The sequence below is a fragment of the Syngnathus typhle genome, linkage group LG3 (assembly GCF_033458585.1).
Source record: "Syngnathus typhle isolate RoL2023-S1 ecotype Sweden linkage group LG3, RoL_Styp_1.0, whole genome shotgun sequence".
NCBI lineage: Eukaryota > Metazoa > Chordata > Actinopteri > Syngnathiformes > Syngnathidae > Syngnathus > Syngnathus typhle.
In genome coordinates this window covers 22,439,668-22,511,756 of record NC_083740.1, presented here as the reverse complement: position 1 = coordinate 22,511,756, position 72,089 = coordinate 22,439,668, and the positions used below count along the sequence as shown (strand labels likewise).

At 46.1% G+C, this 72,089-nt stretch overlaps 2 protein-coding genes across 4 annotated transcripts in view; one reads left to right on the top strand and one right to left on the bottom strand.

The window, feature by feature from the left end:
• The window catches only part of LOC133151751 (uncharacterized), a 62,434-nt gene extending 54,950 nt beyond the window's left edge, over positions 1 to 7,484 (top strand). For both annotated transcript variants that reach the window (XM_061275038.1, XM_061275039.1), the window contains one exon: positions 2,854 to 7,484. In XM_061275038.1, coding sequence (XP_061131022.1) covers positions 4,356 to 5,273 — 918 coding nt within the window. In that variant the 5' untranslated portion in view covers positions 2,854 to 4,355 and the 3' untranslated portion in view covers positions 5,274 to 7,484. The remainder of the gene's footprint in view (positions 1 to 2,853) is intronic.
• Positions 7,485 to 17,888: 10,404 nt separating this feature from the next.
• LOC133151412 (H/ACA ribonucleoprotein complex non-core subunit NAF1-like) lies at positions 17,889 to 51,722 on the bottom strand. Of its 2 annotated transcripts, XM_061274408.1 has the most exons (9): positions 51,548 to 51,719; positions 41,430 to 41,656; positions 41,228 to 41,333; positions 40,098 to 40,191; positions 39,816 to 39,898; positions 37,709 to 37,869; positions 37,238 to 37,289; positions 18,628 to 18,700; positions 17,889 to 18,529 (listed from the first exon to the last, which is right to left on the bottom strand). In XM_061274408.1, the coding sequence occupies exons 2-9, from the start codon at positions 41,654 to 41,656 to the stop codon at positions 18,096 to 18,098; spliced, it is 1,230 nt and encodes a 409-aa protein (XP_061130392.1). In that variant the 5' UTR covers positions 51,548 to 51,719; the 3' UTR covers positions 17,889 to 18,095. The 2 variants fall into 2 exon arrangements, with proteins under 2 accessions (XP_061130392.1, XP_061130393.1); XM_061274409.1 differs by lacking the exons at positions 37,238 to 37,289; positions 37,709 to 37,869 and having other exon boundaries at positions 51,548 to 51,722.
• Between the last annotated feature and the right edge of the window lie 20,367 nt (positions 51,723 to 72,089).

The following is a 72,089-nucleotide window of genomic DNA, read 5'->3' as shown; positions in this document are numbered from 1 at the left end:
CCAGAGGGACAGGCTTCATTGAGGGATTGATAGACATCAGGTGGTTGCCAGGTCTCAGTCAGGCACATTATGTCTAGGCCTTTGTCCAGGATGAGGTCGTGAATAAATGATGATTTACGGGTGAGTGCTTGGATGTTGAGGAGATCCATTTTGATTGTGGCTGTGGGGCTGTGTTTAGGTAGGGGGCGAAGTAGAGAGAAATCCACTCCACGTTTTCTGTGCCGCATGCAGTGCAATCCACTCTGGGTTGGAGTAAGATCCACTCCGTGTTGGTGTCCGTTCCATGCTGGAGAAATTAACACTCCGTGTTTTCCCGGCAACCCGGTGTCCGTCTTGTGTCGGAGTCCGCTCCGTGTAGGAGTCCAGTCCGCACCATGTTTTCCAGGCCACCTGGAGTACTGCAGCCCCGCATGGTTGCTAAGATAAGATCCAAGTGCGCCAGGTATCTGATGACGTGTTTTACATGCGACGGGGTGTCGGGCGGAGGAGGAGCAGATGGATGGTACACTGTTATGGACGGGTTGGGAGAAAACAAAGTTACGACGGGTGCTTCTGTGGATGTAACGTGGTCTGCGGAGAAGTCAGAGTTGTTTGATGACTGAGACACACCCTGGAATGGTGTGATTACTCAGCTCCAGCAAGCGGGGGATGGAGTAAGTTAATATAGTGCCGGTTGGAGAACACTGAACTTGAGTGTTAGCCATTGGCTAGCCTAGCCAGGATGCCTTGGCGGGGGGTGGTGGGGTGGGCGCGCCGTGGTAGGTAGCCGGCTCTGTGGAGGTTCGCCGCGGTCCAGGCGCACTGCACACTAAAACTAGAAGCTAAAAACTAAACTTAATAATGGCTAAAAAATAAATAAATAAATAAAAACACTAAAACTAAACTAATTCTGGTGGAGAAGCGGCGAACAAGCAGCGCCAGCGTCCTCTCCCCAGATTACTTCCGCCTTGGTCCACACGCAGCTGATCTCACCAGGTGGTGATCAGTTGACAGCTCCGCCCCTCTCTTCGCCCGAGTGTCCAAAACATGCGGCCGCAAATCCGATGACACGACGACAAATTTGATCATCGAACTGCGGCCCAGGGTGTCCTGGTTCCAAGTGCACACATGGACACCCTCATGTTTGAACATGGTGATCATTATAGAAAATCTGTGTCGAGCACAGAAGTCCAATAATAGAACACCGCTCGGGTTCAGATCACAACAGATCACACAACAAAACAACATCATGCCTGGAGATAGACACAAAGGTCGACCTTGGAAATGAGGAACCTCCTCACGACCAGCATTGACGGTCCTACAGAAATGTGTTCAGCTGTGGCTGAAGTTCAGCCACAGCTGAACCCAGCTGAATTACATCTAGCCAAGCCTGTAACTAACTGCCTTGTAGCCACGATAAGAAGAAGATTACTGTGTTTCAACCACTAGAGCAATGGTTCCCAAACTTTTGCAGGCTGGCGCCCCCTTGGCTCCCCAGTGAATTCCTAGCGAACAGACACATATGGAAACAAACACCTCTTTCTTGATATTTGGTATGCTGCAATTTGAAAAGAGAAAGGTTAAACACAAATGTGTATTTCACAAATAAAACCCAATTTAGTAAACCAATTTATTTTTTAGCAGTTTTAACTGTTTTAGCAACATAGAATGGTAAATAAACATTCCACCAGTAACCTTCATTGTCTCACACGGTCGTCCACTGACTCGTCCTGCTGCACGTGTTGTGTACAAATCGTCAAACAAACGTTCAAACTTCTGACTTCGACTTCGGACTGCCGCCCCCTTCTTCCTCACCGACCCCCCCCAGATCTTTCCACCGCCCCCAGGGGGGCGGTACCGCCCACTTTGGGAACCACTGCACTAGAGCTTGGAGGGGCTGATATGCATTTCTACCTATAACACCAGGAACACGGATGCGTCATTTTCTTTTACTTCACCAATTCTCGATCTTGTAGCCAAAGAAATGCATCATGCGTAGATGTAGGAATTTCAAAATATGTGTCAACACGCTTGAGGACTTCGAACCAGAGGAACTATTAGTTGGGGTTCTATAGCTATAAAATATGCTTGTAGACAACAGAGGAGAACAATAATAGTGGAGCCTCGGTTTTCGAACACAATCCACTCCACAGGGCTGTTCGAGAAGTGAATCGTTCGAATTCCGAATCAGATTTCTCCATTACAAATAGGAAAAAAAGTAATCCGTTCCAAGCCAAAAAACCCCGCCTTTTAGTTTGCATTTTTGTCCAATCGCGCAACTGCAGCGCGTCGCCGACCGCGCAACTGCACTAGTGATGTGCATTCCAGTTCTTTTAGGTGAACTGAATCTTTAGAATCAGTTCAAACGAATCGTTCAATGAATCCCCCCTAACCATACCACCCCCCCCCACACACACTCACTCACACACACACACACTGATACGTTTTTTTTTGTTTTTTTTTACATCCAGTGGAAACAACCCATACACATCAAACAATACAACTACACAACCCCAGCAGCACAATGGAATGATCTTGTGCAAAGAGTGAGAACTATATTTCGAAGGCGAGCGAATTATGGTCATTTGGCAGGAATTAAACAGAAGGCTGGGGAAGATACTGATGATTTTCGCTTAAGATTTGAAAAAGAATTCAGGGTGCATAGTGGCATCCCATTCAATGATGCAGCTGAGAGTGCTTATCAGCAACAGCTTAAAAATGCGCTCCTTACGAATTTCCGCCCTGAAATCGGCAACTGGGTGAGGAAACATTTGGTGGAAGTAGATGTTGCAAGTGTGACAACAACTATGCAATGGGCCAGACATGCTGAAAAAGTGATCAAAAGAGGCAAAATTTCTGATGTATTTCATCTAGGCAACGATGATGATGATGATGACCTAGATGAAGATACAACAGTGTTCTTCCATGGATCCCAAGGGGCCAGAGGAAAAGGTAGAGACCAACAAGGTGGCAGGCCACCATATAATTCGAAACCCCCATCAGATTCTGACAACTGTTGGAACTGTGGGAGACGAGGACACTTGGCAAAATCGTGTCGTTTTGCAAAACAATACCAATCAAAGGGTGGAGGAAACGGCAGAGGAAACGGCAGAGGGAAAGCCAAATTCTCAGCATGACTAGATTGCCCCCCTGTGATCTCTTGTCCTCCTACAGAGGAAGAGATAGTAGATGTCCATGCAGCATGGGACATTTTGAATGCATTAAAAGAAAAAACATATGTTACCTTAAACATTGGAGGAAGTGAAGTAGAGTTTTTGTGTGATACCGGAGCGTGTAAGACCGTAATAAAAACTAAAGTCCCAAATCTAAAGGCCTCCCAAAATACTATTTGGGTAAAATCTGCTGATGGGCAGGTACACAGGGAGAGTATCTCCAATCCAGTTGTAGTGAGAGATGATGAAACGGGAGTCATAGCTTCAGTCTCGATTGTGCTATCCCCAAAATGTCCCATATACCTTCTGGGACGAGATCTGATGACTAGATTGGGAATTGCAATAATTCCAGTAAAGGATGGCATGCGAGCATGTAGAGTGAGAGATGTTGACTCATATGCTGCACAAGCAGGTGAGCGGATTTTCTGTTCCTATGACGTCTCTGCGGAACAGAATCCCAAGCTACCAGGCAATTTGCTGAGTGAAGCCCGAAAACAATTGACACGACCTGAATCAGAAATGACTTGTAATCAATTACACGTCACCATGAATATCCTCACTGACCCACATGATGACTATATTGAAAGGTTTCTCAGTGACACAGAAGTAACTTTAACAATCACTGCTCTGTACACTGATCGCAGGTCATTTGCAGCTGCTGCTGTGCTTCTGCCCGCTCCTCAGGATGACAAATACAAATTGTCGGCTGTACCCCACATTTCATTGTTTAAACCTCACAGTATAACATGGGCAGATGTGGGTTGCCGGATTAAACTTGCTGATTCTGTCACTGATTATGAGGATAAAGGTGATGGGTGGAGCTACAGTACCAGTTGTGACATGTGGAAGCGAACTGTGTGTGAAGTAGGTGTTGGTGGGGCAGGCGCGTATGCGCGTCCCTGACTAGTTAACATTTGTTTGAATGAAAAGGAGGAGGGGGAATTGGCTGGGCTTCCTGACAAGCTGTGGACAAAGGGGCCATCTGATGTAGGACACTTAACATCCATTCCGCCAGTGCAGATCAAACCAAGATCAGAGTGGCGTCCAAGAGTTAAGCAATATCCTTTAAAACAGGAGGCAATAAACGGGATTGCCCCTGTTATAAATGATCTTTTGTCAGGAGGAATCATTAGGAAGTGCTCGGATTCTCCTTGCAACACCCCTATTTTTCCAGTTCGAAAGGCCAATAAAATTGATTGGCGAATGATACAAACAGCAGACTGCAGGAATGGTTTTATGACTTCAGTGTTGCTGCAGAGCCATGGCAGCAAACTACGACCAATTGCATTTTATTCGAAAAAATTGGATCCAGTGGCTCAACCTTTGCCAGACTGTGTCCAAGCAGTATGCGCGGCAGCGCTTGCAGTGAGACAATCTGCAGATGTGGTGCTCTTTCACAAAATGGAGCTGCTGGTTCCACATGCTGTAGATGTGTTGCTACTGCAAAGCAAGATGAACTTTTTGTCACCTGCCAGACACCTATCCTACACTGCTACGCTTCTGTCACAACCACACATTGTGATAAAGAGGTGCACAGTCCTTAACCCAGCAACGTTGATTACGTTGCCGGGGGATGGTACACCACATAACTGTTTGGATGCTACAGAACATCTACAGCTGCCCAGACAAGATTTAATTGACACACCACTTGACAAAGGGGAAAGGTGGTTTGTGGATGGGTCATGTTCAAAGGATCCTAGAGGGAACAATCAAAGTGGGTATGCAATTGTGAGATTGCCAGACCAGATTGTTGAAGCAGAGAAGCTTCCATACAACAGGTCAGCGCAGGCGGCTGAGCTGATTGCACTAACAAGAGCTTGTGAATTGGCGGAGGATAAGGAAGTCACTGTATACACAGACAGTCAGTATGCGTTTTCTACTCTGTTCTATTTTGCAAAACAATGGGAGCGCAGGGGGATGACAACATCAACTGGTAAGCCGGTTACCCATGCCTCCTTGTTAAAAGACTTGTTACAGGCCATTCATTTACCTGCTAAACTAGCTGTGTGTAAATGTGCTGCTCACACCACAGGCACAGATGAAGCCTCGAATGGAAACAGGTTAGCAGACAGGATTGCTAAGGAAGCAGCGGCAGGGAAACATGGCCATGATTTTTTTTAATAGATTCAGAGGACACGCAACTCATAGATAAGACTATACTGACAGATATGCAGGGCAATGCTCCAATGGTGGAAAAACGAATGTGGACGACAAAAGGTGCGATAGCGGGTACAGATAATATCCTCCGCATCAATGACAAACCTGTTTTACCTAAATCACTTTTTAAGGCAGCAGCAATTGCGACACATGGGCCTTGCCATGTGTCGACAGGGGGAATGAGGTCCATCATACATCAACAATTCACTACTTTTGGTTTGGATGTTTACTTAAAAAAAATGTGTAAAGCATGTCCCGTTTGTGTGAAACATAAATCCACAAGGAAACATGAGACCTAAGAGAGGCTCATTTCCAAAACCGTCTTACCCATTTCAAATCATGCACATGGATTTTATTGAGCTCACACAAAGTGGACCTCACAAATACTGCCTAGTGATGATTGATGCATTTTCCAAATGGGTGGAAATAGTTCCATCTAAACATGCAGATGCCTTAACAGTGGCAAAAGCCATTTGCAAAGCCGTCATACCGACTCATGGCATTCCTCAAACCATTTACAGTGACAATGGTCCACATTTTGTGAACCAGGTGGTACAGAACATGGCTGTACACCTTGGGATAGCGTTAAAAAACCACTGCGCTTATCACCCTTCCAGCGCTGGCCTGGTTGAACGAGCAAACTATACTATTAAAAGCAGGTTGAAAAAATGCATGGAAACAACAGGCAGACCTTGGCCAGAGTGCCTAGACTTAGTGAAGCTCTATATGAGAATTACTCCCACTTCAAGAGGGCTAACACCTTTTGAAATCATCCACGGGAGGCCATATAGACTACCTGTGTTCCATGCAGATTTACAAAAGGCAGATGAAGAACAGTCTTTGGCAGATTACATGGTCAGAATGCTCAGACTGACAGAGGTGTCAAATGCAAATTTACTGCCGCCTGATCTTTCATCCTCACAGGTCGACAACACCATCAAGCCAGGAGACTGGGTCTACATCAAAGTCATCAAAAGAAAGAACTGGGCCAGCCCACGGTGGGAGGGACCATTCCAAGCCTTGCAGACTACCCCCACGGCAGTAAAGATTGCTGAACGGCCCAGCTGGATTCACCTCAGCCACTGCAAGCTACAAGGAGTGCTGGACCCCTAATTCGGAGTGGTGGGGAAGCCTGTCTTCATACTAGCCTCATCGTCTAGGGTTAGACGTCTCAATGTTGGTGAAGAGAACAACAACACCCACTCCGCTAGGCGAGGGTATGCCTCGGAGTCCCTGTCATCCAAGTAGCAACGGGGCTCCATATGCCAGGTGGATCCTCTGCTGCGTTGTGGTTGGAGCGTGCTATGGTCTATGGACTCAACTGAACAGACCAAGTGACAATGTTGACCGTGGAAGACGATGGTCACACGATGAGAACTTTGAGGACTGGTCATGGGACCCCAGAAACCCATACGAAACCAACACTTGGTACCGCTACGTCAAATTCACTGTGAGGTCGCACACACAGGAGGGTTGCTATGTGTGTTCCAAAACGTGGATTGCGTAGATGCTGTTTGACTCAGCATTATTTTACGGAAACTTGATGATTTGACCATCGAAAATGCCTTGCAAGTGATGGATTCAATGATGTACCGTTTCTGTGTTTTTCTTTTTCTTTTTTTATTGATAACAGTCTGGTCGCCTAAAGAAGAGGGACCGTGTAACTCTTTTCCTGCATTTAATCTGGCCGCAGGTTTTTAAGTTGCACATACTTTGGACTGGAGTATTGAGGGAAAAACCTCACTGGAAGTTATTGCTTTCATTGTATTTTCTTACTTATGTTTGATTGTTCGGGTTTGACATAATCATATGATAAAACAGGAGGGATATGTTAGGGTTTGCAGAATATCTTCATCGTATGATTATGTTGGAATGTAACCTGTAATAATTTAACTAGCTTGTCCTGTCTAGACAAAAGTAGTTGACCAAAGTGCTAAGATCTTTTCAACTGATTGACTAGACGCAGAGGAAGCAATCAAAGTTGCTTTGTTTACAGAAAGTCGTAAAAGGCCCCCTGCTATGCTTTGATCAGCAGGGGACCGGCCTCACCCTATCCTGTGTGTTCCCAAACCCCCACTTTCAACCCCACTCTGTTTGTCTCAATAAATAAGCACCTGACGAGGCCTGAGTCAGACTTCATTCGACCATCGCTGTAAGCACAGCGACGAGTGAACTCTCCACCTGCAGGTGTCTAAAATGACTTGCTTGACTCCTGTGTGGTTCTTGCAAAATAAGTTAGAGTGAGCACCACCCTAACATAGATCTTTATTGTCATTGTCACACATGTACAACGAAATTGAAAAAGTGCCAACCGATCAGTGCATGAAAATAAAATAAATAAATAGATTAAATAGAATAAAAAGATAAAAAAATACAAGCTAAAAACCCACAGAAGAACATACACAGACATAATCATTTTCTTTTAGCGGCATTCAATGTGACTACCGTTGTAGGGTAAAAACTGTTGGCGAATCTGCTAGTCCTTGACCTAATTGATCTGTAGCGTCTGCCTGATGGCAACAGTTCGAAAAAGGAGTGGCCAGGGTGGGAATTGTCCTTCAGAATGTTCTGTTTTTTTCTTTGAGACAGCGGGTTCTGTTTAGGTCTTCCAGTGTGGGGAGAGGGCAGCCAATGATCTTCTGTGCTGTGTTGATGACCCCTTGGAGCTTGAAATGCAATGCACGACTCGTTCATGAACGGGAAGTTACGTCACTGACTCGTAAAGTCCCTCCTCCATCTAACGCTCGCTGGCGCTGCTGATTGGTCTGCACGAGTGAGTGACAGACAGCATTGCTGCTAAAACCATTTACAGCCGACACACGTTATGCCGAAATTGATGTTTTAATTTTGTATTTGTTGGCTTGTAGTTGATGGTTTTATTATACCGAATGTGTTTATTTGAATAAAAGGTTGAAAAAAAAACCCCGTTATGCCGACATTTGTAAATTTTGGGGACACCAACTCATATAACAACGTAAAACACTTACATATTGTCATATAAAGCAGTTAACCAAATGTCTGATTTTTATGTTTTGGATGGCGAATATAAAAACAAGGAATAAAACACCAGACAAGTTATACCATAAATGCTTATAATAATAATAATAATAATAATAATAATAAAAGTACATTTCAAACCAGCAATCTAATGTGGAACTGTAGTCGATATATTGGATAACAACATTTAGGCATATACATAGTATATGCATACACGTTATTTAAAACCTACTATAAGTAAATCATAAATCTACATTTTGGCTTCCATAGTTCACGCCAGGAGACGCAACATATTCACTCACTGATCCGTTGATGCACAAGAATGCATTTCACTCATTAACTCGTTCGCGAACGGGAAAGCAAGGATTCGTTCCGCCACTGATCCGTTCTCACGGTGAACTGGAAATGCGAATCACTCTGAGTGATTCACTCAGTGTGTGATTCACTCAGTGAGTGGTTTACTCACTGAGTGATTCGTTCACTCACAGATTCGTTCGTTGGTGAACGGGAAATGCAATTCACGACTCGTTCGTGAACGGGAAGTTACGTCACTGACTCGTAAAGTCCCTCCTCCATCTAACGCTCGCTGGCGCTGCCGATTGGCTGATTTTCTTCTTCGTTTTGTTTTACGGCGAGGTAGCACCAGCTTCAATGGGCATTACTGACATCTACTGGTTGAAGTTATATATGAAAGGAAAAAAAGAACGAATCACTTTAGGAAGTGATTCGTTCACTTGTTCACTGAAAAGATTCGTTCTTTTTGAATGAATCATTCACTCACGAGCCAACATTTACCGTTTTTTTCCATGTATAATGCGCCCCCATGTATAATACGCACCCTAAAAATGGCATGTTGATGCTGGAAAAACGCCTGTACCCATGTATAATACGCACCCAAATTTTGACTCCTACTTAAGTCCGTAAACGTAAAATTATTTCAGAAAAAAGATCTTTGGGATCAACCGGATGTTATTCTGCCGGTCAGTATCACTGCGCATGCGCTAGCAAACTCGATAGCGAAGAAATGTTTCGGATTTGTGTAGGGTACATTGTGAGAGCAAACAAGCAGATGATCGAGCAAGCGTCTGATACGAGAGCATTGTGTTCATATGGAGTGTGTTTGACGTGAACAGCAGAGAAGAAAGCGCATCTGTAATGGCGGCCTCCGTATCATACCCGGATTTAAAAAAAAAAATTATATATATATATTTTTATATATATATATATATATATATATATATATATATATATATATATATATATATATATATATATATATATATATATATATATATATATATATATATATATATATATATATATATATATATATATATATATATATATATATATATATATTTTTGTACCCATGTATAATGCGCCCAGATTTTAGGACAATAAATTAGTTAAATTTTGCGCATTATACATGGGAAAAAACGGTAATAATTAAATAAAAATTTAGATAATATTTGTAAAGTCCTGCTGTACTTTCCAAAACTTAAGTGGACATCAGTGTGCAGGGAGCTTAATTTTGTCCGATCGCCAAATGCGCAACCGTTGCGCGCCGCCCACCGCGCAACTGCACCGCGCTGGTCGCATTATTGTGCATTAATGAAGTGACCCACTCGAAATACATCGTCACTCGGGCTAACTGGAAGCCTTGGCTGACTGGACCTGTCCTCAGGCTGCTGAGGGCAAGGGACAAAGCCTTCAGAGCGGGTGATGAGGCTGGCTTGAGGGCAGCGAGGGCAGACCTGTCCTGGGGCATCAAGGAGGCGAAAAGGGCGTTCTCTTGCAGGATTACCGCCCATTTCAAGGACAGCAAGGACGCACGGAGGCTTTGGCAGGGCATTCAGACCATTACGGACTACAAGCTCGCGCCGCAGAGCTGTGAGGGCGACATCAGTCTGCTCAACAATCTCAATCGCTTCTTAGCTCGCTTCGACGCTCAGAACAGCACTTGCCCGCTGAAGGCCCCTCCTCCTCCACAAGAGCAGCCCCTGTGCCTCTCTGCTGATAGCGTGAGGAGGGCGCTTGCCGCTATCAACACTCGTAAAGCAGGGAAGCTGATGGATGTCTTCACAGACATCTTCAACATTTCCCTGCAGCAAGCCGTCGTCCCTTCGTGTTTCAAGGCTGCCAACATCGTACCTGTGCCGAAGAAACCTGCCCCGTCCTGCTTCAATGACTACCGCCCCGTGGCACTGACGCCCATCAACATGAAGTGCTTTGAGCGGCTTGTCATGGAGCACATCAGATCCATTCTCCCCCCCCCCCCACCATAGACCCCTTCCAATTTGCATACCGAGCCGAACGGTCCTCTGAGGATGCCATCTGCTCTGCCCTCCACTCGGCCCTCACCCACCTGGAGAGTAGGGACTCGTATGTGAGATTGCTGTTTTTGGACTTCAGTTTTGCCTTCAACACCATTGTGCCACAGCGACTCATCTGCAAACTTGCCAAGCTGGGCCTCAGTTCCTACCTCTGCAACTGGCTACTAGACTTCCTCAGTCAGAGACCTCAGGTGGTACGTGTTGGCGACAAGATCTCCGTCAACATCACGCTGAGAACGGGGGCCCCCCCAAGGCTGCGTGCTCAATCCGCTGCTCTTCACCCTGCTGACGAATAACTGCGCTGCGAGCTACAGCACCAATCGCATGGTGAAATTTGCTGACAACACGACTCTGGTGGGTCTCATCGCCAAGGGCGATGAGACTCAGTACAGGTTGGAGGTTGACCTTCTGACCACGTGGTACAAGGACAACCTCCTGCTGAATGTCAACAAGACCAAGGAGATTGTTGTTGACTTCCGGAAGGGTCACACCCAACACCTGCCGCTGACCATCGACGGTGCTGTGGTGGAGCGAGTGAGCAGCACCAGGTTTCTGGGGGTGCACATCAGTGAGGATCTCTCCTGGTCCACCAACACCGCATTACTGGCAAAGAAAGCCCAGCGCCGCCTGTACTTCTTGCGGAAACTCAGGCGAGTGTATGCTCCTCCGGCCGTCATGACTACATTTTACCGTGGCACCATTGAGAGCGTCCTCTCTAGTTGTATTGCTGTTTGGGGTGGTAGCTGCACTGACTACAACATGAAGGCCCTCCAGCGCACAGTGAACACGGCTGGTAAGATTATTGGTGCTTCTCTCCCATCCTTGAAAGACATTTACACCTCCCATCTCACCCGCAAGGCGACCACGATTGTGAGTTATGTGAGTCACCCCGCTCACTCTTTGTTCGATCTTCTGCCCTCTGGGAAGAGGTACAGGAGCCTGCGCTCCCGCACCACCAGACTCACCAACAGCTTCATACTCCAGGCTGTTAGGGTCCTGAACTCTCTCCCCCCTTCTGCGTAGCGTCCTGTACTTTTGCGCTATATTCTGACTGTCTGCTGGATGCACACTTGCTCCGTTTTGCTCCTCTTATTTATTGTGTTATTTGTTTATTTATTATTTATTCATCACTCTTATTATTCATTGTTTGTGCCTTCTTGTTTTTATTTTGTGTTGTTTGCCTGTATGTAGGTCATGTACTTTGTCTTGTCACCGTGGGATAGTGGAAACGTAATTTCGATTTTTTTGTGTGTCTTGGCATGTGAAGAGATTCACAATAAAGCAGACTTTGACTTTCGGAGCGTCTTTGTGTTTTAGGATGGCTTTACTGCTCCCACTTGCTTCCTTTGGAGGCATGATTAGAGTTGATGCAATCCTCAGAGTAACGAGAATGTAATAACGAACGAAGTCAGTTGGCATGCGGGTCCTCTCGGCTGATCCCGCGAGGTTCGACAACCGAATTTCGTCCGACGTCCGAAGCAAAAAAAAAAAAAAAAAAAATCGCAATTTTTTTTTCGAATACCCATTTGTTCGAGAACCGGGACGTTCGAAAACCGAGGCCCCACTGTATTTTGAAGGGTTACTGTGAAGGTGAACCTGCTGCGGTCTGTGGGATGTGATGTGGCCGCTTCAGGTGGCTCGGACTCGAACCGGGCAAAGAAGGTATTGAGGACCTCTGCCAGTGAGGCGTCCCCTTCAGCAGCTCCGATGGTGGTTCTGTAGTTGGTGAGATGCTGGACTCCCTGCCACACCTGCTTGCTGTTGTTGCTGTCCAGGTGATCCTCAATCCTCTTTTTGTAGGCAAGCTGGGCCTCTCTGATGCCTCTCCTCAGGTTGGCTCTGGCTGTGCTGTCGAGAGCCCCGTCCTCAGACCTGAGGGACAGAGCGATGTCCCTCTCCTCCAGCAGCCGAAGGACCTCCCGGGTCATCCAGGGCTTCTGGTTGGGGTATATCCGTATAGGTTTGTCCACTGTGACAGTGTCTGTGCGGTGCTTGATATAACACAGAACACTGTCTGTGAACACGTTCAAGTCCCGGTGTTCGAAGATGTCTCAGTTAGTCCTGTCGAAGCAGTCCTGCAACTGCTGAGAGGCGTCAAAAAACAAACAATGCGTAGATCGGGAGAGCACTGAGCCGCTGCAACTGCGTGCGCCGCCATCTTGTCCGCCATCATTATACAATTTAAAACAATGGGGAGTGCTTTAAACTCACCCTTGGGTTTTAGAGGGTTTTTCTGCCAGGCACTTTAGGCTTTAATGGGTTAAGAAAGGTGGTGTAAAGGACAAACATTTAACTCATATTTACTGACTAAATCTTCAGGGAGCTATTTAATTACGTATTATGCTTAATGTAACTACATCGGAAAAAAGTACAATAGCCATAGGTCCTATGGCATAGGAGAACCTAATAATTACTGACCCTGTTTTAAATTGATCACTTATTGGTTGTTGGATTAATAACGGATTAATAAGGCTGATGCCAACTACCAGTAAATGCCAAATATGGGTCCATGTATTGATTGATTGAACTTTATTTATCCCACTGCGGGGAAACTTTCTTATTTTCTATATAGAGGGATGCGGCATGGTTGTGCACTGGTTAGCACGTCCTACTCCGAGTTCAGAAGCGCAGGGTGCGATTACGGTTTCCGATGCCTGTACGGGTTTCCTCCGGACGCTTCGGTTTTCTCCACCATTCCAAAAACATGCGTGGTAAACCAAAAAAACACTCCACATTGTCGGTAGATGTGATTGTCTGTGTTGCTCTAAAGCAGTGCTTCTCAATTATTTCCTGTGACGCCCCCCCTAGGAAGAAGAAAACATTTTGCGCCCCCCCCATGTTATTAACATTAAAGGAAAAACAAAAAATAAATAAAAAAGAAAGATCAACTTACAATAAAGAATAACTTCATTAATAACAGTGTTTTTTAGTCTGTAACAGAACAGATTCAAAGTGCTGCTGTAGAGCAAATACTCTTCCAGTGATACCGCCACCCCCACCTACTGCAGTGGATGTTTAATTACCCTTTAATCTAATACAGCCAAAAGAAAAATGTAATAAAAAAATGACCATTATATCACCTTGAAACGTTGATATTTCAAGGTCTCCTGGTTTAGTTCTCAGCTCTTAGAGAGAACCCACCGTGTCCATGGCAACATGATTTCTGAGCTAAATAATGTTATATGTGGTATCCCACAGGGATCAGTACTTGGACCTCTAGTGTTCACTGTTATGCTGCCGCTAGGTGACATTGTACATAAAGTTTTGATTTTAGTTTTCTTTGTTGTGTGGACGATACAGCAACTGGTTCTGGGTGTCCCCCACCTCATGCCTGAAGACTGCTGGCTCCAGCACGCCCGCGACCCCCGTGGGGACAAGTGGTATAGAAAATGGATGGATGAACGGATGGATATGGACGATACCCTATTATCGTATATATGCCATTGGAAATGACAAATTCATGGGATTACTATAATCTTGAGGCATGTTTTGAGATTAAACAATGGATGTCCCTCAATTTCTTTATTCTTAACTTCTTAAAAAATGTACTATTACCCAAAGTGATTATGTAATGAATGTTACATTCAGCCAAACTCTCTACCTTGAGAAACACAAACACATTACTAGAGCTGGGTATTTTCACCTCCGCAATATCGCTAAACCTCGTCCCATTCTTTCAACATCCATCCATCCATCTTCTTCCGCTTATCCGGGGTCGGGTCGCGGGGGCAGCAGCTTCAGGTGGGACTCCCAGACTTCTCTCTCCCCAGCCACTTCATCTAGCTCATCCCGGGGGATCCCAAGACGTTCCCGGGCTAGCTGAGAGACAGTCTCTCCAGCGCGTCCTGGGTCGTCCCCGGGGTCTCCTACCGGTGGGACATGCCCGGAACACCTCCCCAGGGAGGCGTCCAGCAGGCATCCTGATGAGATGCCTGAGCCACCTCATCTGGCTCCTCTCAACATGGAGGAGTAGCAACTCTACTCAGAGTCTCTCCCAGATGACCGAACTTCTCACCCTATCTCTAAGGGAGAGCCTGGACATCCTGCGGAGAAAACTCATTTCGGCCGCTTGTATCCGGGATCTCGTTCTTTCGGTCACGACCCATAGCTCGTGACCATAGGTGAGGGTAGGAGCGTAAATCGACCGGTAAATTGGCTCAGCTCTCTCTTTACCACGACAGACCGGTACAGAGTCCGCATTACTGCCGACGCTGCACCGATCCGCCTGTCGATCTCGCGCTCCATCCTCCCCTCACTCGTGAACAAGACCCCAAGATACTTAAACTCCTCCACTTGGGGCAGGATCTCATCCCCAATCTGGAGAGGGCATTCCACCCTTTTCCGATCGAGGACCATGGACTCGGATTTGGAGGTGCTGACCCTCATCCCAACTGCTACACACTCGGCTGCGAACCGCTCCAGTGAGAGCTGGAGATCATGGCCTGAAGAAGCCAACAGCACCACGTCGTCTGCAAAAAGCAGAGACGCGATGCTGAGGTCCCCAAACCGGACACCCTCAACGCCTCGGCTGCACCTAGAAATTCTGTCCATAAAAATTATAAACAGAATCGGTGACAAAGGGCAGCCTTGGCGGAGTCCAACCCTCACTGGGAACGAATCCGACTTACTGCCGGAAATGCGGACCAAACTCTGGCATCGGTGATAAAGGGACCGAACCGCCCTTATCAGTTGGCTCGGTACCCCGTACTCCCGAAGCACCCCCCACGAGGGACACGGTCGAACGCCTTCTCCAAGTCCACAAAACACATGTGGACTGGTTGGGCAAACTCCCATGCACCCTCGAGGATCCTGCTGAGGGTGAAGAGCTGGTTCACTGTTCCACGGCCAGGACGAAAGCCACACTGTTCCTCCTGAATCCGAGGTTCGACCTCCCGACGGACCCTCCTCTCCAGCACCCCTGAATAGACCTTACCAGGGAGGCTAAGGAGTGTAATTCCCCTGTAATTGGAACACACCCTCGGGTCCCCCTTCTTAAAGAGGGGAACCACCACCCCAGTCTGCCAATCCAGAGGCACTGTCCCCGATGTCCACGCGATGCTGTAGAGACGTGTCAGCCATGACAGCCCCACAACATCCAGAGCCTATAAGAAATCCGGGCGGATCTCATCCACCCCCGGGGCCTTGCCACCGAGGAGTTTTTTAACTACCTCTGTGACTTCAACCCCAGAGATTGGAGGGATCGCCTCAGAGTCCCCTGGCCCTGCCTCCACAATGGAAGGTGTGTCGGTGGAATTGAGGAGGCACACGACATCCCGAGTCGAGGTCAGCAGCACGCCATCTCCACTGTAAACAGTGTTGACGTTGCACTGCTTCCCCCTCCTGAGACGCCGGATGGTGGACCAGAATTTCCTCAAAGCCGTCCGGAACTCATTCTCCATGGCCTTGCCAAACTCCTCCCACGCCCGGGTTTTTGCCTCAGAAACTGCCGAAGCCGCGTTTCGCTTGGCCATCCGGTACCTGTCAGCTGCCTCGGGAGTCCCGCAGGCCAAAACGGCCCGATAGGACTCCTTCTTCAGCTTGACGGCATCCCTTACCGCCGGTGTCCATCAGCGGGTTCGGGGATTGCCGCCACGACAGGCACCAATGACCTTACGGCCACAGCTCCGGTTGGCCGCCTCAACAATGGAGGGGCGGAACAAGGTCCACTCTGACTCAATGTCCCCCGCCTCCCCCGGGACGTGGGAAAAGTTTTGCCGGAGGTGGGAGTTGAAGCTCTTCCTGACAGGGGATTCCGCCAGACGTTCTCAGCAGACCCTCACAGAACGTTTGGGTCTGCCAGGTCGGACCGGCATCTTCCCTCACCATCGGAGCCAACCCACCACCAGGTGGTGATCAGTTGACAGCTCCGCCCCTCTCTTCGCCCGAGTGTCCAAAACATGCGGCCGCAAATCCAATGACACGACTACAAAGTCGATCATCGAACTGCGGCCTAGGGTGTCCTGGTGCCAAGTGCACACATGGACACCCTTATGTTTGAACATGGTGTTCATTATAGAAAATCCGTGTCGAGCACAGAAGTCCAATAATAGAACACCGCTCGGGTTCAGATCGGGGGGGCCGTTCCTCCCAATCACGCTCTTCCAGGTCTCACTGTCATTGCCCACGTGAGCATTGAAGTCACCCAGTAGAACGATGGAGTCCCCAGAAGGAGCGCTCTCCAGCACCTCCTCCAGGGACTCCAAAGACGGTGGGTACTCTGAACTGCCGTTTGGTGCATAGACACAAACAACAGTCAGGACCCGTCCCCCCACCCGAAGGCGGAGGGAGGCTACCCTCTCGTTCACCGGGGTGAACCCCAATGTGCAGGCGCCCAGCCGGGGGGCAATAAGTATACCCACACCTGCTCGACGCCTCTCACCGTGGGCAACTCTTTTTTCAACATGCAACACAGAAATTATTATACATGCATTTGTTACGTCACGCCTCAATTATTTCAATGTATTATCTGGTCTTCCTATGTCTAGTACTGAAAGTCTACAGTCAATTCAAAATGCTGCAGCGAGACTGCCCACAAGGAAGAGTAAGCTCGATCATATAACCCCAATACGAGCCAACTTGCATTGAATCCTGGTCCACTTGAGATGTAATTTCAACGTTCTGCTACTAACCTATAAAATATTACATAGGTTAGCGCCTTCCTATCTCGTCGACCAAATTCTACCATATGTTCCCTCTTGAAACTTAATTCACAAACCGCAGGTCTTAGAGTTTAGTGACCCCCCAAGAGCCAAAAAAGAAGTCTGCAGGGTCGAGAGCATTCTCTCTTTGGGCTCCAGAGATCTGGAATGCCTCACCAACAGATATCAGAGCTGCTACCTCAGTAATAGCATTCAAGACATGATTAGACACATTTCTATGCTATTGCCTTTGATTAAGCCACACTGGCCGATTTGGCTGCAGTTTGTACTCTTCTGCCCCCTCCTCTACAGCTTGGGGAAGGGGCTCGGTGACACAGAAACTGGACGTTGGATTGTGTTCATTATATCTTCAGTACTAATAGCTTCCGAGGCGGAAGTTGCAGCCGAAACTGTCGAAAAATGTTTTAAGGTAAGACCTACATATTTTGTCTGAACAAAAGAAAACAAAAGGCTGAAACTGGAGGTTGTTTGTCTAGATTCTAAATCAACTAACCATGAAAAATACTGGGTTGGACCATTTCTAACCTCTTCTCACTGTTGTGATGTTGAACAAATACTAAAGGACAAAGAAAAAGAGTAAAATAGACAAATGTCATTTATATCTTTTATTGACCACAAAAAATTACTTTGTCCATTAAACATTTAAAATTAATCAAATGGTTACAAGGTCATTAGAATTTTGTTCTGAAAATTGATATGCCAGATATTATAATTAGCATAAAAAATCCATATTGATCAGACTCTTCTTTAGATGCACACACTTCAGACTTTATACAGTTAGTCCAATGTGTTGAATTTTATTGTGGTGGTGGTGGTGGTGGTGGTGGTGGTGGTGGTGGTGGAGGATAGAAATTTGAAAAAGGGACAGAATTTGGTGGACAGAGTAGAGAGGTGTATGATGGACTAAAGAATGATGGAGGAGGGAAGCGAGGGAAGTTGATTGAGGGAGGAGGATAGGGTAGATCAAGGCAGGGAGGAGCATGGTACTCGCCGGTAGAGGTGTATGATGGACTAAAGAAAGAAGGAGGAGGGAATGTGACTGAGGGAGGAGGATAGGGTAGATCAAGGCAGGGAGGAGCATGGTACTCGCGGGTAACATCTGTGTGCAGGGGTGGCTGACGAGAATGACGAAAAGGATGGTGGGGGTTGTTTCCATTAAGACGCCTGAATGGAGCGTCTGAATGTCTTGGTGTTACACGGTGCGGCTGCAGAGTCTTCACCATAAGAATTTCTATGAGGGGACAAAATGTCAAGAATAAAGCCATGACAGAAACGCTTAACCTTCTTCTAAAGTAAGACGACATTTTTTTTTCCATTATCTTATTTTACCTGTGTTGTGCTTTGTGTTTTTCACTCTCCTCTTGGCTTGCTGCTCCTTCTCATCATCACTGTAGTCTAAAGCCTGGAGAGTAAAACAATAATTTGCTGTAAGACAAACCATCAAGTGGAAAATGGAAGAAAAATCACTTCCGTTGCATGCTTGAGATATGGATTACTGTAATCACAAAAAGGCCTTGTTGCTCATAAAGAACAGAGTGGTACGACCAAAATCTGTTCAGAAATGCTGGTTGAACTTTGAGTTTAGTCAATTTGAAAAGAGGCTGAAATTCACCAAATCAGTCATATGGGTGCCTTCTTTACAAAAAGGTGCCTGTTAAGTTATTTTTATGAAATTTTATTAGCGACATCAACACCATATCTTATTTATGGCGCCGCGAATGGCAGCCACGGTGAGTCGCTCTCCGTTTCTTTGTCTTATTTTGTGTGTTTTCTGTGTCCTCTGCTGCCCATCCCGGATCACTTTTACCAGAGAAGCGCTGTTAAACATCGGACAGTCTTTTTCTGGTATTTTCTCTCCTGTTCTCTCTGATTCAGACTGTTTGTCGGAGATTCTAGCCGGAGCGGCGGTGCTATACAAGCTAGCGCGACGGCGGCGGCGCGGAAAACGAGTGGGTAAAGCTGAGGCAGAGAGGGTTCCGTTCTGCCCTACCGTCAATTCATCTAGCGAATGTCCGCTCCCTGGCGAACAAGATGGACGAACTGCTGCTCCTCACTTCAAGGAACACGGACTTCAGCAGATCTGCCGGACTGTGCTTTGTTGAAACGTGGCTCAGCGAACGCACCCCCCACCACGCCGTGGAGGTAGCAGGGTTGCGGCTAACGCGTGCAGATTGCAGCGCGGAGCTCTCCGGAAAATCAAAGGGAGGTGGTCTCTGTTTCTACATTAACGAACGTTGGTGTATTGATGTCACAGTGTTGAAAGAGTTTTGCAGCCCTCTCCTAGAAACACTTTTCATAAACTGCCGGCCGTTCTATTCACCACGGGAGTTCTCCTCGATCGTCATGGTGTTTACATTCCACCACACGCACGTGCAAGTGAAGCCAAGCAGATGCTGGCTGACCAGGTAACAGACATGGAGAAACTTCTACCAAATTCGCTAATCATTGTTCTGGGTGATCTTAACAGGGGGAACTTCGCACACGAACTCCCCAGATACAGACAGCACGTAACGCGTCCCACCAGAGGGGCACAAACTCTGGACCACTGCTACACCGTGATTAAGGATGAATATCACTCTGCGGCTCGTGCAGCTTTAGGACTCTCGGACCACTGTCTAGTTCATCTGATCACGGCCTACAGGCAGAAACTAAAAACTTCTAAGCCTGTGGTGAGGACTGTGAGGAAGTGGACAGTGGAGGCAAGGCAAGACCTCCAAGCCTGCTTTGACTGCACCGATTGGGGAGTTCTCGAAGCTGCAACTTCGGACTTGCATGAACTCACTGACACCGTCACATCATACATCAGGTTTTGTGAGGATCTCTGTGTGCAGACTAAGACCTTCTGCACGTACAACAACGACAAACCTTGGTTTACACCGAACCTCAGGAGGCTGCGCAAAGTCAAGTAGGAGGCCTACAGGAGCGGCGACCACGACCTGTTCAAGCAGACCAGAAACACACTGAACCGAGAGGTCAGGAAAGCCAGGAGGTGTTACGGGGAGAACCTGAAGAGACATTTCTCTGCCAATCCTGATCCCTCAACAGTGTGGAAAGGTCTGCAGGGCATCACGGGCTTCAAGAAACGAACCACCCGTCCTGTGGAGAGCCCAAGGCTTGCCAACCAGCTAAACAGGTTCTACTGCAGGTTTGATCGGTCGTCCCACACAACGGGACTTCCTGCAGCACAATCTACATACTCACCTCTCCCCACAACTGCTCTGTCTACACCTCTATCATCGTTGTCACCAACTCTCTCTCTTGCAGAGGCCGCGCCCGCACTCCAGATCCGCGAGGAGGAAGTGCGCCAGATGTTCCGGAGACAAAAGACCAGGAAGGCACCGGGCCCAGACGGCGTGTCACCTTCCTGCTTGAAAGTCTGCCCTGAGCAACTGGCGCCCACCTTTGCACGGATCTTCAACCATTCTCTGGAGCTGTGTGAGGTGCCCTCGTGCTTCAAGAGCTCCACCATCGTTCCATTGGCCAAGAAGCCCGCCATCGCAGGTTTGAATGACTATAGACCTGTCGCACTGACATCTGTGGTCATGAAATCTTTTGAGAGGTTAGTGCTGAACCACCTGAAGGATGTCACGGGCCCCCTGCTTGACCCCCTCTAGTTTGCCTACCGGGATCATGCGGTCAACATGGGACTGCACTACATCCTGCACCACCTGGACACCCCAGGAACGTACGCCAGGATCTTGTTCGTGGACTTCAGCTCGGCGTTCAACACCATCGCTCCTGACATCCTCCAACAGAAGTTCATCCAGCTTGCGGTGCCTGTCTCCCCCTGTCAGTGGATCACCAGCTTCCTGACCAACAGGAGACAGCGTGTGAGGCTGGGGGGCATCACATCTGACACCCGGACCACCAATACTGGAGCCCCTCAGGGGTGCGTTCTCTCCCCACTGCTCTTCTCTCTCTACACCAACGATTTCTCCTCAGGTGACTCTCCTGTGAAGCTCCTGAAGTATGCTGACGACACCACTCTCATCGGACTGATCCAGGACGATGATGAGACTGCGTACAGACAGTAGGTTGAGCAGCTGGTCCACTGGTGCAGCCAAAACCACCTGGAGCTGAACCCGCTCAAGACCGTGGAGATGACAGTGGACTTCAGGCGAGACCCTTCACCACCTTTACCCCTCACTATCCGCAGTAATACTATTCTCTCCACGGAGACCTTCAAGTTCCTGGGAACCACAATCTCTCGGGACCTGAAATGGACCGGCCACATAGACTCTGTCCGGAAGAAGGCCCAGCGGAGGCTGTACTTCCTGAGACAGCTCAAGAAGTTCAACCTGCCGCAAGAGCTTCTGAAGACCTTCTACACTGCCATCATCCAGTCTGTCCTCTGCACCTCCATCACTGTCTGGTTTGGATCGGCCTCCAAACAAGACAAGCACAGACTGCAAAGGACAATCAGGACTGCAGAAAAGATCATTGGAATCAACCTCCCATCTATCTAAGACTTGTACCTCTCCAGGACCAGGAAACGTGCAAGGAACATCTCTACAGACCCTTCTCACCCAGGTTGCAGTCTGTTTGAACTACTCCCCTCCGGACGGCGTTATAGAGCTCGGTATGCCAAAACCAGCAAACACAGACAGCTTCTTCCCCCAGGCTGTTGCTCTGATGAACTCACACCACTCTTAGAGTCTCAGAGTCATTACTGTGCAATAACATCCTGCTCTCCACACCTTTTTTGAATTTGTCTACACTGTTTGTACTTTGTGTCCTCTCTGCATCCATTGCAGCCTGGTCATCCTGGATAAGGGACCTTCCCATCTGTGGTCTCTTCTCAAGGTTTCTCAGTTCCCCTAGCTGGAGTTTTGAGTTCTTCCTTGCCCTCTTGGGAGTTTAAGATCAGGGAATGTTTGAGAATATTTGCCATTTTTCACATGTCAAAGTCAAAGTCAAAGTCAGCTTTATTGTCAATCTCTCCACATGTCACAACACACAAAGAGACCGAAATTACGTTTTTCTCTATCCCACGGTGACGAGACACATAACACGATAGACATACAAGTACGCGACACAATATAAAAACAAGAAGGCAAAAATTCAAACAATCAATAGTAAGAGTGATGAATAAGTAATAAATAAACAGATAACACAATAAATAAGAGGAGCAAAACGGAGCCAGCAAGCATAGCGCAAAAGTAAAAAACATCATAAACAAAAAGGCACAAACAATAAATAATAAGAGTAATAATAAATAATAAGAGCCAGTGTGCATACAGACAGTTCAGACAGTAAAAGTACAGGACGCTACGCAGAACGGGGGAGCGAGTTCAGGATCCTAACAGCCTGGAGTATGAAGCTGTTTGAGAGTCTGGTGGTGCGGGAGCGCAGGCTTCTGTACTTCTTCCCAGAGGGCAGAAGCTCGAACAAAGAGTGAGCGGGGTGACTCGCATCACTCACAATCGTAGTCGCCTTGCGGGTGAGATGGGAGGTGTAAATGTCCTTCAAGGAGGGGAGCGAAGCACCAGCAATCTTACCAGCAGTCCTCACTATGCGCTGCAGGGCCTTCAAGTTGTAGTCAGTGCAGCCGCCACCCCAAACAGCAATACAGCTGGAGAGGACGCTCTCAATGGTGCCGCGGTAAAATGCAGTCATGACGGCCGGAGGAGCGCTCGCTCGCCTGAGTTTCCGCAGGAAGTACAGGCGGCGCTGGGCTTTCTTTGCCAGTGATGCGGTGTTGGTGGACCAGGAGAGATCCTCACTGATGTGCACCCACAGGAACTTGGCGCTGCTCACTCTCTCCACCACAGCACCGTCGATGGTCAGCGGCAGGTGTTGGGTGTGACCCTTCCGGAAGTCCACAACAATCTCCTTGGTCTTGTCGACGTTCAGCAGGAGGTTGTTGTCCCTGCACCACGTGGTCAGAAGGTCAACCTCCAACCTGTATTGAGTCCCGTCTCCCTTGGTGATGAGACCCACCAGAGTCGTGTCGTCAGCAAACTTCACTTTGCGGTTGTCGCTGTAGGTTGCAGTGCAGTCATGCGTCAGGAGGGTGAAGAGCAGCGGACTGAGCACGCAGCCTTGGGGGGCCCCCGTGCTCAGCGTGATGCTGGCGGAGATTTTGTCGCCAACACGTACTACCTGTGGCCTCTGACAGAGGAAGTCCAGTAGCCAGTTGCAGAGTTAGGTACTGAGGCCCAGCGCGTCAAGTTTGCTGATGAGGCGTTGTGGCACAATGGTGTTGAAGGCAGAACTGAAGTCCACAAACAGCAATCTCACATACGAGTCCCTCCTCTCCAGATGGGTGAGGGCCGAGTGGAGGGCAGAGCAGATGGCATCCTCAGAAGACCGCTTGGCTCGGTACGCAAACTGGAAGGGGTCAATGGTGGGGGGGAGAACGGATCGGATGTGCTCCATGACAAGCCGCTCAAAGCACTTCATGATGATGGGCGTAAGTGCCACGGGGCGGTAGTCATTGAAGCAGGACGGAGCGGGTTTCTTCGGCACAGGTACGATGGTGGCAGCTTTGAAACACGACGGGACGATGGCCTGCTGCAGGGAATTGTTAAAGATGTCCGTGAAGACATCCGTCAGCTCACCAGCGCAGTCCTTCAGCGCCCGACCCGGGATGTTGTCAGGGCCCGCCGCCTTACGGATGTTGATGGCGGCAAGCGCCCTCCTCACGCTGTCGGCGGAGAGGCACAGGGGCAGCTCGTGTGAAGGGGGAGTGGCCTTCAGCGGGCAAGTGCTGTTCTGAGCATCGAACCGAGCAAAGAAGCGGTTGAGGTCATTGAGCAGACGGACGTCGCCTTCACAGCTCTGCGGCGCGGGCTTGTAATCCGTGATGGTCTGAATGCCCTGCCAAAGGCTCCGTGCGTCCCTGCTGTCCTTGAAGTGGGCGGTAATTTTGCACGAGAACGCCCTCTTTGCTTCTTTGATGCCCCGGGACAGGTCGGCCCTCGCAGTCCTCAAGCCAGCCTCATCCCCTGCTCTAAAGGCTTTGTCCCTGGCCCTCAGCAGCCTGAAGACAGCCCCTGTCAGCCATGGCTTCCGGTTAGCCCGAGTGACGATGGATTTTGAGAGAGTCACATCATCAATGCACTTCCTGATGTAGCAGGAAACAGAGTCAGTATACTCCTCAATGTCTGTCCGATCGTCGCAAGTGGCAGCCCTCCTAAACATGTCCCAGCCAGTAGAGCCAAAGCAGTCACGCAGTGCATCAGAGGCACCCTCAGGCCACACCCGTACCTGCTTGCGAACCGGCCTGGACGCTCTCACCATTTGTCTGTACATATGCGGGCAAAAGCATAACAGTGATATGGTCAGAAAGTCCAAGATGGGGGAGGGGGGCGGCTTTGAAATCTCCTTTATGCGAAGAGTAGACCCGGTCCAGGAAGCTGTCGCCACGCGTAGGAAAATTAACATGCTGGTGAAGCCCCGGAAAAACAGACTTCAGGTTAGCATGATTAAAATCCCCAGCGAAGATGGTGAAACCGTCAGGGTGCGCTGTCTCTTGTTCACTGACAGCCTGGTACAGTTCACTAAGAGCCGCGATCCTGTCGCCTTCGATGTTGGAAGGCGGGATGTAAACCGCGACTAGCAGAATCGCGGTAAATTCCCTTGGCAGGTAAAAAGGACGGCACTTAATGATCACGAACTCCGCCAGTGGCGAGCAGTGCTTGCATACCACTACAGAGTCCCGGCACCATTCGTCACGGATGTAGACGCATATTCCACCTCCACGAGATTTCCCCCCTTGTACAATGGCCCGGTCCGCCCGATAGCACGCTAGCCGCTCCAGATGTACGGCAGAGTCCGGAATGTTGACAGTCAACCAAGTCTCAGTGAACACGAGCACACAGCAGTCCCGCACTGTCCGGTTTGTTGATTGCAGCAGGCGAATGTAATCCATTTTGTTGTCCAGCGATCGAACATTCGCCAGAAGAATGGAAGGCACGGCCGGGCGAGCAGGGTTGGCCGCCAGCCTGGCCCGGACGCCCCCGCGTTTGCCCCTCTTCAGCCTCCTCGCACACCGCTTTCGACGCTTCCCAACCGGGGGAGGAATAGCAGGCGAGCCCGGCGACGCTTCAGGACGTAGCAGTCCGAGCTCCTTTGATGTTCCCGCATCAAAGTCCAGAACTCGACAAAACTCGCTTGTCCTGAGTGTTGTTAGTCACCTAAATGTTGAACAGAGGCTGTGATTTACCGAAGTCAAATTCCTTGTCAAACATGGCGAATAAAAAACTCTTGAATCTTGATACAAGAAATACCCAACAGTTTTTTGTTATATACCGTAATTTCCGTAAAGTCGCACCAGCCATAAAATGCCCAAAAAAGCGAAAAAAAACCCCCATATATAAGTCGCTCCGGGGTATAAGTCGCATTTTGGGGGCCAATTTATTCGACAAAATCCAACACCAAGAACAATCATGAACGAGCAACAACAGGCTAAACCAGGGGTGGGCAAACTTTTTGACTCGCGGGCCGAACTGGGTTCTAAATTTGGACCGGAGGGCCGAACCAGGAGCAGATGGACGTAGTGTTTGTGTGAAGTAATATAAGCGACCTGTAAAAGTCATTGCATAAAAGATTTTGGCCTTCAGTAGGTAGTAAAGCATGGATATTCCAAACAAGTTTTTTGAAAACAAATGCATTTATTAACAGCATTTAAAAAAAAAAACCTCACTAAAAAACTGCTATCAGTGATTCTCATAAAATACGACACTGTTATTATGAATAACAGTCTCCATCACTTCAGTGCCTGCAGGTCAGATTAATGAAAGATGTTTATCTTATGAGATCACATCAAACGGCTAACATTCTGACCAAATATATCATCTTGAAGAATCGGTGAAAGCATACATCAAAATAAAGTAATCAAAACTGCAACACGGTGAGGGGTATCTGAAAAGTCAGAGCAGAGTTTTAATTCACAAACACCTGGTAACAGAGGTGAGGAAACGGGAAACACTTGCTTAAAGTAAGCCTTAAGAATTTTACAGGTCAGGATTAGTCTTAAACCAGCTCAGTGGCCTAGTGGTTAGAGTGCCCGCCCTGAGACTGGAAGGTTGTGGGTTCACACCCCGGCCGGGTCATACCAAAGACTGTAAAAATGGGACCCATTGCCTCCCTGCTTGGCACTCAGCATTAAGGGTTGGAATTGGGGGTTAGAAGGAGTGGAGCTCTTTACAAGCCCTAGGCTTCGTCTCCCTCCTTGCACAGTTATTGATATAATATGTGCTAAACAATAAACTAAACTAACTAAACACTAGTCGCAAACAGGTGGTGCATCAATGTCCTTCAGCATCCTGCATTGTTTGAAAATGAGAATGGTCGCTAGTTTCAATCCCTGCTATGTGTACAAATAATATTCAAAATGCAATTTTTTACAACAAACTTGAGAGCCTCCCCTTCATTTTCAGTGGGAACAGTGTTGTTGGTCTCCCTTTTTTTGCTAGTGCGTCTGGAGTAAAATTTGTTGTGGCAATTCTTAAGAAAGATCCGACATGTTGGTCCGTTTACCTCGATCTGTTCTTGATGTTGATGTTCATGTGGCTAAACGTCACGTCGCGTACGTCGAGCCAAATTGGCCACTCTCTTTTAAACGCTCGGCACTGTGTCCACCTTGCTTTTCCTTGGGCGACTCATTTTAATGGAAGGATTCCAGGGGAAGGTTTTTGGGTGGCTTTAGCGCAAAACTGCATCAGAAAGCTCAGCGCGCGAATTACAAGAATGCTGTCGTCACAGCCCATGCTCTAAATTCGGGACTGATACAAATAGAGCGCGAGTGCGCCATGTCCGTACTACTGAGTACGTACACGCACTTGTGAGTGTGCACTTAGCTTTCTGACACGGCTTTCGGTAGTAAATGCGCAGGCAAGCGCTTCCCCATCTACTGGGGAAACGCAGTCATTGCAGGCAAAATGACCCCAAAAAAAGTTTAATAATACATTTTATTCAGGGTTGGCGGGCCGGATTAAACGGTCCCGTGGGCCGGATGTGGCCCGCGGGCCGTAGTTTGCCCACCCCTGGGCTAAACGATAGCTATGCTAACGTGACATAAACACAAACTAAGAGCTGAAAACGGCCCTGACGTAAAATTCAGAGTTATTCAAAAAACTATTACATAAATAACACGTTAATAAAACCATCTGAGTCACTCCAATTCATTAAATCCATCAATCGTCCTTTGTCAACAATGCATGCGCGCCGCTGACGGCTCTTGCACTTCAAAATATTCAACAGGCCCATATAACGATATATAAATTATATATCAAATAACTATTATAGAAGCAATAATGTTATCAAACCATCTGTGCACTCTTAATCATTAAATCCATCGATCAAATTCCTCGTCCTTTGTCAACATCGCCGCGCGTGCGCCCTGACGTCAGCCTCGTCGTTATTCCACAGATCTACTATATAACTATATTGTAGCGTTAACAAAGTTCAAGGAAAGATGTGGGTTTGGTAAACGGCTCTTTATTTAACAAAACAAACTTACAGGCGTGTGACGGCGTGGACTTCGAGCCACGGAAGTGGAAGAGAGCTCCATAGAATAGGACCGGGTGTGCGTAAAAGCCATGACCGAGCCCCAGCCACCGTCTTTTTTGTCGTTTTTGTCTAGTTGCCACTGATACCTGGCATCTTTTAGCCTGCACAAGTGCATCAGAGGAGGCAAGGGAGGCTACGCCTCCTGTGCCATCATGAAAAGGGGAAAAACAAATTCAATTGTTTTTTATTATAAAGTCATTTTCCTTTTAATCTCAATAATTTTGTATCATTGTGAACCAAAATCGCTGGATTTTTATATTTATTTTAAAACTGAAGACGATTCGCTCGGAGGAGCCAATGTCCTGTCTAGCCTCCTCTGAGGATTGCGTAATCACACGGCTGCCTACGTTGACACTTGCGTGAAGCTGGCCCCCCACCCCACGCAAAATTTAATGAAAATAGTCTGTTTCGTTTGTGCTTCGTTTGTGCTGGTTTGCGCCGTAAATATTTTCGTTTGTGCAGCAACGGTTTTCCAGTTATAAAAGATTATTTTATAGGTCATCCAGAGTTCACCCAGCACCCATCCATCCATCCATCCATCTTCTGAACCGCTTAGTCCCCACGGGGGTTGCGGGCGTGCTGGAGCCTATCCCAGCCGTCATCGGGCAGTAGGCGGGGGACACCCTGAACCAGTTGCCAGCCAATCGCAGGGTACACAGAGACAAACAACCATTTGCACTCACACTCATACCTAGGGACAATTTGGAGTCGTCAATCGGCCTACCAAGCATGTTTTTGGGATGTGGGAGGAAACCGGAGTGCTCGGAGAAAACCCACACGGGCCCGGGGAGAACATGCAAACTCCACACAGGGAGGGCCGGACGTGGAATCGAACCCGCACCCTCCTAATTGTGAGGCGGACGTGCTACCCCAGTGCGCCACCGAGCCGCCCCCACCCAGCACCCATCTGCTCAAAATTAACCCAAAATGGTACCGTTCGTTTGTGCTGGTTTGTGCTGCAAAAACTTTTGTTTGTGCTGCTACGGTTCCGTAGATATTACACATTTAATTTATAGCGATGATGTCACCCAGCCCCCCATTTTACTCCAAATGGACTCAAAATGGTACCTTTCGTTTGTGCTGGTTTGTGCTGCAAAAATTCTCGTTTGTGCTGCTACGGTTTCTTAGATATTACACATTTAATTTATAGCGATGACGTCACCCAGCCCCCCATTTTACTCCAAATGGACCCAAAATGGTACCGTTCATTTGTGCTTCGTTTTTGCTGGTTTGCGCTTCAAAAATTTTCGTTTGTGCTGCTATGGTTTCGTAGATATTACATATTTAATTTATAGTGATGACGTCACCCAGCCCCCATTTTACTCCAAATGGACCCAAAATGGTATCGTTCGTTTGTGCTGCAAAAAAATCGTTTGTGCTGCTATTGTTTCGTAGATATTACACATTTAATTTATAGCGATGATGTCGCGTAGCTCCCCCCCCCCCCCCCCATTCACTTCCAAATGGACGTTTTTCTCTATCCCACGGTGACGTAATTTCGGTCTCTTTGTGTGTTGTGACATGTGGAGAGATTGACAATAAAGCTGACTTTGACTTTGAAAATGGTACCGTTTGTTTGTGCTTTGTTTGTGCTGGTCTGCGCTGCTACGGTTTTGCAGATATTACACATTTAATTCATAGTGATGATGTCACCGTATTTCGTCGCAAATTTCAAGCTCCTGGAATGCCCCTGATGTAGGACGAATACAAGGTAAATATGTTTTTGGCCTTTTATTTTTATCTTACAGAAAACTTTCACTGCGGGAAATGGCTTTTAGTAGGAGGATATTTCAGTAATTATGTTTTTATCGTGCTCATTGATTAGCTTCCTTGTTATAAATAAGCCTATATGATTTTTTATTAAATTACATCAGACGTGAAAAAGGCTCACCACAACCTAAATACCTGGTGAGTCCATGTCTTTTCCAAAACATTAATTAATGCAACAATTAATACATGTACCGTTTTTTTCCGTGTATAGTGCGCCCCCATGTATAATACACACCCTAAAAATGGCATGCTGATGCTGGAAAAAAGCCTGTACCCATGTATAATACGCACCCAATTTTTATGAATTTTTAAAAAAAAAAAAATGTTTTTTTTTTTTTTTTTTTTAAGTCCCAATGATCGTCACACACGCAGGGAGGCAATGGGTCCCATTTTTATAGTCTTTGGTATGGTCTTAACTAGGCTGGATGTAATTTTATTTGTTGGCGTTGATTTCTCCGACTGCCCGTAAACGCACCACCGCGCTCCGTGCGCGCACGGGAAAGACGCGTGCGGACGTGAAAAAGGCGGCTCTGTATGGGAGAGACGTTGAAGAGGAATAAAAACACCCTTGGAAACCAAAACTTGCCCCTCGTCGTGACTCGGAGCCGCAACAAATGTTTCGGATTTGTGTAGGGTACATTGTGACAGACAGCAAACGAGCAGGTGATCGAGCAAGCGTCTGATACGAGAGCATTGCAGTCGCATGGAGCGTGTTTGAAGTGAACAGCAGAGAAGAAAGGAACAAGGCAAAGTGTTGAGGAGGACGCTTGCCGCTATCAACACCCGTAAGACGGCGGGCCCAGACAACATCCCAGGTCGAGCGCTGAAGGACTGCGCTGAGGAGCTGATGGGTGTCTTCACGGACATCTTTAACATTTCCCCGCAGCAGGACATCATCCCATCATGTTTCAAGGCTGCCACCATCATACCTGTGCCGAAGAAACTTGCTCCATCCTGCTTCAATGACTACCGCCCCGTGGCACTGACACCCATCATCATGAAGTGCATTGAGCGGCATGTCATGGAGCATCGTGTCAACAACTCCTCCCCCCACCGTCTGTTGTCTTTCGGGTTAGAGCACGCTGGCGTCAGATTTGTTCACTGCCGCTTCTGTCCCGGACCGTGTCCGATACTTGTTTTTCGTTTTCCCGTTTTCAGTGCACCCGTCTCTTCGTTTATTTTTCTCGTGTTGTCTTCCGTTTACTTCGCGCTCCCGCAGCTCCGCTCTCACTTATCTGTTTCCTCTCCCTCGGATTACCACTACGTTAGCCAGCTAGCCAACTGGCCAAAACCACCACCGGACCCTCCTGCCTCTGAGCCTGTGGCCGCCTGCTGTGGACTCGATGGCAGCTCTGGCCTGGCTCTCTGGCCTTCCGTCCGGCGTTCTCGGGCAACGGGCTCCACTCCCTGCGGGATCGCCAACCGTGGCTCTGGTTTCTTTTTTTCGGTGGAACCGCTAAACCTCTCCAGTTTTCAACTGCATTGTCATCCATTGGAAGACTGTCAGTAGATGCATCTGGCTCCCCCCAGGATGAGATTTGTTTACCCTATTGTTTACTACTTCCGTTTGAGAAGTAGTGCAGACATTCTCAGGCTCTTTGACAGTCGTGGCTGATGGGATAGAGGCTCCAGAACTGTCATTATCCTCGGTTTCACTCAGTGCACAATGGTGATAGCACGAAGAAGTTCTTTTGCATGTTGCAAACATTGTGACTTAAGAAGCTGTGCTATTGACCTGACAAAGAAATCCTTAACACTAGGTCTTTTGTTTTTCAGGCAGTCCCATCGACAGATCATCTTAATGCAGGGTGCTACATCTCCCCTGACAAAACATGGGGGTAGATGTCCAGGTTGATTCCCACATAAAATGTTAAAGCACTCATTGATGTAGCTCTTCAGATCAGGATGAGGGGTAAAAGCCTTGACTAGAGCTCCAATAATCGCCAGAGAAAAGTCACTCACTGCTTCTTTAGGAACAGGTGCATCTGCATGGATCCATTCCTTCAGCCACTGTGTGATAGTATTAACATCATGCTTCTCTGACAGCATCTGCACGACTGGGAGACTGCAGCTGGTATGCCCTGTCATAACACCCTGATACAGGAAAATATGGCCAGACATGCCATTCGGTCTCATCAGTTTTTTAACTATTGAGCCAGTTGCATTAACACATAATATTGGGAGGGATTTCTTTAAGCTCTTGTACACATGCATTTGTGTTTGACTCCAATAGTGACAGAAAAACTTGTCAAGTCCAATGTCTTTGATGCTGTCACTGTGAGGTGCACTGTATTGTATTGTGTCGCGTACTTGTATGTCTATCGTGTTATGTGTCTCGTCACCGTGGGATAGAGAAAAACGTAATTTCGGTCTCTTTGTGTGTTGTGACGTGGAGAGATTGACAATAAAGCTGACTTTGACTTTGACTTTTATCTCAACATCTGCAATGAGAAAATTTGATTTTTGTCACCTAATGCCAAATAATTTTTCTCTTGTTTTGCCTTGTGCAGGGTGGTCAAACTTGGCAGGTGGCTTGGCTCAGAGTCTCCGAAGTCCATCAGTTTATTTGCCTGTGATGCCCGCCATACATGTTTTTCACTCACTGTTCACACAATCTTCACAATCTTCGGAGATAGTTGTGCACTTGTCGCTTGAAAAATATGCATGTCTTTTCTTTTCGCCAGCCTGTTGCGATATGTCTTACCGGCCTGCAGAGGTCACTTTGCATGGTAATTAGTTGGATAATACGTGTAAGAATTGATGAGTTATCAGGATGTCAAGTGAAAAATTGTTAGAATAAAATACATGAAGATGCATGATTTTAGTAATGAAAAATTGCAATGGCACAAACAAATGATCAATTAACGATCCATGGAGCAAGGATTTGACATCTCTAGAAAAGAAATTAATATTAAATAAATGACAAATTGAATGATTCACTGAGCGCAAACAAATTTTGGGTCCATTTGGAAGTGAATGGGGGGGGGCGGGGCTACGTGACGTTTTTGCTATAAATTAAATGTGTAATATCTACAAAACCGTAGCAGCACAAATGAAAATTTTTGCAGCACAAACCAGCACAAACGAAGCACAAACGAACGGTACCATTTTGGGTCCATTTGAAGTAAAATGGGGGGCTGGGTGACGTCATCGCTATAAATATGTGTATTATCTACGAAACTGTAGCAGCACAAAAAAAGGTTTTTGCAGCACAAACCAGCACAAACGAACGGTAAGATTTTTGGTCCATTTGGAAGTGAATGGGGCGGCGGGGCTACGTGACGTCATCGCTATAAATTAAATGTGTAATATCTACCAAACCGTAGCAGCACAAACGAAGATTTTTGCAGCACAAACCAGCACAAACGAACGGTACCATTTTGGGTCCATTTGGAGTAAAATGGGGGGCTGGGTGACGTCATCGCTATAAATTAAATATGTAATATCTACGAAACCGTAGCCGCACAAACGAACATGTTTGCAGCACAAACCAGCACAAACGAAGCACAAACAAACGGTACCATTTTGGGTCCATTTGGAGTAAAATGGGGGGCTGGGTGACGTCATCGCTATAAATTAAATATGTAATATCTACGAAACCGTAGCCGCACAAACGAACATGTTTGCAGCACAAACCAGCACAAACGAAGCACAAACAAACGGTACCATTTGGGGTTAATTTTGAGCAGATGGGGGGCTGGGTGAACTCTGGATGACCTATAAAATAATCTTCTATAACCAGAAAACCGTTGCTGCACAAACGAATTTTTTTACGGCACAAACCAGCGCAAACGAAGCACAAACGAAACAGACTATTTTCATTAAATTCTGCGTGGGGTGGTGGGCCAGCTTCACGCAGGTATGTTGACACGCTATGCAGTTAGACTGAACTACTCTCTGTCTTTATGTCGCTGTTTAAGTGTTCAAACACTGTGGCTATATTAATTGATTTCCGTAGTTAAGCTGGTGTATACTGTATAATATCTTGTCTTTTTTGTCATCTGTCGGTAATGTCGTGTTTCTTTACATGAACAAAACGGCTTTGAAAAGAGATCTTACGGAGGCTACGAAGAAAGTTTCTCCAGCCTTATGGCAGGGGGTGCTAGTGATCCCCAGATATTTCCTGTAGAATAAGACATCTCCGGAGTAAAAAGGTTTGATTTGGACAACGGGACTTCGGAACGGAGTGGTACTTACGATCGAAAACAAGTTTTTGATTTCATGTGCTTTATTGAGTGTTTTTATGTGAGAAGACTGCTGATATGAGAATTTAACCAAAATAATTCAAATTAAATAATGAATAAGCCACACAAGAGAAGCGTTCTCCAACCTTTTTTGTGACACTGTTAGGTGCCGGACAGATTTTACCGGATGGGGGGTGGGTGACGTCAGTGCCCCCCCAGTCATGAACCTCACCGCACGTCACTGATCAATATCAAGCATCATATTCTGAGTAGCAGCTGGTTTCAGGATCTCATTTAAGTGTTTGTGTGAATTTTGAGCGTAGCTTTGTTTTATTAATGTTCATTAGTGAGAAAACTTGCTCACAAAAGGTAGGTAGTCCCAAACATGGACAACACTCTTGCAACCAGTGCTGTCAATTTAGGATATTGTGGAAGGAAATACTTGTAAAATGTGTCCAAGCCCACAGAGGCAAATTTGTCATTCAATTCTACATCACACTGCAAATCAATGATTTCAAGTTGTGTCAACAGGCACGTCAGAAGCTCTGACTGTGAATGGTGAGCAAAAAACTACAAATTCAGTCTCGAGTTTGCTAAAGACCTGAAATTGTTTCTCAAACTCCCTCAGCAACCCTGAAATATTGTCTTTGTACTGTTACTGTACTGGATTAACACTTGCTGCGCACACATATCGGAGACTCGGGAAAATGAGCAGGGTCTGCGCTTGCTATCAGTTTCAGCTGCATTGGTGTTCATGGAATTAACAACAGATGCACTAGAGGGGCAACAACGAGATGGTCCCCAAAACAGGACTGGTTTTGCAGGTGGAGGCCATTTCAAGTTTATCCCTCTTGATCTTTTTCAACTGGTTTTCCAAAAGTGTTGGCTTTAGCTAGAGTCATTATCACGACTGGGAGCATGAGGCGATTGCTTAACCCTCCTGAAGTTGCGCAGATTGTCCAACTCCTCCAGGATGGCACATCCATGCGTGCTGTTGCAAAAAGACTATATGTGTCTCCCAGTACAATCTCCAGAGCATGGAGGAGATTCCAGAAGACAGGCAGTTATTCTAGAAGAGCTGGACAGGGCCAGCAGGACCGATAGCTGCTACTTTGTGCAAGGAGGAACGGGTTAAGCACTGCCCGAACCCTACAGAATGACCTCCAGCAGGCTACTGGTGTGAATGTCTCTGCCCAAACAGTCAGAAACAGACTTCACGAGGGTGGCCTCAGGGCACGGCGTCCTGTAGTGTGCCCTGTGCTCATTGCTCAGCACCGTGGAGCTCGATTGGCATTTGCCATAGAACAGCAGAATTGCCAAGTACGCCACTGGCGCCCTGTGCTTTTCACAGATGAGAGCAGGTTTACCCTGAGCACCTGTGATAGACGTGAAAGGGTCTGGAGAAGCCAAGGAGAGCGCTATCCAGCCTGCAACATCATTCAGCATGACCGGTTTGGTGGTGGGTCAGTGATGGTCTGGGGAGGCATTTCCATGGAGGGACGAACAGACCTCTACAGGCTAGAGAACGGCAGTCTCACTGCCATTAGGTATCGGGATAAAATCCTTCCACCATGGTCAGACCCTACGCTCGTGCAGTAGGTCCTCGGTTCCTCCTGATCCACAACAATGCCCGACCTCATGTGGCAAGAGTATCAGGGCTCGAAACTAACGATTGCCCGGGGCAAGTAGCGATGGCAGACGGGCAAGTAGAATTTCTCCTCACTTGCCCTGCCATAATACCATGTTTTCAAGCTGTAAAAAGACGATTTTGTGCATAATTTCTCGCAACTTCTGCCGCTTCTGGTCCGACATTTTGTTTTCTAGGGAGCGGTTAGTTTCTCGTGTAAGTCTGCAATACATTGATAACGGCAAAGCGCTTCGTAATTAAATGCATGCTCCCTCACCCGTCCCTGGCTCTTCTGCGCCTGCGCACCAGCAGAGCTTGTTTCGTGTCGGACAAGTAAAAATCCACTCCAAAAAAATTCGGGCAAGTAAAATTTTGTTTCGGGCAAGTAAAATTTTCTCCAACTTGCCCGAGGGCAACTTGGGCAAAAAATAAGCTTCGAGCCCTGGAAAGGCGCAACCTCTCTGCAGCTGAAGTTGCCTGTCACGTCTGTCTATTTCCTAGCACCAGTCACCAACATACGCAAGCACGACTTGTTCTAAGAGAGAGAGAGAGCAGGCACTTAAATTTCATTTGGTCAGAGCGAACAAACCACACGTTTTTTCACGAGCATACTCAAAGTCCCCTCACATTCAATTCTGTTATTAGTTCCTGCTTGCTATCTAACCTTAGTTGGGGGACGCAGAGGAGCCTTTTCTCCAAAGCCTGAATTGTCTACGGGGTCGCAGTCATCGCACGTCATCAACAGGGGTCGCCCATGATCCAAATAAAACACACGCTATCAGACACACACGCCAGACCGACGGGCGCACGCACGCAGGTACGCACGCACACTTAAGACACGGGTCACACTGCAGTTCTAGTTCATTTGCCGTTCTTTTTTCTCTTGGTTCTTGCACTCAACTCAGTATTCTATTGTTTGTTCCTATCAGGACCTAGTTGGGGTGCGCACACACTTGACTACTTCCACTCACTCCACTTTCCTCCTTCAGACCACTTCACGCAAATGTACACTCCGTATAGACGTCACACATACACAGCTGTCAGTCGCACACAAGCTGTCACAATACCGGCAACATTCCCCAAAGTTTTAAATTTAAAACGAATTAGAGACGAACAACCAATCACATCCAAATGCACACCTCCACTGAGCGGAAATCGATCCCACGGTGCCCACACACAAGTCAGTCGAGTGTACCACTAAACCATCAGCGACAAATTTAAAGCTCATTAGCAGCTTAATATACTATTCACAACTACTTAACTTATGGGCACCCACTTCCGAGTTAAGATTCGTATTTGGTCTGAACATACAAAATGCCGAAATGGTCCGAATGATGGCCTGAGAGATTAGTCTGCCTTTGACCTGGATAGGCACTATTACGCGAAAAGATGAAAAACGGCTTGACAGTCCCCAATCCTTGCTTTTTTTTTGGGTCGTACCTCGTATATGGGCAACCGTAAGGGACGGTTTTACGTTTAGTAGTGGTTATTTTGTTAATTTTCGCCAACTGAAATAACCTTGCTCAGCACATACCCCTTTGAAGAGTCGTATCGAGACAGAGTGATTGATTTTCTGTACACAGTCTAAAAGACAATTTCGAATTTTGCAGCCCATGGTGAGACTAAGTCCTATATCCAGTAATTTTATTGCTAGTTTATCTGGCGGTATTGTGTTAAAGGCCAAAAAAAGTCAACAAAGCGCAATTTAGCATTGCTCCCCTGCTGTTCCGGGTGGGCAATATCAGTGTGGAGACTCACCAAATTGCATGGAGCTAAAATGGTTGGTTAAAACAATGGCATTTTAAACAATGGAGACAAATATTTAATCTGTAGAATGTACTACCTCTACTGGTGGTTCTTGATCATTTTTCCAGGAGGCATCTGAGCCCTTTGAACTGTGGAGGGGGGGAAAAAAATCAACAACAAATGAATACATTCTAAACCAGCTGTGTCAAACTCATTTTTTTCGTGGGCCGCATTGTAGTCATAGCTTCTTTTGGAGGGCCATTATGAAATGTATGAGTACCTCATATTGTATACAGTAAAAGCTACAAAACAAACTGACAAATAACTCGTTTTCAAATCAGACTAGTAAAAACTAGTCAAATATCGTAAAAAAAAGAAAAAAAAGAAATTAAAAGTGAAGACAATTAGCAATTCTAGTAATGACACACGAATTTGATGCACAATTTGTCTTCGCGGGCCACATAAAATGATGTGGCGGGCCGTATCTGGCCCCCGGGCCTTGAGTTTGACACCTGTGTTCTAAACATTCATTATGCGTCATACTGTATACTTATGACTATGTACTCACAGTTGAAGTTGTTGTAGGAGGATGTATTCAGTATATTCTTTCACATGTGGTGCGTAATAAACAATCAATCCAAGTGTCAGGCCCTGAGAGCTGAGATCACCAGGAGAGTTGAAACGCAAGATATACAGAGGTCTGGCTACAGGACCAAAGACTTCGAAAACCTTGGACACAGAAATGGGAACTCAAATTTATTTCCTGATTACTCAGTATTTTTGCATATCATCCAGAGGGGGTTTAACATTCTATTACTGGAATATCAGTGAATGTGGTCGAAAGAAAATGCATGTGTATTCTGTTGGTGCACACATCATCGGCTATTGCTTTGCACTGTCCTTCGCTGTGATTTTAGTTGGCAAGTGCTTCATATTTTCTGTTTTTCATTTTTGTTTTTCTGCCAATTCCCATAACATTCTCTGCTATTCGCTATCGTCTAAAACAGGAATGTGACGCACATTTTCTTAGTGTGTTTGGCCAACACAACTATTTCTAGTAGAGCCCCCACAAAGCCATTTCAGGCGATATACCTGAAAAACTGACCTGAAACAAACATTTTTTACATGTTGTTGCAGTAAAGTTGCAGTGTTTGGAATAAGTTGCAGGTAAGTAGGATTTTGCGAGATTTTCTTGCGTTTTCTTTAATAGTGGCACGAAAACCTGGAAATCCCTTTTTGAGGCTGGTGCCGTGGCATGGCGCCATGGTAAGGACAAACAACCACTTGCACCACACTTGATTTTTGGCGTGTTAAAAAAAAAAATCATATTGTAAAATTACACATCGCCAAAACAACATTGTCGACTTCGCAAACTATACATATCGCCCATCCCTACCGTGATGTCAGGAACTTGTATGTACAAGGGATGCCGATATTAGTCAACTAATCACAACGTTGATCAAAATCGTCAAAGTTTTGAACTGTCAATGAGTTGTTTATTTATGCATTTATATATTTTGTGCCGTATTTTTCTCCCAAAAATAACAAGAAAAAACACAAAATAGGGAGTTTAAACTAGAATAGATGACGTTATGCTCACACAAGTAAACGGGTGATCGCGAAGCCTTGAAAACCAAACCGGGAAGTAATAATAATAATAATTCATATAGCGCCTTTCAAGGACCCAAGACGCTTACAGGGAAAAAAGGTGGGAACGTACAGAGAGGGGGGGTACGAGGGCGAGATAATAGGATACAGTTAGAAACAGGACATCGGTCAGCAGTGGGAAGGTGATGGATGGAGGAGGGGGGATGGGGGGTGTGGGTTGTTGAGGTTGGCAGTACGAGAGGTGAGGGTGATGGGAGGTAGTCCAGAAAGAAGGGATGGGTGAGCCGTCGGGGAAAGTGTTGGTCAAAAGAAAGTCCAGAGCCACGGTGGATGTAGCGGCGACGGCGAAGGGTCCCAGCTTTGCTTACAGCGGAAGCAGCAGCAGCAGGGAGACATGGGTTGTTGTTTAAACGGTGAAGATCAGCAACAGTTTAGATGCGTGAGCGAGAAGTTGGTGGAGTAGGAGCCTGGAGTAGCAGAAGTAATGGTCCACGGAAGAGATGAGACGTGACAGCAGCTGAGAATAGTCCAGGTAGTATGCTAGCAGTGGCTAGTAGCTGGTTAGCTAAAAGCTGGTGGGCAGTGAGATGTGTGGAAGCAGCAGTGGACCAGTGGTTTGTGCAGTGAGTGGTGTTGGTCGACCCCGACTGTACTGAACGGCAGGCCCCAGTGTGCCATGGTGGCACACAAATGAGCCACGGCTGGCGAGCTCGCAGGGAGTGGAGGCTCCCCCTGAGGATGCCAGAGAGCTGGGTCAGAGCTGTTGCTATTGGTGTGGGAGGGACGCAGCGGGCCAGTTTGGGCTAGCACAACTACCACCACAAACACATGAGTGCACTCACTCGAGTCCAGAGCAAGTAACCACAGACTCAGGAGGGTCCGGTTGTTTGGCCAGCTGGCTGTTGGCTAGCTGGCTAACGTAGCTAGTAGTCCGAGGGAGAGGAAACAGTTAGGTGCGAGCAGAGCTGCGGAGATACGCGGTGGACGGGAGCAGTAGCAAGAGAACAGTGTACAATTTTCCACCAACAGAATGTAAACACAGGTAATTTGCTCTGGTATTAGCCAACCTTGCCCAAAGCTCTTCGATCAGATTGGAAGATGATGCTGTCGTCATTCAAAGCGGGTGAGTCTTGCAGAGACTGGATTATTACTGCATAGACAGTTCATATTATGATTTAATTGAGAAAGTAAAACAACAATGGAGTGAGTGAGTGAGTGAGTGAGTGAGTGAGTGAGTGAGTGAGTGAGTGAGTGAGTGAGTGAGTGAGTGAGTGAGTGAGTGAGTGAGTGAGTGCGTGAGTGAGTGAGTGAGTGAGTGCGTGAGTGCGCACCCGTGCGTGTTTACTTACCAAGCTGCTGTATGATACTAGATACTGTTCCAACTGGGATTAGTTCTACATCATCTGGTAGTGACACAGTCAGTTCCTCCACTGCTGGCAAATCCTGTACATAAATATATGTTCATGTATGAACACCTTTCATATTTTCAAGGATCAATAACTCTACATATCCTGAGGAACAATACAGTGAATGTATTAAAATTAATTCTTGGCCCAAACCAAAACCTGAAAATGACGAAACCAATGTCGAATACCTAAGATTTTAAACAAATAACATGGGTCACTGCGGCCACCTTCTGGAGGCAGGCTGGCAGAGGCTTGCACCCAAGGAGCCCAGCAGGGACACAGTCCAAAGAGGAAATACGGAAGTTAGAATCTCAATCCCATCGACTCACTACCTTGTGGGAGTGGCCAAGGGAGTTGGGCGGGTGTGAGGAGAGTTGGGTGGCAGCTGAAGTCAGGGACCTCGGTGGTGTAATCCTAGGCTACACACCCTTAAAAATGCTGGTTCAAAAACAACTTGGGTTACAAATTGAACAGACTCAATCTTATAGGTTGTTTTGCACAAAACAACCAATTATTTTCACAAAACAACCCAGTGTTTTTTTTTTTTTTTGCAAAACAAGCCAAAATTGGGTCAAATTGATCAAACGTCTTGGGTCAGTCCCAGCAGTTTTAAATGTGCAGAAGCTGGCTAAAGGGTCTTGGAATGTCACCTCTCTGGAAGAGAAAGCGTCCTTGCTGGTGCGTGAAAAGTTCTGACTTCATATTGGACAGGCGCGTTCAGAGATTTCCGTTATAAATTACGGACAATACAGAACACTTGGTAACTCTGTGAAAAGATGCTACTCTGCTTGCTGGCTACTGTTGAGGTGGCCTGTCCCAACCTCACCTGCTCAGACAGCACTCTTGTGCGTGATCTGTTTAAATATGCACCATGCAATACAAAGTGTACATCGGCGTGAGTACAATTTCCTCTTGAGGAACAACCAATCAGCATAATAATCTCTCCCTCAACTCGACCCATTGCAAAAAAAAGAAAATCAATTAAAATGGGTATTTAGACTCTAAGTGTGTAAAACACTGCCTTTTATCTCATATTGTATATTGTTTTTCAATATAGTACCAAAATGACTGACCTCAAGTAAAATTTCATCTTTTGTTTTAAAGGGAGCTGGTTGGTTTAAATCCTCATCATCAGCAGCATTTTCAAACACAGTGTCAGGTGAAAAAGAGGATGAAGGGCTATAACAAAGAACGGAGAAGAAATGTTATGAGCAATAATTTTATATTCAAACTTTTCCACCCAGCATGTGAAGTTATTTTAAAGTGTTCCCATACCTGTCTGAATCTTCTGACATTTCAGTACCAAAGCCCTCTATGTTATGCTCAGAGACTAAAGATGGTATTGCTGCAACTGAAATTGTATGTGTATTTTCATGTGCCTCTTGATGCTCTTGTGTGTCTAAACTCTGCGATGAAGCTGGAGTTTCCGGTTGAACTGCCATCTCCTTTTCATGAGTGGATTGTTCCATCTGTTCATTCTTTTTCAGAAAATGTTCCCCCATCTGAAAGATTTAATTTAAGCAAAATACATTGTAAGTATCATCACAAGTCAGATGCATAAAAGTCATTTGAAAGCTGAGAAAGGTATGGCTGATTTTAGATGTGGATAGAATGGCTTTGAACAGACATGACTGCCGGCAGAAGACTAGTATTAGCTTTAGCATGTCTTCGTTGCGCTCAGCTTAGCAGTGAAAGCTTCAATGGCTGCAAAAAAAATCAGAATGGGTGGTGGTTTGACCACGGCAGTAATCTCAATACAAAGTATTTATCTATTCACAAAATTATGGCGGAGTCGTTATATGGCAGAGTGCCATGATGACATCGCGTCACATTTATTCAACTTTAAATGTTCAGCGAGAGAAATGACAGTTGAAAACTAAATGAAGCATTCTTATATCCCTTCTACAACTTTTATTATACATATACACACATCTGGGGAGAGGACGTTGGCGCTGATTGTTCGCCGCTTCTCGACCAGAATTACCGTAATTTTCGGACTATAAGTCGCTCTGGAGTACAAGTCGCATCAGCCATAAAATGCCCAAAAAAGTGAAAAAAAAACATAAGTCGCTCCGGAGTATAAATCGGATTTTGGGGGGCAATTTATTTGACAAAATCCAACACCAAGAACAGTCATGAACGAGCAACAACAGGCTAAACGATAGGTATGCTAACGTGACATAAACACAAACGAAGAGCTGAGAACGGCCCTGACGTAACATTCAGAGTTATTTAAAAAAAAACGATTACATAAATAACACGTTTATAAAACCATCTGTGTCACTAATTCATTAAATCCATCGATCGTCCTTTGTCAACAATGTGTGCGCGCCGCTGACGGCCCATATAACGATATATAAATTAGAAATCGAATAACTATTATATAAGCAATAATATTATCAAATCATCTGTGCACTCTAGATCATTAAATCCATCGATCAAATTCCTCGTTCTTTGTCAACAACGCCGCGCGTGAGCCCTGACGTCAGCCTCGTCGTTATTCTAGTATATAACTATATTGTAGCCTTAACAAAGTACAAGGAAAGACGTGGGTTTGGTAAACGGCTCTTTATTTAACAAAACAAACTTCCAGGCGTGTGGCGGCGTGGACTTCCAGCCACGGAAGTGGAAGAGAGATCCATAGAATAGGACCGGGCGTGCGTAAAAGCCATGAATGAGCCCCATCCACCGTCCCCAGACAGCCACCCGGCCGAGCACCGGCCCTCGACTTCCATCCACGGAGGTGAAAGAGAGCTCCTTCGAGTAGGACCGGGCGTGGGTAAAAGCCATAATAGTTTTTCAAACCTTCTGTGTCACTCCAAATCCTTAAATCCTTCAAACTCTTCGTCCGCCGTGTCACTTAGAAACAAAGCCGCTAATGATGCCGGTAGTACGTGGGGCCCTTCATCATCTTCGTCATCCCGTGATCAAGCTTTGTCCTTTATGTAAACAACCGCCGCGCCACGCCGCGTCGCGCTGCTGACGTCACTTGAAATTCAAATTACAGTAATTCCTTGCTACATCGCGGTTTCACTTTTTTTTGGGGGGGGGGGGGACTTTTTGAGAAAAATAACATATACCGTTTTTTTCCGTGTATAATGCGCCCCCATGTATAATACGCACCCTAAAAATGGCATGTTGATGCTGGAAAAAAGCCTGTACCCATGTATAATACGCACCCAATTTAAAACAATATTTTTTTTTTTTTTTTTAAGTCCCAATGATCGTCACACACGCAGGGAGGCAATGGGTCCCATTTTTATAGTCTTTGGTATGGTCTTAACTAGGCTGGATGTATTTTTTTTTATTGGCGTTGATTGCTCCGACTGCCCGTTCAGTGCGGACATGTGAAAAAAGCGTGCGGACGTGAAAAAGGCGCCTCTGTATGGGAGAGACGTTGAAGAGGAATAAAAACACCCTTGGAAACCAAAACTTGCCCCTCGTTGTGACTCGGAGCCGCAACAAATGTTTCGGATTTGTGTAGGGTACATTGTGACAGCAAACGAGCAGGTGATCGAGCAAGCGTCTGATACGAGAGCATTGCGGTCGTATGGAGCGTGTTTGATGTGAACAGCAGAGACGAAAGGAACAAGGCAAAGTGTTGTGAAATAAAATATTACCTGTAATACGCATTTTGTTATTTGCTGATTGAAACTGCTAATTAAACTGTGAATTGAAACTAATAGGAAGAAAACTGAACTCTCGCTCTTTATATAGCTGACGTGTCTTGCGCATGCGTTCTGCGCATCGGATCCATAGTGCGCATGCGCAGTGATACTGCCTCGGTATGACGTCCGGTCCGTGATGGAGATTAAAAAACAAACAATATTTGACAATAACACACCATTAAGGATTGCACCATCGCATCAAACGATGGGTCGTCAATTGTGAATTTTAGTGACTAAGTGTGTTGGGCAGGATGGCTGAATGCGATGCGCGATTGACAACAAACAAGAAGAAAGGTGATTTCAAGTTTTATTTCGAGGGATATTTGTCATGTCTCGTCCCCAGTTTTGCTATGTGTCTAGGTTGCCATAGTTTCTGTTCACGTCGCCCCTCCCTTCCTGTGTCACCTCAATCAATGTAACGTGTTTTGTATTTAAGTCCTGTCTGCCCCTCGATCACCGTCGGATGATGTCATGATGTCTGTTTGGTTTCTGTTCCTGTTTTGGGTAATGTCACCCTGTCTTTTTGTTCCAAGTCTTTGTCGGTCAGTCCTGTTGTTGGTTTTGTTGTACCATGACTTAAAAAAAAAAAAAAAATGAAAAAAATTTTAAATTTAAAAAGAAAAAAATTTGAACTTTTTTGTACCCATGTATAATGCGCACCCCAGATTTTAGGACAATAAATTAGTTAGATTTTGCGCATTACACACGGAAAAAAACGGTAAGTCGCTCCTTATTATAAGTCGCCCCTCACCCAAACTATGAAAAAAACCCTCGACTTATAGTCCGAAAATTACGGTAGTTTAGTTTTAGTGTTTTTTATTTTTTTTAGTCATTATTAAAGTTTAGTTTTTAGCATCTACCGTTTTTTTCCGTGTATAGTGCGCCCCCATGTATAGTACGCACCCTAAAGATGGCATGCTGATGCTGGAAAAAAGCTTGTACCCATGTATAATACGCACCCAATTTTTATGAATTTTTTTTTAAATTTTTTTAAATTTTTTTTAAGTCCCAAAGATCGTCACACACGCAGGGAGGCAATGGGTCCCATTTTTATAGTCTTTGGTATGGTCTTAACTAGGCCGGATGTCATTTTTTTTGTTGGCGGTGATTTGTCCGACTGCCCCTAAACGCACCACCGCGCTCCGTCCGCGCACGGGAAAGAGGCGGCTCTGTATGGGAGAGACGTTGAAGAGGAATAAAAACACCCTTGGAAACCAAAACTTGCCCCTCGTTGTGACTCGGAGCCGCAACAAATGTTTCGGATTTGTGTAGGGTACATCGTGACAGACAGCAAACTAGCAGGCGATCGAGCGAGCGTCTGATACAAGAGCATTGCGGTCGTATGGAGGGTGTTTGAAGTGAACAGCAGAGACGAAAGGAACAAGGCAAAGTGTTGTGAAATAAAATATTACCTGTAATACGCATTTTGTTATTTGCTGATTGAAACTGCTAATTAAACTGTGAATTGAAACTAATAGGTGGAGAACTCAACTCTCGCTCTTTATAGAGCTGACGTGTCTTGCGCATCCGTTCTGCGCATCTGTAATGGCGGCCTCCGTATGATACCCGGTGTGCGTGTGTGCGCGTGTGTGCAAGAGCGAGAGAGAGCGAGAGCGCGAGAGAGAACGCTCAACCGTAGCGCACCGCCGACCGCGCATTATTGTGACAGAGCCGTCGCTGAAATTTAGAAGATATTTTTAAAGTCCTGATGTACTTTCTAAAATTTAAGTGGACCTCAGTGCGCACTGCGCAGGGAGCTTAATTTGGTGCGGTCGCGCAACCGCAGCGCGCCGGGCGCTCACTGTCGCATTGCTTAAAGAGCGCCTTTGTGTTTTAGGATGAACAGCAGAGACCAAAGGAACAAGGCAAAGTGTTGTGAAATAAAATATTACCTGTAATACGCATTTTGTTATTTGCTGATTGAAACTGCTAATTAAACTGTGAATTGAAACTAATAGGTGGAGAACTGAACTCTCGCTCTTTATATAGCTGACGTGTCTTGCGCAACCGTTCTGCGCATCTGTAATGGCGGCCTCCGTATGACGTCCGGTCCGCGATGGAGATTAAAAAACAAACAATATTTGACAATAACACACCATCGAGGATTGCACCATCGCATCAAACGATGTGTCGTCAATTATGAATTTTACTAAGTGTGTTGGGCAGGATGGCAGAATGCGATGCGCGATTGACAACAAACAAGAAGAAAGGTGAGTTTTATTTCGGGGGAGATTTGTCATGTCTCGTCCCCAGTTTTGCTATGTCTAGGTTGCCATAGTTTCTGTTCGCGTCGCCCCTCTCTTCCTGTGTCACCTCAATCGATGTAACGTGTTTTGTATTTAAGTCCTGTCTGCCCCTCGCTCACCGTTGGATCATTGCATGTGTTACTGTCATTCTGTTCCTGTCTTTGGTAATGTCACCCTGTCTTTTTGTTCCACGACTTTGTCGGTCAGTCCTGTTGTTGGTTTTGTTGTACCATGACTTTCTTTAAAAAAAAAAATTAAAAAAAAAATTTTATTAAAAATTTAAAAAAAAAATTTTGTACCCATGTATAATACGCACCCCAGATTTTAGGACAATAAATTAGTTAAATATTGCGCACTATACACGGAAAAAAACGGTAGTTTTAGTGTGCAGGCTAAAGCGGTCAGGCCGCAGTTATCAGGACCACAACGGGCCGTAAGTTGAGCGGAGAGGCCCTGTCGGGCGGAACTGGCGAGGACAGGATGGCGTTGGCTCTGGTTATAAATACATAACTAAACCTCGCAGCACTGGGCGTGGCGGTGGCCTGGCTGTACTCCACCGTCTTGATCTACAGCTGTCCCCCCCTCCCTCTACCTGACCACTCCAATCGAATCGCATTCAAATGTAAACCTCCATATCCTATGACAGTTTTACTCATTTACCGCCCTCCTAAACCAAACTCCGCTTTCATTTCAGAACTACACGATCTACTGACTACCCTCTGTACCTCCACTTCCTCTAATCTAACCATACTAGGTGAGGTTAACATCCATGTCGGCACCCCCTCCCGCCCCCCTGCCTCTGACCTGCTGCAACTATTGGACTGCTTACACCTCACTCGACATGTAAATGTCCCCACTCATGACAAAGGGCATACACTTGACCTTGTCATCTCCTCATCGGCCATAAGCAACCTACAAGTTCATGAAGTCGGTGTGTCTGACCACAAACTTATTCAAATGGAACTACCTATCCCACGCCCCCACTACAAACCTAAGCGGCAATTTCATTCAGAAATTTCAAAAACATCAACCAAGACACTATAGCACAGGACCTCCAGCTTCTCTCCTCCTCCTCTGCAACCTTTCCATCAGTCAGCAAGACAGTGACTATTGTAATAACTCTTTGGCCAAAGTTCTAGGTATCCACGCCCCCATAAGAAACAAAACATTCACTTCTTCACGCTCAGCCCCCTGGTACACTCATGAGCTGCGTCTGATGAAGTCAACTGGACGCATCCTGGAGCGTCGTCTCAAAGCCTCAGGACTGACCGTGCACAAACAGGCCTACAAAGAACATCAGAAGGCCTACTCAAAAGCCCTTGGGACTGCATGTGCCCAGTTCTACTCCAATATCATAAACAATACCCCTGGAAATTCAAAACAGCTTTTTTCAACCATCAACCACTTTCTCAAACCCCAACCCACCACTCTAACAGAATCCTCAGAGGTAGTGTGCAATAACTTTATGACCTTCTTAACCACTTAGGTTGACAACATCCGCTCCCAGCTCCTCTTCTGGCCCCTCCACTTCACCTTCACCCCCCTTCCTTCCACCCGGGACAGTCCAGCCTCTCCGCTGCTTCTCCCCCATCTTGCAGTCGGAGGTAGAGGACATCATCAAAAAGATGAAACCCTCCACACGTGCCCTGGACCCTTTCCCCACAGCCCTCATTAAACAAGAAACCTCAGCCATTAGTCCCCTAAAAACCAATGTCATCAACCTCTCACTCCAGTCTGGCTCTGTACCCCCTGCATTGAAGACAGCCATCATTACCCCCTGCTCATAAAACGCTCACTTGACCCAGACAACCTTACCAACTACAGACCGATATCAAACCTCCCGTTCCTCTCCAAGGTTCTGGAAAAAGTGGTAGCTGCCCAACTTCACACTTATCTCCCTTGTAATAGCATCGCTGAGAAATTTCAATCCGGTTTTTACTCTGGTTACAGCACTGAAACAGGGTCACCAACGACCTTCTCATGGCTGCCGATGCAGGCTCCCCGTCACTCTTCATTCTGTTCGATCTGTCCGCTGCATTGGACACTGTCCATCACAATATCCTCCTTAAGCAAATTCACTCCACTGCATTCTCTGGCACTGCTCTAACCTGGCTTCAGTCCTATCTCTTGAACCGAACCGAGTACGTTTCCCTGGGCGGGGAAAAATCCCACATACACACTGTCACTTTCGGTGTCCCCAGGGATCTGTACTCAGTCCTACCCTCTTCACTATCTACATGCTACCCACTTACCCTGACGGATGCTGAGAAACTTGTCCACGCCTTTGTCTACTCCAGGCTAGACTATTCTAACGCACTCCTCATCGGGATCCCTAGCAAGAGCCTCCAGAGGCTACAGTACATCCAAAACAGCGCTGCTAGGATCCTGATGAGGGTGCGGAAAAGCGACCACATCACACCCATCCTCTGTTCTCTGCACTGGCTCCCCATCAAATTCCGAACCGATTATAAGATTGCCCTCCTCACTCACCAGTGTATCCTCAGACATGCTACCCCATACCTCAAAGAACTCCTTGGCCCAAAACCTGCCACCCGAAGCCTACGCTCATCCAACTCGCACCTTCTCCACGTCCCGAAAGGTGACCAGGCCTTCTGCCATGCAGCCCCCGCACTGTGGAACTCCCTCCCCGACCAACTAAGAGCACCCCAATCCACTGACTCTTTCAAAACCGGACTTAAAACTCACCTCTTTACTCTAGCATTTCCGTAATCCTGTTCTCACATCCTGGTTGTCGTCCAGTTGTTTTATACTTGTCTTTGCTTTGTTTTCTTATTTTTACTTGCCATGTAGCACTTTGAGATTCCTCTGAATGTAAAGTGCGTTATAAATATAATTTCTTATTATTATTATATACTGACTTAAATTAGCAATTATTCATTTAATTCTTATACTCCAGTAGGATTGCCAACAGAAATATGCCACCCCTTTGAACCCAAATGAAATCCCATTCTGATTTGCCCTGTTACGAGTATTTTCATTCCATCTGATAATTTGGTCTCATTCTAATTGGAATAAAGTGGATCCATGTGAATCATGGTAATGATACATATTCGCTTTTCAACACAAAATTTCAGGAAATCTTTGCCTCGGTTCTCGGACAAATATTTGGAAACCAACAGTAGCTTTGCAGGTTTTAACCATTGTGACGCATGACTGCAGTCATACGCGGCGAGCTTCCGGAAAGCCGGAAAACAACTGTGTAAAACAAACGTGTAAACAGAGAGCTCCTATATGTTGTAAGAAATGACATGGGTCACCGAGGCCACGTTCTGGAGGCAGGCTGGCAGAGTTTTGCACCCAAGGAGCCCAGTCAGTGCACAGTCCAAAAACGAAATATGGAAGTTGAAATCCCAATCCCATAGACCAGTGCTTCTCAAATAGTGGGGCGCGCCCCCCTTGGGGGGCGCCGTGCTATACCTGGGGGGGGGCGCGTGTGACCCTGGGGAACAGGCTTTTTTTTTTGCAGTACTAAAATAAAGTGTAATTGTGCATCTTCCCAGCAGGGGGCAGTGGCGCTCTCTTTGTTACTTCTGTGACGTTTGCGACAGTGCAACATTTTAGGACTTACAAGACAAGTAAGGATAGTCACGGTGGGGAGGGGGGGGGGGGGGCGCGAATAGTTTTCTTCTTGCTAAGGGGGGGCGTAACAGAAAATAATTGAGAAGCACTGCCATAGACCAAGGGTGGGCAAACTACGGCCCGCGGGCCACATCCGGCCCACGGGACCGTTTAATCCGGCCCACCAACCCTGAATAAATTGTATTATTAAACATTTTTTGGGGTCATTTTGCCTGCAAATGGGAACCGCTCGCCAGCGCATTTACTACCGGAAGCCGTGTCAGAAAGCTCGGTGCACACCCACAAGTGCGTGTACGTACTCAGTAGTATGGACATGGCGCACTCGCGCTCTATTTGTATCAGTCCCGAATTTAGAGCGTGGGCTGTGACGACAGCATTCTTGTAATTCGCGCGCTGAGCTTTCAGATAGTTTTACGCTAAAGCCACCCACAAACCTTCCCCTGGAATCCTTCTATTAAAATGAGTCGCCCAAGGAAAAGCAAGGTGGACACAGTGCCAAGTGTTTAAAAAAGAGTGGCCAATTTGGCTCGACGTACGCGACGTGACGTTCAGCCACATCAACATCAACCCGTCACAGATCGAGGTAAACGGACCAACACCTCGGATCTCTCCTAAGAATTGCCACAACAACCTTTACTCCAGACTATGACGCACTAGCAAAAAAGGGAGACCAACAACACTGTTCCCACTGAAAATGAAGGGGAGGCTCTCAAGTTTGTTGTAAAAAAATGCATTTTGAATATGATTTGTACACATAGCAGGGATTGAAACTAGCGACCATTCTCATTTTCAAACAATGCAGGATGCTCAAGGACATTGATGCACCACTTGTTTGCGACTAATCTTAACCTGTAAAGTTCTTAAGGCTTACTTTAAGGAAGTGTTTCCCGTTTCCTCACCTCTGTTACCAGGTGTTTGTGAGTTAAAACTCTGCTCTGATTTTCAGATACCCCTCACCGTGTTGCCGTTTTGATTACTTTATTTGGATGTACGTATGCTTTCACCGATTCTTCAAGATGATATATTTGGTCAGAATGTTTGCCGTTTGATGTGATCTCATAAGCTAAACATCTTTCATTAATCTGACCTGCAGTGATGGAGACTGTTATTCATAATAACAGTGTCGTATTTTATGAGAATCACTGATTCACTGCATTTGTTTTCAAAAAACCTGTTTGGAATATCCATGCTTTACTACCTACTAAAAGCCTAAATCTTTTATGCAATGACCTTTACAGGTCGCTTATATTACTTCACACAAACACTACGTCCATCTGCTCCTGGTTCGGCCCTCCGGTCCAAATTTAGAACCCAGTTCAGCCCGCGAGTCAAAAGGTTTGCCCACCCCTGGCATAGACCTTAGTACCCTATCGTTACAGGGATACCTGGCATGAATATACAGAAACAAAAGTTTTGTACACAGCCACAAGAATCCGTGTCATTGAATAAACGACAAGCTTATGTCATTCACAAATCCTATCAGTATAAAAATGCAGGTAAGGTCAGCCATATTTTTTGTTTGTATCATTGTTAACAAATAGTCGGATAAAAACGTTCGTGAAGCTTTGGGAACACTTTTTTTTTTTTTTTTAAGAACTTTCAAGTCAAACGCTACTATTATGCGACTTGCAACGTGATTGTTTTTTCTCACAAAGACCACTGTGTAGTTACAAGAGGGAAACTATTCAGTCTTCAATGATGTTATCTCAATTGGTAAAAGAATAATCGAGAGTAAAATGTGGGCACCTCTCAGTCTGTACGCTATACCTTTTCTTTTTAACTTTTACACGAGTGCAGGTACTTTTGTTTTTCTATAGGCCTTTACGAATTGTATACATTTTTCTAAAACAATAACAACAACGACAATGAAATGCTTTACCTGTTATTCTATATGCTGCAGCAGAGCTGTACATTAGGTCCTCGCTTGAAAAATATTTTCATGTCTTCTTCTACTACGACGTCTTCTTCGACGTTTATTGACATAGGTATCTAATGAGACACTAGATAGCTCGAGGCTGGGTCTGCAGCGTCGTCACGAGTCGGCCATTTTACAACAGCTCAGTGCGCTGTGCCGTCGTTAGAGCTAATGTGAATGATTTACTCTTTTGAAAACTCATAGCCCGCTCAATTTTGGACACATTTTCGAACGGAGTAGTTTATCACAAACCTTATTAACGTGGCTATAATTCAGGCGCAATACTGAAAAAGTGGCATAGTTGTTTGTGTCATTTTTGCTAACAGTTGTTGTGCTCGATTTGGTTCCCCCGTGAGATTTTGTACCCCCTGCCGCGGGAGCACGCCTTGTTTGGAAAGCGAAAAACCGATGCGGTACGGCGTCAGCACTATGTTGTTTTCAATAAAAACATGAAGAACTCACGTTGATGTTTGTGTGTAATATATGTATTGATATGAATGAGACCCAAGACGACAGTTGTTGTTCCAGTCACTCTCTGTATTCCACTGCCGCGGCTCGCCTCATGACGTCACACAACACAGCATCACATCCCTAACATCTCCCCTTTCAAGTCAAGTCAAGTTTATTTGTATAGCCCTAAATCACAAGCAGTCTCAAAGGGCTTCACATAGACAGAAATTGACAGTTATTCTCAAAGCATCCCCTGATCATAAGCTCCCAAAAGGGCAAGGAAAAACTTAAAAAACCCTACTGGGGGAAAATAAGAAACCTTGAGAAGGGACCACAGATGGAAGGATCCCCCTTTCAGGATCACCAGGTTGGAATGGATGCAGAGAGGGCACAAATGATACAACATGAACATCAATGAAATAAAAAGTGGATGTCCATGTCAGAGCAGAGGGCTGCCGAAGGAGCCCTCAATTGTCCTGGCAGTGTCTACGAGGAGGTTGAGCTGCAGTTCCCCCATCCTGAATTGACCCACGAGAATCCAGATAGCCGCTGTCAGTATGGGTGCCACCTAACCACCTCCCCGGCCGAGGAGGGGGGAGGGAGGGGGTGGAGAGGGAGAGAAAACAAACTCCAGCAAAATCGGCCACTACAGGTTAGTTAAAGGCCATGTCATAGAAATGTGTCTTTAAACGTGTCTTAAATGTTTCTACTGAGGTAGCAATTATAATATCCATTGGTAGGGCATTCCAAAGCTCTGGAGCCCGAATAGAAAATGCTCTAGAGCCTGCAGACATTTTCTTGGCCCTCGGTGTCACTAAAAGGGTAGCGTTTTGCGAACGAAGGTTACGAGACGGAACATAAGGAACAACTAGGTCGACGAGATATGAAGGCGCTAAGCCATGCAGTGATTTATAGGTTGATAGAAGAACCTTGAAATCACATCTTAAATGGACCGGGAGCCAATGTAAGTTGGCTAGTATTGGGGTAATGTGATCAAATTTTCTTTTCCGAGAGAGCAGCCTTGCAGCAGCATTTTGTACTAACTGTAGACTTTTGATGCGGGACTTAGGAAGACCCGATAATAGTACATTACAGTAGTCCAGGCGCGATGTGACGAACGCATGAATAATAGTTTCTGAATCACCGGTCGAGAGGATCGGGGGAATCTTTGCAATATTACGAAGGTGAAAAAACGCAATTCTGGTTATATTCTTAATGTGCTTTTGAAAGGAGAGAGTTTGGTCAAATATTACCCCGAGATTAGTTACAGTATCGCTTTGAGTGATAGTACGGTTATCTATAGTTATAGCGGTTTCCTTGAATAAGTGTTGATAACGAGTTGGCCCAATTATCAACATCTCAGTTTTATCTGGGTTAAGACGAAGGAAGTTGAGAGACATCCATTGCTTGATCTCCGCAAGGCACGCCTCAAGATTACAACAATCCCGCGGATCTGTCTGTCACGGCTTCGGAGTGGAGAAATGGAGCAGGGCGACCAAGTGCAGCTTGGACCAAGGTTTATTGCAACAAACTCAAAAAAGACTAGGCAAACTGACGTGACTAACCAACAACCTAACAAGACTAACAGACTAAATTGTGAAACAAAACACAGGAACAAAACCAACCGTGACCGTGAGACATGCATTGGCCACGTGTTACACACACACACACACACACACACACACACACACACACACACACACACAGACACAGAAACGATGACACAACCAAAACTGGGGACGAGGCATGACAGAACCCCCCCCACAAGGGACGGCTCCCGACGTCCCAAAAATCCAATCCCTCACGACGGCACGCGGGGGAGCGGGGGGGCAGATAGCCGCACTCGGGCGACGACTAGGTGCAGAGAGCCGCACTCGGGGGGCGGCGACTAGGGGCAGAGAGCCGCACTCGGGGGGCGGCGACTAGGGGCAGAGAGCCGCACTCGGGGGGCGGCGACTAGGGGCAGAGAGCCGCACTCGGGGGGCGGCGACTAGGGGCAGAGAGCCGCACTCGGGGGGCGGCGACGACTAGGGGCAGAGAGCCGCACTCGGGCGGCGGTGACTAGGGGCAGAGAGCCGCACTCGGGCGGCGACTAGGGCAAACGGAGCCGCAATCGGCGGACACCCGGGGAAACAGAGCCGCAATCGGCGGACACCCGGGGAAACAGAGCCGCAATCGGCGGACACCCGGGGAAACAGAGCCGCAATCGGCGGACACCCGGGGAAACAGAGCCGCAATCGGCGGACACCCGGGGAAACAGAGCCGCAATCGGCGGACACCCGGGGAAACAAAACCGCTATCGGCGGATACCCGGGGAAACAAAACCGCAATCGGCGGACGCCCGGGGAAACAGAGCCGCAATCGGCGGACACCCGGGGAAACAGAGCCGCAATCGGCGGACACCCGGGGAAACAAAACCGCTATCGGCGGACACCCGGGGAAACAAAGCTGCAATCGGCGGACACCCGGGAAAACAGATCCGCAATCGGCGGCAACTCGGGGAAACAGATCCGCAATCGGCGGGATTCGGGGAGGCGGAGTTGTGCGCAGCGGCACGAGTCAAGCATGTTGCCTTCCTAGATGTCGGGTGATGATCGCAGGTTCTGGCGCTGCTGGCACAAAGACCAACGGCGGCCGTGGGTCCAGCGTCGCTGGAGCAAAGTCCGATGGCAGCCGTCGAGCCGATGGCGCCGGGAGGAACCCTGATGGCGGCCGCGGATCCGGCGTCGCTGGAGCGAAGTCCGACGGCGGCCGCGAGTCTGGCGTCGCAGATGGGCGAAGTCCGATGGCAACGGCGGAGCCGGTCGCACCGGGAGGAACTCTGATGGCGGCCGCGAAGCCCATGGCGCTGGAACCTGCTCAAACGACGGGCGTGGATTGCAGGTCGCGGACGGGAGCTGATCCTGGAAGGTCCAAGCGCTGGTCGCTGTGATGGTCGGAGCATTCTGTCACGGCTTCGGAGTGGAGAAATGGAGCAGGGCGACCAAGTGCAGCTTGGACCAAGGTTTATTGCAACAAACTCAAAAAAGACTAGGCAAACTGACGTGACTAACCAACAACCTAACAAGACTAACAGACTAAATTGTGAAACAAAACACAGGAACAAAACCAACCGTGACCGTGAGACATGCATTGGCCACGTGTTACACACACACACACACACACACACACACACACACACACACACACACACACACACACACACACACACACACACAGAAACGATGACACAACCAAAACTGGGGACGAGGCATGACACTGTCATCGATAACGGCATATATAATTGGGTGTCATCCGCATAGCATTGAAAACTAATATTATATTTACTTACATAGATGGCAACTTATACATGAAGATCAAAGTTAACTTCCCACAACGTGTCTCCCCCCTCTTGTCTTTACGTATCAGTGAACACTTACTCCTAACTCACATTTTTAAAGAACAGTGTACATATCAGGGCTGTGGACTCGGTTCGGACTCGGTCGGACTCGGTCATTTTTGCCGGACTCGGACTCGGTGCTGATTTTGACCGAGTCCACCGAGTCCGACAATAAAAAAAAGAGGCAAGACACAGCCAGAGAGTGTCAGGTTACAGTCAGCACGGTAGGAGTTGGAAGAAGCAGTAAAAACTCCACCAAACTCGTCGTAATGACCCGTGATATATGTTATATCCTTACTATTTTCCAGGTTCTTAGATAGCAAGAATAAGTCGGACAACGATGTGAATGATAACTGCTTTATTCCTTACTCACAGTGCGTTCACAGGGCGTACCACAACAACACAGAATGCCCATCTCACTTCCGGGCGTTTTCTACTACGGAATTTGAGTTAGCCCAAAATACACAACATCTCTTCCCCTCTTACAATAAACGTGCTATATGCATGAATGCGACCAACATAGTCTTATGCACCTATAACTTGACATCTTCAAGATCTATCAATAACTACCATTAAACAATTATCATGTATGGTCCAGACAATTATGACAATAATATTCCCATGAAACCTTAATTCTGGGTGAGGGTGGACTACCTCGAATTATACCGAATCATAGTGAAAAACCGATGTCGTACGGCGTCGTACGGCGTCAGCACTATGTTGTTTTCAATAAAAACATGAAGAACTCACGTTTGCGTCAGTCAATTTTAATTTTTATAAAGGATTATTCTCATTTGATGTCTTTAAATTCATCCGCGTTCTGCCATTGAAGCGGGGTGCATTCAAAGACCAGTCGTACAGACAGAAACGTTTTGTGATCAAATCTTTCATAACGAGAATGATTTGAGTGAATTGATTTGAATGAATAATTGAGAAGAAATTTCAGTTCTGAAGGCTGCTTTTGTCCCAAGCAAAGTGACAGATGGTGGGGAGGGTGGATAAAAATTGTAAAATAAATTCACTCAAATCATTCTCGTTATGAAAGATTTGATCACAAAACGTGTGTGGCTTTTTCTTAAATGAACACGTTTGACATTGCTATCGTGTCAGCTTTTAATTATATTGCGCTGTCATGTTAAAGCAAATTAATAAATGCAACAATATTAATTTGCTTTGAAAATACCTGAGTAATAACATAAAATGGATGGATGGATGAATGATGATCACAATTAAGTATAAAGTCTCCTTTGTAATATATACTCCTTGTAGCCTGTACCCAAAAAGAGGAGTTTCTTTGCATCGAGGTTTATGCAAAGAGCTCACGTAATTATATTGTTGCGTTTTGGTGAAGTGAATGAGTGTTCCGTCTGTACGACTGGTCTTTGAATGCACCCCGCTTCAATGGCAGAACGCGGATGAATTTAAAGACATCAAATGAGAATAATTCTTTATATATATTAAAATTGACACGCAAACGTGAGTTCTTCATGTTTTTATTAAAAACAACATAGTGCTGACGCCGTACGACATGTTTTTTTCGCTTTCCAAATAAGGGGTCGTCACTAATTATTTGTGTTTAGAGAAATGTCTGAGCTATAATGGTGTAATTGATGATTAAAACTTGAAAGTATCTGTTTATTGTATTCGTTTATATGTTTAATAAAGACAAAGCCATCACAAAACTGTTGTAATTATTTAGATTTTGATCTAAATTAGTCTTGAACAAAGACTAGGCAGTCACATGAATTAACAGAAAAAATGGACAGCCGGACGCATGGTCAAGAGGCCGGACTCGGTGCAAAAATCCGACCGAGTCCACAGCCCTGGCCGGTAGTACGTGTATGAGTGTACAACATATAATTTATTTATTTATTTTTTTTTTTTTTTACACATTCGGTTCTATCAACAACCCAATTGACCGTGAGGCCCCTCAGTACCCACACAACTCACAAGTCCAGTCTCTTCGGCGTTCTTATAATCCTGCCACTGGCCGTCCTGCGCCCTGGCACAGATGTATGTAGAGGCAATCCATTCTGAGGCTGGTGGACGTCACTCTGCCCCTGCTGTGCGACCTCCAGGGCGACTGTGTCAGTGTCGCCCAAAGTGTCAATCGCGGTGTCAGGTGGATCCCCGGGTTTGTCAGCCGGTGGGCTGATGTGCTGCACTCCGTGCTGCCCCGGCATTGCGGCGTTACTCTCCGCAGATCGCAGATCCACCCTGTTACGGCGGTACAGTGTCCCTTCGACGTCCACCAGGTATGACCTGGGGCCCACCAGCTGTAAGCATACTCCTCTCCGCCACCTGCCCGTCCTGTTCCCAGGTAGGGGGTTCATCCTTATGTCCTGTCCGATACACAACTCGGGCAGATCTCTGGCCGATTTGTCATACCAGAGTTTGGCTGTCTGGTGTCAGCAACCGGGAGTGGCGTTCTCAGTCTGCGAGACATCAACCTCTGCGCGGGGCTGCTCAGCATGCCTTCCGTAGGCGTGTTCCTCCACTGCAAGATGGCCAGCCAAGGGTCGGTCCCCGCCCTTGCTGCCCTCTTGCACAGGCTCTTGACAATCTTCACGGCTGACTCAGCCTTCCCATTTGATTTTGGGTACCTGGGAGAGGATTTGACATGGTCAAAGCCCCAGTCTCTCGCAAACCTCCTGAACGTTTCGCAGCCGAACTGGGCACCACAGTCTGTAATTACCCGATCAGGCTGACCGTGCCGTGCAAACTGGGCCTTGCACCTCAGCACCGTGGTCTCAGCTGAAAGATCTGGGAGCAACTCTACTTCCCAGAAATCCGAATAATGATCAACCATGATCAGAAAGTCCTTGCCAGCCTGCGTGAACAGATCCACGCTGAGGATCTGCCATGGTCGTGTAGGGAGTGCATGGGATATCATCGTCTCCCGCTGCTGTCCGTGTGCATATTCGTTGCAGGCTGAGCACTGGCTCACATAGTCCACGATCTCAACGTGCATGTTGGGCCAGTATAGCGTGTCTCTGGCCTGTCTGTAACAGGCATCTCCTCCTACATGGCTGGCATGGATGCGTTTCAACATTTCAGCACGCAATGATTTGGGCACTCTAACTCGCTGACTCTTGAAAAGCACTCCATCCTGTGCGCTGACCTCGTCCCCGATGGACCAGTGTTCTCTGATTGCCAATGGAGTGTCCTCCCGGCGATCTGGCCAACCACGGAGCACCACCTCCTGCAACAGCTGAAGACTCCCATCACTCACTGTGTGCAATTTTATCTGCCTCAGCCGTTGGCTGGTGACGTTCAGATGCTCAGCCTGATTTATCTGTTCGGCGTCCACTTGGGCTCTCTGCATGCAGCAAACAGTCAGACGCCGTACGGCATAGGTTTTTCGCTTTCCAAACAAGGCGTGCGCGCTCCCGCGGCAGGGGGAACGAAATCTCGAGGGGGAACCAAATTGAGCACATCATCTGTTATGAAAGATTTCCCAATGTATTATTTGACAGATTTTGTAGCATATTTTAATATATTGTTTCCCCAATACATTTTTAATGATATTATATCTTGTATTACATGGAATCATTCATTGATGATGCATATAGAAGGTATTATACGTACGTAAGAACCGCACAGGAGTCAAGCAAGTCATTTTAGACACCTGCAGGCGGAGAGTTCACTCGTCGCTGTGCTTACAGCATTGGTCGAATGAAGTCTGACTCAGGCCTCGTCAGGTGCTTATTTATTGAGAGAAACAGAGTGGGGTTGAAAGTGGGGGTGTTGGAACACACAGGATAGGGTGGAGACGCTCCCCTGCTGATCAAAGCATAGCAGGGGGCCTTTTACGACTTTCTGTAAACAAAGCAAATTTGATTGCTTCCTCTGCGTCTAGTCAATCAGTTGAAAGGATCTCAGCACTTTGGTAAACTAATTTTGTCTAGACAGGACAAACTAGTTAAATTATTACAGGTTACACTCCAACATAATCATACGATGAAGATATTCTGCAAACCCCAACACCATCAAAGCAAATCAACTAGACAAAAGAAATAAGTAACAGCAGCCAACCAGCCCCCTTCAATACCGTAGAACACCCCAAAACACACAAAATAGCCTCCGTGGGGTCCATAAACAGGTGTAAGGGCAGCCAAGTTCAATGGCGCCCAATGGACTGTGGTCTTGAATCGGTAAAACATCACAAAACAGGCAAACGTGTGAGCAGCGTCTTGGGCACCCAGTGCAGATGGTCACCACGGGGCTAGCACGGCGAAGGTCGTCTCCACTGTGGGATAGTAGGAAACGCAATTTCGATCTCTTTGTATGTCTCGACGTGAAGGAATTGACAATAAAGCAGACTTTGACTTTGACTTTGGTTCCGACGAGCACGAGGGAGCGGACCATCCACAGGGGTCGCGGCTGCGAGGCCAAGGCGAGGGACCCGGTCAGCATCGGCCGGATGAGCAGGATGTCCGTTGTAGAGTCACGCCGGTCCCGACCGATGTGCGCAGCCATCCAGGCTCCCAGGGAAAAAGATATCCGATCCAAAGCAATCTGCACACGCCGAGGTGCGGTAGAAGGTACCAGCATCGCCGAATGGACAAATAGAAAGACAGAAAAAGGAGAAAAAGAAGGAAAATAAAGTGGAAAAGAGAGAACACTGCTGGGAGAATGCCACTCACAGCGCCGCCATACCAAAAAAATAAAAATATCCATCCATCCATCTTCTTCCGCTTACCCGGGGTCGGGTCACGGGGGCAGCAGCTCTACGAGGGACTCCCAGACTTCCCTCTAACCAGCCACTTTGTCCAGCACATCCCAAGGGATCCCAAGGCGTTCCCAGGCCAGCTGAGAGAAATAAACTCCAGCGCGTCCTGGGTCATCCACGGGGTCTCCTGCCAATGGGACATGCCTGGAACACCTCCCCAGGGAGGCGTCCAGGAGGCATTCTGATGAGATAACCGAGCCAAATCAAGTCAAGTCAAGTTTATTTGTATAGCCCTAACTCACAAGCAGACTCAAAGGGCTTCACATAGACAAAGAAATGGACTATTATTCTCAAAGCATCGCCTGATCTTAAACTCCCAAAAGGGCAAGGAAAAAATTAAATAAAAAACTACCAGGGGAAAAATGAGAAACCTTGAGAAAGGGCCACAGATGGAAGGATCCCCCTTTCAGGATCACTAAGCTGCAATGGATGCAGAGAAGGCACATAAAATACATAACATAAAAATCAATGAAAAAGTGGATGTCCAAGTCAAAGCGAAGCGCTGCCGGAGGTGCCCTCGATTGTCCTTGCAGTGTCTTCGAGGTGGGTAATTCGCTGCAGTTCCCTCATCTTGAATTGGTCCACGAAAATCTAGATAGCCGCTGTCAGCTTGGGTGTCACCTAACCACCTCCCCAGCGGGGAGAGGTGTGTGTGTGTGGGGGGGGGGGGGGAGAGGGAGCGAAAACAAACTCCAGCCGAATTGGCCACTACAGGTTAATTAAAGGCCATATCATAGAAACGTGTCTTTAAACGTGTCTTAAATGTTTCTACTGAGGTAGCAGTTATAATATCCATTGGTAGGGCATTCCAAGGCTCTGGAGCCTAAATAGAAAATGCTCTAGATCCTGCAGACATTTTTTTGTCCCTCGGTGTTGTTAGGGTGGTGCTCACTCTAACTTATTTTGCAAGAACCACACTGGAGACAAGTTAGTCGTTTTAGACACCTGCGGGTGGAGAGTTCACACGTCGCTGTGCTTACAGCGATGGTCGAATGAAGTCTGACTCAGGCCTCGTCAGGTGCTTATTTATTGAGAGAAACAGAGTGGGGTTGAAAGTGGGGGTGTGGGAATACACAGGTTGGGGTGAAGCAGCCGGTCCCCTGCTGATCAAAGCATAGCAGGGGGCCTTTTACGACTTTCTGTAAACAACGCAACTTTGATTGCTTCCTCTGTGTCTAGTCAATCAGTTGAAAGGTTCTTAGCACTTTGGTAAACTAATTTTGTCTAGACAGGACAAACTAGTTAAATTATTACAGGTTACATTCCAACATAATCATACGATAAAGATATTCTGCAAACCCTAACATATCCCTCCTGTTTTATCATATGATTATGTCAACCCGAACAATGAAGCATAAGTAAGAAAATACAATGAAAGCAATAACTTCCAGTGAAGGTGAGGTTTTCCCTCAATACTCCAGTCCAAAGTATGTGCAACTTAAAAACCTGCGGCCAGATTAAATGCAGGAAAAGAGTTACACGGTCCCTCTGCCTTAGGCGACCAGAATGTTATCAATCAAGATAAAAATTGCTCGCGATTGTTCAGCCGTTGGGGGCTTGGCACGCCCACTGGTGGAGGGTGGGCACGATTCTCACCCCCTTCGCAGATCTGTTCCGTCCGGGGAGAACTTGGAAATATCTGCTGCGTGGTCGTTGTCTTCAGTGGCTCAGGGTGGACTACCTGGCCACCAAGGGGGAAGAGGATTATTCTGCCTCTGTATGAATTGGGGGCGGGGACTGTCGATGGCTGATCTGGTTCCTTGCAGGAACCCTTCACTGGGACACACTGGGACAGATGATACCACGTATCTCCTTTGCCGGCCAGCCGGACGGCATGTGAGATGGGCTCATTCGAGATGTTTCTTCTGCTCCTCCCATCACTGTGTGTTGAATTCTTACGTGTCCTGTTAAGACTCCAAAAACAATTACATTTGACAAAACATTGAATCTTACAGTAGATTAAATCATTCTACTCCCCCACCGTTTTGACACATTCACGTAATGTGTCAACAGCGTCGTTGGGGAGCGAAAAGGACCAGCAAGGTGTCTCGGACACATTTTCATACCCATCCCAGCTGGACTAGATGGTCCTGTCTTGTCCAGCCACAGGAAACGGGCCTTCTCCATTGAACCATTCGACGTCAATGGTGCCCCTGAGTAATCATCAAATCCTATTCATCTCAATTTGTACTACACTTCCAAGCGAGAGGGATCTTATCTTCAATTGTGATCACGTCGCCTCCACATCAACCTACCTAGGCCATTCATATGCGCGCACACACGTACAAATTAACAGACACAAAGGCACCCATTCATTCACCATCACATCTCAACCCCTGTCCCACCTTCCAACATCCGTGGAGACAATGGAACAGAACGGTCCATGTGCAACACCACAGGAGCCGTCTCCCACAGCCTTTTCACACCACAATACCACACTCCCCCTGCCACAGTCCAGTCTCAGTGGAGACAATGAAAGGCAGGAAGGCACAGGTGAGACACCGGAGTCGCAAGCTCCTGCAATCCTTCCACAAACCAATTACAACAAAAGCCCAAATCATTTATTTCCGTTTGGGAGGATCACAACGGCCAAATTTTACAAATGACAAACCTCAAGACGCGACGCAGGTCTTGGAACCACATCAATGACCGCCAAACGCAAATGCCGGGTCAAGGACTGTTCTTCGCCTGTTCTTTGCAACTCTTGTAGTCAATTTTATTGCCCTTTTGAACAGGGCAGATAGGGGTGTTTGCGAGAAGAGTTTGAGCACTTCCTAATGATTCCCCCTAACCAAAGACCATTTATGACAGGGGCTATCCCATTTATTGCCTCCTGTTTTAGAGGAGATTCTCTGGTCTTTGTCGGATCTGGGCTGGGGGAATGGATGTTAAGTCCTGTAGCAAATGGTTCCTTTGATCAGTCAAACAAATGTTGATTAGCCTAAGCGCGTGCCCATCCAAACACGTACAGCACTTCCTCATAGCTTCTTTAGTCATTTTTCAATCATCTTCCAATTGTTTACAGCACAAGTTTGAAAAGCTCGAGAAAATTTTAACATAATAGCATGACGCCAAATGTGTTAGAGAATCCATATGTCGTAAAGTGTTGTATTTTTACTATCTTTCACTATCTGTCCTACTCACTCCCCCCTTCTGAGGCTTGGCATCGCCCATGCCTCACACCTTGACAAACCTTATCGGGAGAATGTGTTCTTTACTACATATGAGTCCATCATTTAATTTGACTTTCTTTTCCAAAATGCTTCTCTATTTCCCAGTTCACACATCTTCTGCATGTGTTACTGGTTCTCCAGTTTTTTTTTCTTAGCATTTAACTTAAATTTCGTTGTACGTGTTACAATGACAAATAAAGATCTACCTATCTACTCAAAATCACTCTTCCTTCAAAGTCGCTCGACTAATTTTCCATGGTAGCCTCCAACAACTTCAACCACTCAAGCTGTATTTTCCTTTCAGTCAGGCATTCAGTCATCAATGCTCATTTGCATCTCACACACAGTCTCCAAAAAGGAGTCTTTCCATCACATTGGTCCCAATTCATCCAAGCACTCCACACAACATTCACATACCATTTTCAACTCAAGGTTCCTGATAGAACAATCCACCAATCCAAAAAAAACTCAACACAAGAAAAAAAACTGCTGGCAAATTAATCAGGATTTTTTCTTTGTTTTTAAATTTGAAGAACTCAATCTCTCAGGTTCAGCTCGCATATAGAAGTTTGTATAATCTCATAACACAACCAGTCAACTATTTCTACTAAATGTCAATGTCTTAAATTCACAATTTTGATTCTTCCAATTCCTGAAAGCATGTTCTGTCGTTTCTTACTTAACATGCACTAGTGTGGATCAATTTTCTGCTCGCAAACAGATTTCTCTCTTTTCCTCTCATTCTTATCTTTCAATTGTTTCTGTTCTGCGGTGCAAATTGGATAGATCACAGTCTAGCAAATTTCTTTATACTAAAAGTTTAGCCAATTTTCATCATTTTAACACACATGCACAGCTCTCGCGCGCGTAAGGTAGATCCCAGCACCAATGATTCGTCACAGGCTGGCCATTTCCTGTGGTCGATCATGAGCTAGTCCCTCCCACGCACGCGAGGACAGCACATTCTAATTTTTAATTTATCTTCTCGAAGCAAGTTACATTTATTTACCACTTGATTTGCAAATTTTAACTTCAGTGTACACACACAATTTGATTTGCAAATTTTAACTTCAGTTTACACACACAATTTGATCTCTGGTCATTTGTCATTGGGCATACAACAGCATTGCCATACTTCTCGTATGGACAGGAGCTCTAATAATCTAAAAAACGTTCTAATAATCTGACAATGACATGTTCTGCTGTCATATGGACATCTGTTACTTCTTTCTCTGCATGAGCATGAGGGGTCGAAGTGGAGGAAGCTTGTCACGCTGTAAATGTGACTTTTCCTCCGCCCCTTCCCCCACCCCTTGATTGGTTTTGTCTTGCAAAACGACACGCTCTTGCCAAGTGTCCTCGTCTCCCACAGTTCCAACAGTTGTCAGAATCTGATGGGGGTTTCAAATTATATGGTGGCCTGCGACCTTGCTGGCCTCTACCTCTTCCTCTGGCCTGCTGGGACCCATGAAAGAAGACTGTTGTATCTTCATCCAGGTCAACATCATCATCATCGCCTAGATGAAATACATCAGAACTTTTGCCTCCTTTGATCACTTTTTCAGCATGTCTGGCCCATTGCATAGTTGTTGTCACACTTGCAACATCTACTTCCACCAAATGTTTCCTAACCCAGTTGCCGATTTCAGGGCGGAAATTAGTAAGGAGCGCATTTTTAAGCTGTTGCTGATAAGCACTCTCAGTTGCATCATTGAATGGGATGCCACTATGCACCCTGAATTCTTTTTCAAATCTCAAGCGAATGGTGGTCTCATCCCTTTTTATCTTTCCATTTTTTGTCTCTTGAATTTGTTCTCTTTTCTCTTGCGAAGCTTTCAACCACATTCTAGCACAATTCAACTCTCTCTCTTTCCTTTTCTTTTTCTGTCCCTTTGTCATCCTATCTCCAAAACATCACCCACTATCTTCCACACTTCAACTTTCAACTTCCCTTCTACACCATACTTTTTCTTCCACTTCGGCATGTATTGCATACAATTAAGACATTTACTCGCCATGAACTTCTCATCTTCTTCAAGAGCTAGAGATCTACCGTTCTTATTTCCCATCTTAATTTGGTATTTTTGGTTTATACAATTTTTTTACTTCTTTTTTTTCTTTTCTTTGAGGATCCTCAATGCAGGTTTAAATTGACCTCTCACCAAATTCTCTCTGCAGTCAATTTATCCTACCAGTCGCACTCTCTCAACCACACAAACACCAACGCTTTTTATTTCTAAGCCTATCCAGGATGGGTGTAAAACCCTCCAACACAGCTTGGAAGAACGGACAAAAAAAAAGAATCTACGCCTTTCTTCAATTAAGAAAAAGAAGCTCTGTTGTTTTCTTAGCCCGTTCCTTCCGCTGGGACTTGAACCCAAGCTGTTCTTTGGCCGGAAAAACGTACAAAGAAAAATCTACACTCTTCTTTGATTACCAAAAAAGAAGCTCCGTGTTTCTTAGCACGTTCCTTCCACTGGGACTCTAACCCAAGCCAGATCCCTCAGCTTGGAAAAACAGACAAAGAAGAATCTACGCACTCCTTCGATGAACGAAAAAGACGCTCTGCTTTTCTTAGCCTGTTTCTTCCTCTGGGACTTGAACCCAAGCTGTCTCCCGTGCACCTTTTACGCGTTTCACAACCACACAATTTTTTAACTTACCTGACCCCTGGTCCGTTGCATTGCGGGAACCCGTCAATCCACCTCTGGCAGACGAAGGCAGACCTAAGATGCTGGCCCAGCGAAGAAATTCTCTTCTCAGGACTTTCTTTTCCAGGTCCCCCTAAAGGACGCTGGCTTGTCGACAATGCAGCACGTCCTCCTCCGTCAGCCAGATGGCGGGTATGAGGGTCCCGGGTTTCGGCACCAAAAATGTTAGGGTGGTGCTCACTCTAACTTATTTTGCAAGAACCACACTGGAGACAAGTTAGTCGTTTTAGACACCTGCGGGTGGAGAGTTCACTCGTCGCTGTGCTTACAGCGATGGTCGAATGAAGTCTGACTCAGGCCTCGTCAGGTGCTTATTTATTGAGAGAAACAGAGTGGGGTTGAAAGTGGGGGTGTGGGAATACACAGGTTGGGGTGAAGCAGCCGGTCCCCTGCTGATCAAAGCATAGCAGGGGGCCTTTTACGACTTTCTGTAAACAACGCAACTTTGATTGCTTCCTCTGCGTCTAGTCAATCAGTTGAAAGGTTCTTAGCACTTTGGTAAACTAATTTTGTCTAGACAGGACAAACTAGTTAAATTATTACAAGTTACATTCCAACATAATCATACGATAAAGATATTCTGCAAACCCTAACAGGTGTCACTAAAAGATTAGCGTTTTGCGAATGAAGGTTACGAGACGGAACGTAAGGAACAACTAGGTCAACGAGATATGAAGGCGCTAAGCCATGCAATGACTTTTAGGTTAATAGAAGAACCTTGAAGTCACATCCTAAATGGTCCGGGAGCCAATGTAAGTTGGCTAATATTGGGGTAATGTGATCAAATTTTCTTGTCCGTGAGAGCAGCCTTGCAGCAGCATTTTGTGCTAACTGTAGACTTTTGATGCTGAACTTAGGAAGACCAGAGAACAATGTGTTCCAGTAGTCCAGGTGCAACGTGATAAACGCATGTATAATAGTTTCCGCATCACGGGTCAAGAGGATTGGACGAATCTTAGCAATATTACGAAGGTGAAAAAAAGGCAATTCTGGTTATATTCTTGATGTGCTTTTGAAAGGAGAGCGTTTGGTCAAATATTACCCCGAGATTAGTTACAGCATCGCTCTGAGTGATAGTACGGTTATCGATAGTTATAGTGGTTTCCTTAAATAAGTGTCGATAACGAGCTGGACCAATTATCAACATCTCAGTTTTATCTGGGTTAAAACAAAGGAAGTTGAGAGACATCCATTGTTTGATCTCCGCAAAGCACGCTTCAAGATTACAACAGTCCCGCGCATCTGTCATTGATAACGGCATATATAATTGAGTGTCATCCGCGTAACATTGAAAACTAATATTATATTAAGCATTATGTTCCCTCCGGAATCATATAAATATTAAATAGAATTGGTCCAAGTACCGATCCCTGTGGGACACCACTGAAGGAATGGGGTCGAAATACAAGAGGTCCTGCCTAGCTACAAAAACAGATATGCTCAAACCTTATTGAGTGAAGTACATAAGCAGACAAGTACCGTTTTTTTCCGTGTATAGTGCGCCCCCATGTATAATACGCACCCTAAAAATGGCATGCTGATGCTGGAAAAAAGCTTGTACCCATGTATAATACGCACCCAATTTTTATGAATTTTTAAAATTATTATTATTATTTTTTTTTTAAGTCCCAGTGATTGTCACACACACAGGGAGGCAATGGGTCCCATTTTTATAGTCTTTGGTATGGTCTTAACTAGGCTGGATGTAATTTTTTTTGTTGGCGTTGATTTCTCCGACTGCCCGTAAACGCACCACCGCGCTCCGTGCGCGCACGGGAAAGAGGCGGCTCTGTATGGGAGAGACGTTGAAGAGGAATAAGAACACCCTTGGAAACCAAAACTTGCCCCTCGTCGTGACTCGGAGCTGCAACAAATGTTTCGGATTTGTGTAGGGTACATTGTGACAGACAGCAAACGAGCAGGTGATCGAGCAAGCCTTGTCTGATACGAGAGCATTGCGGTCGCATGGAGCGTGTTTGAAGTGAACAGCAGAGAAGAAAGGAACAAGGCAAAGTGTTGTGAAATAAAATGCACAGAACGGATGCGCAAGACACGTCAGCTATATAAAGAGCGAGAGTTGTTTTCTTCCTATTAGTTTCAATTCACAGTTTAATTAGCAGTTTCAATCAGCAAATAACAAAATGCGTATTACAGGTAATATTTTATTTCACAACACTTTGCCTTGTTCCTTTGGTCTCTGCTGTTCATCCTAAAACACAAAGGCGCTCTTTAAGCAATGCGACAGTGAGCGCCCGGCGCGCTGCACCAAATTAAGCTCCCTGCGCAGTGCGCACTGAGGTCCACTTAAATTTTAGAAAGTACATCAGGACTTTAAAAATATCTTCTAAATTTCAGCGACGGCTCTGTCACAATAATCGACCAGCGCGGTGCAGTTGGGCGGTCGGCGGCGCGCTACGGTTGAGCGTTCTCTCTCGCGCTCTCTCTCTCGCTCTCTCTCGCTCTCGCACACACGCGCACACACGCACACGCGCACACACGCAAACCGGATATTATACGGCGGCCGCCATTACAGATGCGCAAGACACGTCAGCTATATAAAGAGCGAGAGTTCAGTTCTCTACCTAAATCCGTATTACAGGTAATATTTTATTTCACAACACTTTGCCTTGTTCCTTTCTTCTCTGCTGTTCACTTCAAACACGCTCCATGCGACCGCAATGCTCTCGTATCAGACAAGGCTTGCAGTGCGCACGGAGCGCGGTGGTGCGTTTACGGGCAGTCGGAGAAATCAACGCCAACAAAAAAAAATTACATCCAGCCTAGTTAAGACCATACCAAAGACTATAAAAATGGGACCCATTGCCTCCCTGCGTGTGTGACGATCATTGGGACTTAAAAAAAAAAAAAAAAAAAAAATTAAAAAAAAAAAAATTAAATTTTTTTTGTACCCATGTATAATGCGCACCCCAGATTTTAGGACAATAAATGAGTTAAATTTTGCGCACTATACACGGAAAAAAACGGTATATTCACATATTAAGTCAATAGAATAAACATTTTAAGCATATAATTATGCCTACACACCAAATTAATAAAGAAGACATAACTAGACATTTTTGATATGGGGTAATGACAAAGGTTTTTATAACTTTATGATGTCTTTCTGAGCACTTTGAAATAACAAATGTTTTTTGATATATTGCCTGAATAGCTTAATGACCCTTTTTGTTTAATGCATGCCTGATGATTTTCTAAATCACGGACACTGCCAAAGTCGTCTAAAAATGTTCAGTACTTGATTGTATCTTATGTTTTAACTAATGCTAGACGCCACTTTTCGATTACTACTGAACGTTCTGGACAGAGGGAAATATTTTGCCTAACAAAGAAAAGATATGGTTGGAAGCATGATTAAACTAAGAAAATTATGACGTGGAGTATCAAAAGAACAAACAAACAAAAACATGGTAAGTGGTGAGTACAAACTTCCCATAGTCAGGGAACATTAATAAATTGATGATGTCACAGCCAAAAGCTCATATAATTCAGTACAAAATGACAAAATTGAAAGAATGACGAATGGATGAGGTGCGACAGTGTATGTGCAAGAGTGGAGCAGAGTGTTTGCACTTTGCAGGAGGGTCACTTGGAGATGGAACCAGCAGGTGCCGGAGGGAGACGGCCAGGAGGCCGGCCAGGGATGATCGCCAAGGCCGAAGGACGGGATGGAGGCGGCCCCCACACACACCGAGTTGCCCATGATCAGCACCCACCCCCACGGAGCCGGCTCTCACGGAACCAGCACCCACTCCCATGGAGTCGAACTCTGCTGCAAACTTGCCCCACCCCAAAGACTCATCACCCATCAAATTCGGTCCACACCGGCATGTGCAACTGAATATAAGCTGCCAAAGAACCTTGAACGTTGCCTTTTCTGAATGGAGACTTTCTGCTCTTGAGCATGGTCGCACGAAAGGCCCAGCGCTGTATTGTACTTTCCTGAAAACAGAGCTTTCTTAACAAGAATTGTGATTGAACTCAACCAACCTGTGTAAGTTTAATTTCTGCTTCAGTGTCTTAGCATTTTCCTAAATCTGAAGAAATCAAACGAGCACGCAGTGAGTAAATTGAATAACAGGTTTTGCCGTGAGGCGCAGATAGCGCGCTCCCTATATTGTGGACAAAATCCAACACCACACGTAATATATATATATTTTTTTTTTATTCAATGTTTTACCAGGTAAGCCAATTGAGAACACTTTCTCATTTACAATGCCAACCTGGAGATAAGGTGTGTGAAGTGTCTTGCCCAAGGACACAACAACATGTGACTGTGACAGAGATGGGGTCGAACCGCCAACCCTCCTATTACTAAACGACCCGCTCTACTGCCTGAGCCACAGCCGCCACAAAACATGATAGAGCTCAGAGAACGCATTGCCATGGACCACTCGGTGCGTCCTGTCAGATAGGAATAGAACCAGCCTAGTGTTGACCCTGAAATACCAACATAACTTTTAAGACGCTCTAATAAAATATCGAAGTCTATAGTGTTGAAGGCAGCACTAAGATCGAGTAGTAACGAAGTGTTTGAATCCAAAGCTATGAGGAGATCATTAGTCACTTTAGCAAGTGTTATCTCAGTGGAATGATTAGCTCTAAAACCAGACTGAAAAGATTCATATTTATTATTGGCGACCATGTAATCAATAAGCTGCTGCGCTACTACTTTTTCAAGAAGTTTTGCTATGAATGGGAGGTTTGAAACTGGACTATATTTACTGAGACAGTCCGGGTCAAGATTTGGTCGCATAGTAGCGGTTTAATGATAGCGGTTTTAAAGGCTGTTGGCACTAGAGGAGACAGACAGATTCATTATATTTAAGACGGACGGTCCTAAAATTTGAAATAATTCTTTAAATAGTTTGGCTGGAAGTGGGTCGAGTAAACATGTTGTTTGTTTAGCCGCACTAACCAATTGTAAAAGCCTTTCAAGGGACACGCTTTTAAAATTTGAGAGGGTTATTGCATGATCGTCAGCGCCGGTAATCGGCGGTCTCGACTGAGCGATTGGAATAGTCATCTTGATTTCATCCCTAATGGATTCAATCTTTCGAGCAAAAAATTTCATGAACTTGTCAGCTGAGTGGAAGGAACTATCGGGGTTGGCTGGCGTAGTGTTAGCTTTGCCACTGTATCAAATCGGTATTTAGGATTGTTTTTATTGAGATTAATGACTTGTGAAAAATAATGAGTTTTTGCTAAGATAAGCGCATCTTTATATTTCAGGAGGCTCTCACGCCATGCCTGATGGAAAACCTCAAGTTTAGTTCAACGCCATTTGCGCTCAAGCTTTCTACATAATTGCTTAAGCGTACGTGTTTCATCTGTGAACCACGGAGTAGGCAATCTACCACGTGTTTTCACGTAGTGGCGCCACAGAGTTGATGGCATTTAAAAATGTCGCATTGAATTAATTTGTAAGATTATCAATAGGGCCGATATATGCGGGAAAAATGTCAATTGCCGGCGACAGTAATTCAGTTGCAGTTGCAGTCACGGAGTTAATAGTACGACTGCTGTAATTGTGATTGCACTCTTGTCTTTGACAAAGAACTAAAATTTCAAATTTTATTAAGTAATGATCAGACAAAACAGTAGTGTATGGCAGTACTGTTATACTTGAGGTTGCCAGTGAGGTAAATTTTAGATTCTAGGCGTCGCTGTATGTCACCTTAAATGGTGACTTAGCTGCAGTGAGGAGACCATAAGCTATTTTGGCTGGCCGGAGATGCCTCAGTTTCTGCAAGGTATAGCAACTTAGAATATAGAAGGGTGCAGCTGTTGTTATGCAGGGGAAAGAGTCTTCTACATGTCCTTCTTAGGACATTTGGGAGCAACGAGTAGACTAAAATACGAACAGCAGCTGCACTCCAAGTCATGACATCAACGGTTCGGGCAGGTATAAGATAGGCTTGTCTGTCAGAGGGGGGAGCTTTTTTGGGGCGAACATCTGTGCCGTCGAGAGCTGAAACATCTTGGCTTTTGGGGCCACTCAAACTTTTGGAGAGACATCACTTTGACATCGGTTGAATAAAAT

Bases quoted from the DNA above. Each gene is read 5' to 3' on its own strand.
- LOC133151412 (XM_061274408.1), bottom strand. From the start codon at position 41,656: ATGGGGGAACATTTTCTGAAAAAGAATGAACAGATGGAACAATCCACT. The intron at 40,192-41,227 runs GTCAGTCATTTT...ATTTATGTACAG, and splicing joins AAGATGAAATTTTACTTGAG to GATTTGCCAGCAGTGGAGGA. The intron at 39,899-40,097 runs GTAAGTAAACAC...CTGTCTATGCAG, and splicing joins TAGTATCATACAGCAGCTTG to TAATAATCCAGTCTCTGCAA.